Here is a 72,089-nt window from a genome sequence, read left to right as displayed (position 1 = left end):
TGCACGTATTCGCAGTTTGAAATTGCGAATTTTTTATACCCAATATATGCCAAGTACTGAAAACGGCGTTTGGTCACATTTGTCCCAAACCTCCCTCCAGTTTACAAAATATCCCAAATATCCCAATTTCGAGTCATGAGCCATATTTTGGAGCCAAATTCTGGCTCTCTGCACGTATTCGCAGTTTGAAATTGCGATTTTTTTATACCCAATACATGCCAAGTACTGAAAACGGCGTTTGGTCACATTTGTCCCAACCATCACTGCAGTTTTCAAAATATCCCAAATATCCCAATATCGAGGCCTGAGCCATAATTTGGAGCCAAATTCTGGCTCTCTGCACGTATTCACAGTTTGAAATTACAACTTATTATACCCAACATATGCCAAGTACTGAAAGCGACAGTGAGTCACATTTTGCACAAACTCCCCTGCAGTTTTCAAAATATCCCAAACATCCCAATTTCGAGGCCTGAGCCATATTTTGGAGCCAAATTCAGGCTCTCTGCTCTTATTCGCAGTTTGAAGTAACGACTTTTTATACCCAACATATGCCAAGTACTGAAAGTGGCGTTTGGTCACATTTGTCCCAAATCTTCCTGCAGTTTTCAAAATATCCCAAATATCCCAATTTCGAGGCCTGAGCCATATTTTGGAGCCAAATTCTGGCTCTCTGCACGGATTCGCAGTTTGATATTACGACTTTTTATACCCAACATATGCCAAGTCCTGAAAGCGGCATTTAGTCACATTTTGCACAAACTCCCCTGCAGTTTTCGAAATATCCCAAATATCCCAATTTCGAGACCTGAGCCGTATTATGGAGCTAAATTCTGGCTCTCTGCACGTATTCGCAGTTTGAAATTATATATTTTTATACCCAACATATGCCAAGTACTGAAAGCGGCGTTTGGTCACATTTGTTCCAAACATCCCTCCAGTTTTCAAAATATCCCAAAAGACCCAATTTCGATGCCTGAGCCATATTTTGGAGCCAAATTCTAGATCTCTGCACGGATTCGCAGTTTAATATTACGACATTTTATACCCAACATATGCCAAGTACTGAAAGAGGCAGTGAGTCACATTTTGCACAAACTCCCCTGCAGTTTTCAAAATATCCCAAATATCCCAATTTCGAGACCTGAGCCGTATTATGGAGCTAAATTCTGGCTCTCTGCACGTATTCGCAGTTTGAAATTGCGACTTTTTTATACCCAATATATGCCAAGTGCTGAAAGCGGCGTTTGGTCACATTTGTTCCAATCCTCCCTCCAGTTTTCAAAATATCCCAAACATCCCAATTTCGAGGCCTGAGATATATTTTGGAGCCAAATTCTGGCTCTCTACATGTATTCGCAGTTTGATATTACGATTTTTATACCCAACATATGCCAAGTACTGAAAGCGGCAGTGAGTCACATTTTGCACACACTCCCCTGCAGTTTTCAAAATATCCTAAACATCCCAATTTCGAGGCCTGAGCATTATTTTGGAGCCAAATTCTGGCTCTCTGCACGTATTCGCAGTTTTAAATTACGACCTTTTATACCCAACATATGCCAAGTACTGAAAGAGGCAGTGAGTCACATTTGTCCCAAACCTCCCTCCAGTTTTCAAAATATCCCAAATATCCCAATTTCGAGGCCTGAGCCATATTTTGGAGCCAAATTCTGTCTCTCTGCACGTATTCGCAGTTTGATATTACGACTTTTTATACCCAACATATGCCAAGTACTGGACGCGGCAGTGAGTCACATTTTGCACAAACTCCCCTGCAGTTTTCAAAATATCCCAAACATCCAAATTTCGAAGCCTGAGCCATATTTTGGAGCCAACTTCAGGCTCTCTGCACGTATTCGCAGTTTGAAATAACGACTTTTTATACCCAACATATGCCAAGTACTAAAAGTAGCGTTTCGTCACATTTGTCCCAAATCTTCCTGCAGTTTTCATAATATCCCAAACATCCCAATATCGAGGCCAGAGCCATATTTTGGAGCCAAATTCTGGATCTCTGCACGTATTCGCAGTTTGAAATTATATCTTTTTATACCCAACATATGCCATGTACTGAAAGCGGCGTTTGGTCACATTTGTTCCAAACATCCCTGCAGTTTTCAAAATATCCCAAAAGACCCAATTTCGAGGTATGAGCCATATTTTGGAGCCAAATTCTGGCTCTCTGCACGTATTCGCAGTTTGAAATTACGACTTTTTATACCCAAAATATGCCAAGTACTGAAAGCGGCATTTGGTCACATTTGTCCCAAACCTCCCTCCAGTTTTCAAAATATCCCAAACAAACCAATTTCGAGGCCTGAGCCATATTTTGGAGCCAAATTCTGGCACTCTGCACGTATTCGCAGTTTGAAATTACGAATTTTTATACCCAACATATGCGAAGTACTGAAAGCGGCGTTTGGTCACATTTGTCCCAAACCTCCTTGCAGTTTTCAAAATATCCCAAATATCCCAATTTCGAGGCTTGAGCCATATTTTGGAGCCAAATTCTGGCTTTCTGCACGTATTCGCAGTTTGAAATTGCGACTTTTTTATACCCAACATATGTCAAGTACTGAAAGCGGCATTTGGTCATATTTGTCCCAAACTCCCCTGCAGTTTTCAAAATATCCCAAACTTCCCAATTTCGAGGCCTGAGTCATATTTTGGAGCCAAATTCTGGTTCTTTGCGCGTATTCGCAGTTTGAAATTACCACTTTTTTTGCCAAACATATGTCAAGTACTGAAAGCGGCGTTTGGTCACATTTGTCCCAAACCTCCCTGCAGTTTTCAAAATATCCCAAACATCCCAATTTCGAGGCCTGAGCCATAATTTGGAGCCAAATTCTGGCTCTTTGCGCGTATTCGCAGTTTGAAATTACCACTTGTTTTACCAAACATATGTCAAGTACTGAAAGCGGCGTTTGGTCACATTTGTCCCAAACCTCCTTGCAGTTTTCAAAATATCCCAAATATCCCAATTTCGAGGCTTGAGCCATATTTTGGAGCCAAATTCTGGCTCTCTGCACGTATTCGCAGTTTGATATTGCGAATTTTTATACCCAACATATGTCAAGTACTGAAAGCGACATTTGGTCATATTTGTCCCAAACTCCCCTGCAGTTTTCAAAATATCCCAAACTTCCCAATTTCGAGGCCTGAGTCATATTTTGGAGCCAAATTCTGGCTCTTTGCGCATATTCGCAGTTTGAAATTACCACTTTATTTACCAAACATATGTCAAGTACTGAAAGCGGCGTTTGGTCACATTTGTCCCAAACCTCCCTGCAGTTTTCAAAATATCCCAAATATCTCAATTTCGAGGCCTGAGCCATATTTTGGAGCCAAATTCTGGATCTCTGCACGTATTCGCAGTTTGAAATTGCGACTTTTTTATACCCAACATATACTGAAAGCAGCAGAGTCATATTTTGCCCAAACTCCCCTCCAGTTTTCAAAATAACGCATATATCCCAATTTCGAGGCCTGAGCCATATTTTGGAGCCAAATTCTGGCTCTCTACACGTATTCGCAGTTTGAAATTACATCATTTTATACCCAACATATGCCAAGTACTGAAAGCGGCGTTTGGTCATATTTGTCCCAATCCCCCTTGCAGTTTTCAAAATATCCCAATATCGAGGCCTGAGCCATATTTTGAAGCCAAATTCTGGTTATCTGCACGTATTCGCAGTTTGAAATTACAACTTATTATACCCAACATATGCCAAGTACTGTAAGCGGCAATGAGTCACATTTTGCACAAACTCCCCTGCAGTTTTCAAAATATCCCAAACATCCCAATTTCGAGGCCTGAGCCATATTTTGGAGTCAAATTCAGGCTCTCTGCACGTATTCGCAGTTTGAAATAACGTCTTTTTATACCCAACATATGCCAAGTACTGAAAGTGGCGTTTGGTCACATTTGTCCCAAATCTTCCTGCAGTTTTCAAAATATCCCAAACATCCCAATATAGAAGCCTGAGCCATATTTTGGAGCCAAATTCTGGCTCTCGGCACGTATTCGCAGTTTGATATTACGACTTTTTATACCTAACATATGCCAAGTCCTGAAAGCGGCAGTGAGTCACATTTTGCACAAACTCCCCTGCAGTTTTCGAAATATTCCAAATTTCTCAATTTTGAGGCCTGAGCCATATTTTGGAGCCAAATTCTGGATCTCTGCACGTATTCGCAGTTTGAAATTGCTACTTTTTTATACCCAACATATGCCAAGTACTGAAAGCGGCAGTGAGTCACATTTTGAACAAACTCCCCTACAGTTTTCAAAATATCCCAAACATCCCAATTTCGAGGCCTGAGCTATATTTTTGAGCCAAATTCTGGCTCTCTGCACGTATTCGCAGTTTGAAATTACGACTTTTTTATACCCAACATATGCGAAGTACTGAAAGCGGCGTTTGGTCACATTTGTCCAAAACCTTCCTGCAGTTTTCAAAATATCCCAAACATCCCTATATCGAGGCCTGAGCCATATTTTGGAGCTAAATTCTGGCTCTCTGCAAGTATTCGCAGTTTGATATTACGAATTTTATACCCAACATATGCCAAGTACTGAAAGCGGCAGTGAGTCACATTTTGCACAAACTCCCCTTAAGTTTTCAAAATATCCCAAATATCCCAATTTCGAGGCCTGAGCCATATTTTGGAACCAAATTCTGGCTCTTTGCACGTATTCGCAGTTTGAAATTACGACTTTTTATACCCAACATATGCCAGGTACTGAAAGCGGCGTTTGGTCACATTTGTCCCAAACCTCCCTCCGGTTTTCAAAATATCCCAAACAAACCAATTTCGAGGCCTGAGCCATATTTTGGAGCCAAATTCTGGCTCTCTGCACGTATTCGCAGTTTGAAATTTCGAATTTTTATACCCAACATATGCGAAGTACTGACAGCGGCGTTTGGTCACATTTGTCCCAAACCTCCTTGCAGTTTTCAAAATATTCCATATATCCCAATTTCGAGGCCTGAGCCATATTTTGGAGCCAAATTCAGGCTCTCTGCACGTATTCGCAGTTTGAAATTACGACTTTTTATACCCAACATATGTCTTGCACCGAAAGCAGCGTTTGGTCATATTTGTCCCAAAGTCCCCTGCAGTTTTCAAAATATCCCAAACATCCCAATTTCGAGGCCTGAGCCATATTTTGGAGCCAAATTCTGGCTCTCTACATGTATTCGCAGTTTGAAATTGCGACTTTTTATACCCAACATATGTCTTGCACCGAAAGCAGCGTTTGGTCATATTTGTCCCAAAGTCCCCTGCAGTTTTCAAAATATCCCAAACATCCCAATTTCGAGGCCTGAGCCATATTTTGGAGCCAAATTCTGGCTCTCTACATGTATTCGCAGTTTGAAATTGCGACTTTTTTATACCCAACATATGCCAAGTCCTGAAAGCGGCGTTTGGTCACATTTTTCCCTAACCTCCCTCCAGTTTTCAAAATATCCCAAATATCCCAATTTCGAGGCCTGAGTCATATTTTGGAGCCAAATTCTGGCTCTCTGCAAGTATTCGCAGTTTGATATTACGACTTTTTATACCCAACATATGTCAAGTACCGAAAGCGGCGTTTGGGCATATTTGTAACAAAGTCCCCTGCAGTTGTCAAAATATCCCAAACATCCCAATTTCGAGGCCTGAGCCATATTTTGGTGCCAAATTCTGGCTCTCTGCACGTATTCGCAGTTTGAAATTGCGATTTTTTTATACCCAACATATGCCAAGTACTGGACACAGCAGTGAGTCACATTTTGAACAAACTCCCCTGCAGTTTTCAAAATATCCCAAACATCCCAATTTTGAGGCATGAGCCATATTTTGGAGCCAAATTCTGGATCTCTTCACGTATTCGCAGTTTGAAATTGCTACTTTTTTATACCCAACATATGCCAAGTACTGAAAGCAGCAGTGAGTCACATTTTGCCCAAACTCCCCTCCAGTTTTCAAAATAACGCAAATATCCCAATTCGAGGCCTGAGCCATATTTTGGAGCCAAATTCAGGCTCTCTGCACGTATTCGCAGTTTGAAATTACGACTTTTTATACCCAACATATGTCAAGTACCGAAAGCAGCGTTTGGTCATATTTGTCCCAAAGTCCCCTGCAGTTTTCAAAATATCCCAAACATCCCAATTTCGAGGCCTGAGCCATATTTTGGAGCCAAATTCTGGCTCTCTACACGTATTCGCAGTTTGAAATTGCGACTTTTTTATACCCAACAAATGCCAAGTACTGAAAGCGACATTTGGTCACATTTGTCTCAAACCTCCCTGCAGTTTTCAAAATAACCCAAATATCCTAATTACGAGGCCTGAGCCATATTTTGGAGCTAAATTCTGGCTCTCTGCAAGTATTCGCAGTTTGATATTACGAATTTTATACCCAACATATGCCAAGTACTGAAAGCGGCAGTGAGTCACATTTTGCACAAACTCCCCTTCAGTTTTCAAAATATCCCAAATATCCCAATTTCGAGGCCTGAGCCATATTTTGGAACCAAATTCTGGCTCTCTGCACGTATTCGCAGTTTGAAATTACGACTTTTTATACCCAACATATGCCAGGTACTGAAAGCGGCGTTTGGTCACGTTTGTCCCAAACCTCCCTCCAGTTTTCAAAATATCCCAAACAAACCAATTTCGAGGCCTGAGCCATATTTTGGAGCCAAATTCTGGCTCTCTGCACGTATTCGCAGTTTGAAATTACGACTTTTTATTCCCAACATATGTCAAGTACCGAAAGCGGCGTTTGGTCATATTTGTCCCAAAGTCCCCTGCAGTTGTCAAAATATCCCAAACATCCCAATTTGGAGGCCTGAGCCATATTTTGGAGCCAAATTCTGGCTCTCTGCACGTATTCGCAGTTTGAAATTGCGACTTTTTTATACCCAACATATGTCAAGTACCGAAAGCGGCGTTTGGTCATATTTGTCCCAAAGTCCCCTGCAGTTGTCAAAATATCCCAAACATCCCAATTTAGAGGCCTGAGCCATATTTTGGAGCCAAATTCTGGCTCTCTGCACGTATTCGCAGTTTGAAATTTCGAATTTTTATACCCAACATATGCGAAGTACTGAAAGCGGCGTTTGGTCACATTTGTCCCAAACCTCCTTGCAGTTTTCAAAATATTCCATATATCCCAATTTCGAGGCCTGAGCCATATTTTGGAGCCAAATTCTGGCTCTCTGCACGTATTCGCAGTTTGAAATTACGACTTTTTATACCCAACATATGTCAAGTACCGAAAGCAGCGTTTGGTCATATATGTCCCAAAGTCCCCTGCAGTTTTCAAAATATCCCAAACATCCCAATTTCGAGGCCTGAGCCATATTTTGGAGCCAAATTCTGGCTCTCTACATGTATTCGCAGTTTGAAATTGCGACTTATTTATACCCAACATATGCCAAGTCCTGAAAGCGGCGTTTGGTCACATTTTTCCCTAACCTCCCTCCAGTTTTCAAAATATCCCAAACATCCCAATTTCGAGGCCTGAGTCATATTTTGGAGCCAAATTCTGGCTCTCTGCAAGTATTCGCAGTTTGAAATTACGACTTTTTATACCCAACATATGTCAAGTACCGAAAGCGGCGTTTGGTCATACTTGTAACAAAGTCCCCTGCAGTTGTCAAAATATCCCAAACATCCCAATTTCGAGGCCTGAGCCATATTTTGGAGCCAAATTCTGGCTCTCTACACGTATTCGCTGTTTGAAATTGCGACTTTTTTATACCCAACATATGCCAAGTACTGAAAGCGACATTTGGTCACATTTGTCTCAAACCTCCCTACAGTTTTCAAAATAACCCAAATATCCTAATTACGAGGCCTTAGCCATATTTTGGAGCCAATTTTTGGCTCTCTGCACGTATTCGCAGTTTATATATTACGACTTTTTAAACCCAACATATGCCAAGTACTGGACGCAGCAGTGAGTCACATTTTGAACAAACTCCCCTGCAGTTTTCAAAATATCCCAAACATCCCAATTTCGAGGCCTGAGCTATATTTTTGAGCCAAATTCTGGCTCTCTGCACGTATTCGCAGTTTGAAATTACGACTTTTTTATACCCAACATATGCGAAGTACTGATTGCGGCGTTTGGTCACATTTGTCCAAAACCTTCCTGCAGTTTTCAAAATATCCCAAACATCCCTATATCGAGGCCTGAGCCATATTTTGGAGCTAAATTCTGGCTCTCTGCAAGTATTCGCAGTTTGATATTACGAATTTTATACCCAACATATGCCAAGTACTGAAAGCGGCAGTGAGTCACATTTTGCACAAACTCCCCTTCAGTTTTCAAAATATCCCAAATATCCCAATTTCGAGGCCTGAGCCATATTTTGGAACCAAATTCTGGCTCTTTGCACGTATTCGCAGTTTGAAATTACGACTTTTTATACCCAACATATGCCAGGTACTGAAAGCGGCGTTTGGTCACATTTGTCCCAAACCTCCCTCCGGTTTTCAAAATATCCCAAACAAACCAATTTCGAGGCCTGAGCCATATTTTGGAGCCAAATTCTGGCTCTCTGCACGTATTCGCAGTTTGAAATTACGACTTTTTATACCCAACATATGTCAAGTACCGAAAGTGGCGTTTGGTCATATTTGTCCCAAAGTCCCCTGCATTTGTCAAAATATCCCAAACATCCCAATTTGGAGACCTGAGCCATATTTTGGAGCCAAATTCTGGCTCTCTGCACGTATTCGCAGTTTGAAATTGCGACTTTTTTATACCCAACATATGTCAAGTACCGAAAGCGGCGTTTGGTCATATTTGTCCCAAAGTCCCCTGCAGTTGTCAAAATATCCCAAACATCCCAATTTAGAGGCCTGAGCCATATTTTGGAGCCAAATTCTGGCTCTCTGCACGTGTTCGCAGTTTGAAATTTCGAATTTTTATACCCAACATATGCGAAGTACTGAAAGCGGCGTTTGGTCACATTTGTCCCAAACCTCCTTGCAGTTTTCAAAATATTCCATATATCCCAATTTCGAGGCCTGAACCATATTTTGGAGCCAAATTCAGGCTCTCTGCACGTATTCGCAGTTTGAAATTACGACTTTTTATACCCAACATATGTCAAGTACCGAAAGCAGCGTTTGGTCATATTTGTCCCAAAGTCCCCTGCAGTTTTCAAAATATCCCAAACATCCCAATTTCGAGGCCTGAGCCATATTTTGGAGCCAAATTCTGGCTCTCATATTTTGGAGCCAAATTCGACTTTTTTATACCCAACATATGCCAAGTCCTGAAAGCGGCGTTTGGTCACATTTTTCCCTAATCTCCCTCCAGTTTTCAAAATATCCCAAACATCCCAATTTCGAGGCCTGAGTCATATTTTGGAGCCAAATTCTGGCTCTCTGCACGTATTCGCAGTTTGAAATTACGACTTTTTATACCCAACATACGCCAGGTACTGAAAGCGGCGTTTGGTCACGTTTGTCCCAAACCTCCCTCCAGTTTTCAAAATATCCCAAACAAACCAATTTCGAGGCCTGAGCCATATTTTGGAGCCAAATTCTGGCTCTCTGCACGTATTCGCAGTTTGAAATTACGACTTTTTATTCCCAACATATGTCAAGTACCGAAAGCGGCGTTTGGTCATATTTGTCCCAAAGTCCCCTGCAGTTGTCAAAATATCCCAAACATCCCAATTTAGAGGCCTGAGCCATATTTTGGAGCCAAATTCTGGCTCTCTGCACGTATTCGCAGTTTGAAATTGCGACTTTTTTATACCCAACATATGTCAAGTACCGAAAGCGGCGTTTGGTCATATTTGTCCCAAAGTCCCCTGCAGTTGTCAAAATATCCCAAACATCCCAATTTAGAGGCCTGAGCCATATTTTGGAGCCAAATTCTGGCTCTCTGCACGTATTCGCAGTTTGAAATTTCGAATTTTTATACCCAACATATGCGAAGTACTGAAAGCGGCGTTTGGTCACATTTGTCCCAAACCTCCTTGCAGTTTTCAAAATATTCCATATATCCCAATTTCGAGGCCTGAGCCATATTTTGGAGCCAAATTCAGGCTCTCTGCACGTATTCGCAGTTTGAAATTACGACTTTTTATACCCAACATATGTCAAGTACCGAAAGCAGCGTTTGGTCATATTTGTCCCAAAGTCCCCTGCAGTTTTCAAAATATCCCAAACATCCCAATTTCGAGGCCTGAGCCATATTTTGGAGCCAAATTCTGGCTCTCATATTTTGGAGCCAAATTCGACTTTTTTATACCCAACATATGCCAAGTCCTGAAAGCGGCGTTTGGTCACATTTTTCCCTAATCTCCCTCCAGTTTTCAAAATATCCCAAACATCCCAATTTCGAGGCCTGAGTCATATTTTGGAGCCAAATTCAGGCTCTCTGCACGTATTCGCAGTTTGAAATTACGACTTTTTATTCCCAACATATGTCAAGTACCGAAAGCGGCGTTTGGTCATATTTGTCCCAAAGTCCCCTGCAGTTGTCAAAATATCCCAAACATCCCAATTTGGAGGCCTGAGCCATATTTTGGAGCCAAATTCTGGCTCTCTGCACGTATTCGCAGTTTGAAATTGCGACTTTTTTATACCCAACATATGTCAAGAACTGAAAGCGGCATTTGGTCATATTTGTCCCAAACTCCCCTGCAGTTTTCAAAATATCCCAAACTTCCCAATTTCGAGGCCTGAGTCATATTTTGGAGCCAAATTCTGGTTCTTTGCGCGTATTCGCAGTTTGAAATTACCACTTTTTTTACCAAACATATGTCAAGTACTGAAAGCGGCGTTTGGTCACATTTGTCCCAAACCTCCCTGCAGTTTTCAAAATATCCCAAACATCCCAATTTCGAGGCCTGAGCCATAATTTGGAGCCAAATTCTGGCTCTATGCACGTATTCGCAGTTTGATATTACGAATTTTTATACCCAATATATGACAAGTCCTGAAAGCGGCAGTGAGTCACATTTTGCCCAAACTCCCCTCCAGTTTTCAAAATAACGCAAATATCCCAATTTCGAGGAATGAGCCATATTTTGGAGCCAAATTCCGGCTCTCTGCACGTATTCGCAGTTTGAAATTGAGACTTTTTTATACCCAACATATGTCAAGTACTGAAAGCGGCATTTGGTCATATTTGTCCCAAACTCCCCTGCAGTTTTCAAAATATCCCATACTTACCAATTTCGAGGCCTGAGTCATATTTTGGAGCCAAATTCTGGTTCTTTGCACGTATTTGCAGTTTGAAATTACCACTTTTTTTACCAAACATATGTCAAGTACTGAAAGCGGCGTTTGGTCACATTTGTCCCAAACCTCCCTGCAGTTTTCAAAATATCCCAAACATCCCAATTTCGAGGCCTGAGCCATAATTTGGAGCCAAATTCTGGCTCTATGCACGTATTCGCAGTTTGATATTACGAATTTTTATACCCAATATATGACAAGTCCTGAAAGCGGCAGTGAGTCACATTTTGCCCAAACTCCCCTCCAGTTTTCAAAATAACGCAAATATCCCAATTTCGAGGCCTGAGCCATGTTTTGGAGCCAAATTCTGGCTCTCTGCACGTATTTGCAGTTTGAAGTTGCGAATTTTTTATACCCAACATATGTCAAGTACTGAAAGCGGCGTTTGGTCATATTTCTCTTAAACTCCCCTGCAGTTTTCAAAACATCCCAAACTTCCCAATTTCGAGGCCTGAGTCATATTTTGGAGACAAATTCTGGCTCTCTGCGCATATTCGCAGTTTGAAATTATCACTTTTTATACCCAACATATGCCAAGTCCTGAAAGTGGCAGAGAGTCACATTTTGCACAAACTATACTGCAGTTTTCAAAATATCCCAAATATCCCAAATTCGAGACCTGAGCCATATTATGCAGCCAAATTCTGGCTCTCTGCACGTATTCGCAGTTTGAAATTACGACTTTTTATACCCAACATATGCCAAGTACTGAAAGCGGCATTTGGTCACATTTGTCCCAAACCTCCCTCCAGTTTTCAAAATATCCCAAACAAACCAATTTCGAGGCCTGAGCCATATTTTGGAGCCAAAATCTGGCACTCTGCACGTATTCGCAGTTTGAAATTACGAATTTTTATACCCAACATATGCGAAGTACTGAAAGCGGCGTTTGGTCACATTTGTCCCAAACCCTCTTGCAGTTTTCAAAATATCCAAAATATCCCAATTTCGAGGCCTGAGCCATATTTTGGAGCCAAATTCAGGCTCTCTGCACGTATTCGCAGTTTGAAATTACGACTTTTTATACCCAACATATATCAAGTACCGAAAGCGGCGTTTGGTCATATTTGTCCCAAACTCCCCTGCATTTTTCAAAATATCCCAAACATCCCAATTTCGAGGCCTGAGCCATATTTTGCTGCCAAATTCTGGCTCTCTGCACGTATTCGCAGTTTGAAATTGCGACTTTTTTATACCCAACATATGTCAAGTACTGAAAGCGGCATTTGGTCATATTTGTCCCAAACTCCCCTGCAGTTTTCAAAATATCCCAAACTTCCCAATTTCGAGGCCTGAGTCATATTTTGGAGCCAAATTCTGGCTCTCTGCGCGTATTCGCAGTTTGAAATTACCACTTTTTTTACCAAACATATGCCAAGTACTGAAAGCGGCGTTTGGTCACATTTGTCCCAATCCCCCTTGCAGTTTTCAAAATATCCCAAATATCCCAATATCGAGGCCTGAGCCATATTTTGGAGCCAAATTCTGGCTCTCTGCACGTATTCGCAGTTTAAAATTACAACTTATTATACCCAACATATGCCAAGTACTGAAAGCGGCAATGAGTCACATTTTGCACAAACTCCCCTGCAGTTTTCAAAATATCCCAAACATCCCAATTTCGAGGCCTGAGCCATATTTTGGAGTCAAATTCAGGCTCTCTGCACGTATTCGCAGTTTGAAATAACGACTTTTTATACCCAACATATGCCAAGTACTGAAAGTGGCGTTTGGTCACATTTGTCCCAAATCTTCCTGCAGTTTTCAAAATATCCCAAACATCCCAATTTAGAAGCCTGAGCCATATTTTGGAGCCAAATTCTGGCTCTCGGCACGTATTCGCAGTTTGAAATTACGACTTTTTATACCTAACATATGCCAAGTCCTGAAAGCGGCAGTGAGTCACATTTTGCACAAACTCCCCTCCAGTTTTCAAAATAACGCAAATATCCCAATTTCGAGGCCTGAGCCATATTTTGGAGCCAAGTTTTGGCTCTCTGCACTTGTTCGCAGTTTGATATTACGACTTTTTATACCTAACATATGCCAAGTCCTGAAAGCGGCATTTGGTCACATTTTTCCCTATCCTCCCTCCAGTTTTCAAAATATCCCAAACATCACAATTTCGAGGCCTGATTCATATTTTGGAGCCAAATTCTGGATCTCTGCAAGTATTCGCAGTTTGAAATTACGACTTTTTATACCCAACATATGAAAAGTACCGAAAGCGGCGTTTGGTCATATTTGTCCCAAAGTCCCCTGCAGTTTTCAAAATATCCCAAACATCCCAATTTCGAGGCCTGAGCCATATTTTGGAGCCAAATTCTGGCTCTCTGCACGTATTCGCAGTTTGAAATTGCGAATTTTTTATACCCAACATATGTCAAGTACTGAAAACGGCAATGAGTCACATTTTGCACAAACTCCCCTGCAGTTTTCAAAATATCCCAAACATCCCAATTTCGAGGCTTGAGTGATATTTTGGAGCCAAATTCTGGATCTTTGCACGTATTCGCAGTTTGAAATTACGACTTTTTATACCCAACATATGCAAAGTACTGAAAGCGGCGTTTGGTCACATTTGTCCCAAACCTCCCTGCAGTTTTCAAAATATCCCAAAACCCCAATTTCGAGGCCTGAGCCATATTTTGCATTCAAATTCAGGCTCTCTGAACGTATTCGCAGTTTGAAATTACGATTTTTATACCCAACATATGCCAAGTACTGAGAGCGGCGTTTGGTCATATTTATCCCAAAGTCCCCTGCAGTTTTCAAAATATCCCAAACATCCCAATTTCGAGGCCTGAGCCATATTTTGGAGCCAAATTCTGGCTATCTGCGCGTATTCGCAGTTTGAAATTACCACTTTTTATACCCAACATATTCCAAGTCCTGAAAGCGGCAGAGAGTCACATTTTGCACAAACTCCCCTGCAGTTTTCAAAATATCCCAAATATCCCAATATCGAGGCCTGAGCCATATTATGGAGCCAAATACTGGCTCCTTGCACGTATTCGCAGTTTTTATTTGCGACTTTTTTATACCAACATATGCCAAGTACTGAAAGCGGCGTTTGGTCACATTTGTCCCAAACCTCCCTGCAGTTTTCAAAATATCCCAAACATCCCAATTTCGAGGCCTGAGCCATAATTTGGAGCCAAATTCTGGCTCTATGCACGTATTCGCAGTTTGATATTACGACTTTTTATACCCAACATATGCCAAGTCATGAAAGCGGCAGTGAGTCACATTTTGCACAAACTCCCCTGCAGTTTTCGAAATATCCCAAATATCTCCATTTCGACGCCTGAGCAATATTTTGGAGCCAAATTCTGGATCTCTGCACGTATTCGCAGTTTGAAATTAAATCTTTTTATACCCAACATATGCCAAGTACTGAAAGCGGCGTTTGGTCACATTTGTTCCAAACATCCCTGCAGTTTTCAAAATATCCCAAAAGACCCTATTTCGAGGCCTGAGCCATATTTACGAGCCAAATTCTGGCTCTCTGCACGTATTCGTAGTTTGAAATTACGACTTTTTATACCCAACATATGCGAAGTACTGAAAGCGGCGTTTGGTCACATTTGTCCCAAACCTACCTGCAGTTTTCAAAATATCCCAAATATCCCAATTTCGAGGCCTGAACCATATTTTGGAGCCAAATTCAGGCTCTCTGCACGTATTCGCAGTTTGAAATTACGACTTTTTATACCCAACATATGCCAAGTACTGAGAGCGGCGTTTGGTCATATTTGTCTTAAACTCCCCTGCAGTTTTCAAAATATCCCAAACTTCCCAATTTCGAGGCCTGAGTCATATTTTGGAGCCAAATTCTGGCTTTCTGCGCGTATTCGCAGTTCGAAATTTCCACTTTTTATATCCAACATATGCCAAGTCCAGAAAGCGGCAGAGAGTCACATTTTGCACAAACTCCCATGCAGTTTTCAAAATATCCCAAATATCCCAATATCGAGGCCTGAGCCATATTATGGAGCCAAATTCTGGCTCTTTGCACGTATTCGCAGTTTGAAATTGCGACTTTTTTATACCAACATATGCCAAGTACTGAAAGCGGCGTTTGGTCACATTTGTCCCAAACCTCCCTGCAGTTTTCAAAATATCCCAAACATCCCAATTTCGAGGCCTGAGCCTTAATTTGGAGCCAAATTCTGGCTCTATGCACGTATTCGCAGTTTGATATTACGACTTTTTATACCCAACATATGCCAAGTCCTGAAAGCGGCAGTGAGTCACATTTTGCACAAACTCCCCTGCAGTTTTCGAAATATCCCAAATATCTCAATTTCGAGGCCTGAGCAATATTTTGGAGCCAAATTCTGGATCTCTGCACGAATTCGCAGTTTGAAATTGCGACTTTTTTATACCCAATATATGCCAAGTACTGAAAGCGGCAGTGAGTCACATTTTGCCCAAACTCCCCTCCAGTTTTCAAAATAACGCAAATATCCCAATTTCGAGGCCTGAGCCATATTTTGGAGCCCAATTCTGGCTCTCTGCACGTATTCGCAGTTTGAAATTATATCTTTTTATACCCAACATATGCCAAGTACTGAAAGCGACGTTTGGTCACATTTGTTCCAAACATCCCTGCAGTTTTCAAAATATCCCAAAAGACCCAATTTCAAGGCCTGAGCCATATTTTGGAGCCAAATTCTGGCTCTCTGCACGGATTCGCAGTTTGATATTTCGAATTTTTATACCCAACATATGCCAAGTACTGAAAGAGGCAGTGAGTCACATTTTGCACAAATTCCCCTGCAGTTTTCTAAATACCTCTAATATCCAGATTTCCAGACCTGAGCCGTATTATGGAGCTAAATTCTGGCTCTCTGCACGTATTCGCAGTTTGAAATTGCAACTTTTTTATACCCAAAATATGGCAAGTGCTTAAAGCTGCGTTAGGTCACATTTGTCCCAAACCTCCCTCCAGTTTTGAAAATATCCGAAACATCCCAATTTCGATGCCTGAGTCACATTTTGGAGCCAAATTCTGGCTCTCTGCACGTATTCGCAGTTTGAAATTACGACTTTTTATAACCAACATATGCCAAGTACTGAAAGCGGCAATGAGTCACATTTTGCACAAACTCCCCTGCAGTTTTCAAAATATCCCAAACATCCCAATTTCGAGGCCTGAGGCATATCTTGGAGCCAAATTCAGGCTTTCTGCACGTATTCGCAGTTTGAAATAACGACTTTTTATACCCAACATATGCCAAGTACTGAAAGTGGCGTTTGGTCACATTTGTCCCAAATCTTCCTGCAGTTTTCAAAATATCCCAAACATCCCAATATCGAGGCCTGAGCCATATTTTGGAGCCAAATTCTGGCTCTCTGCACGTATTCGCAGTTTGATATTACGACTTTTTTATACCCAACATATGCCAAGTCCTGAAAGCGGCATTGAGTCACATTTTGCACAAACTCCCCTGCAGTTTTCGAAATATCCCAAATATCCCAATTTCGAGCCTTGATCCATATTTTGGAGCCATATTCTGGCTCTCTGCACGTATTCGCAGTTTGAAATTATGACTTTTTATACCCAACATATGATAAGTACTGAAAGCGGCGTTTGGTCACATTTGTACCTAACTTCCCTCCAGTTTTCAAAATATCCTAAACATCCCAATTTCGAGGCCTGAGTCATATTTTGGAGCCAAATTCTGGCTCTCTGCACGTATTCGCAGTTTGAAATTACGACTTTTTATACCCAACATATGTGAAGTACGGATAGCGGCGTTTGGTCACATTTGTCCCAAACCTCCCTGCAGTTTCCAAAATATCCCAAATATCCCAATTTCGAAGCCTGAACCATATTTTGGAGTCAAATTCAGGCTCTCTGCACGTATTCACAGTTTGAAATTATGTCTTTTTATACCCAACATATGCCAAGTAATGAAAGCGGCGTTTGGTCATATTTGTCCCAAAGTCCCCTGCAGTTTTCAAAATATCCCAAACATCCCAATTTCGAGGCCTGAGCCATATTTTGGAGCCAAATTCTGGCTCTTTGCACGTATTCGCAGTTTGAAATTGCGACTTTTTTATACCAACATATGCCAAGTAATGAAAGCGGCGTTTGGACACATTTGTCCCAAACCTCCCTGCAGTTTTCAAAATATCCCAAATATCCCAATTTCGAGACCTGAGCCGTATTATGGAGCTAAATTCTGGCTCTCTGCACGTATTCGCAGTTTGAAATTGCGACTTTTTTATACCCAATATATGCCAAATTAAGTGCTGAAAGCGGCGTTTAGTCACATTTGTCCCAAACCTCCCTCCAGTTTTCAAAATATCCCAAACATCCCAATTTCGAGGCCTGAGCCATATTTTGGAGCCAAATTCTGGCTCTCTACATGTATTCGCAGTTTGATAGTACGATTTTTATACCCAACATATGCCAAGTACTGAAAGCGGCAGTGAGTCATATTTTGCACAAACTCCCCTGCAGTTTTCAAAATATCCTAAACATCCCAATTTCGAGGCCTGAGCATTATTTTGGAGCCAAATTCTGGCTCTCTGCATGTATTCCCAGTTTTAAATTACGACTTTTTATACCCAACATATGCCAAGTCCTGAAAGTGGCAATTAGTCACATTTTGCACAAACTCCCCTGCAGTTTTCAAAATATCCCAAACATCCCAATTTCGAGGCCTGAGCCATATTTTGGAGCCAAATTCTGGCTCTCTGCACGTATTCGCAGTTTGAAATTACAACTTATTATACCCAACATATGCCAAGTACTGAAAGCGGCAATGAGTCACATTTTGCACAAACTCCCCTGCAGTTTTCAAAATATCCCAAACATCCCAATTCTGAGGCCTGAGCCATATTTTGGAGCCAAATTCAGGCTCTCTGCACGTATTCGCAGTTTGAAATAACGACTTTTTATACCCAACATATGCCAAGTACTGAAAGTGGCGTTTGGTCACATTTGTCCCAAATCTTCCTGCAGTTTTCAAAATATCCCAAACATCCCAATATCGAGGCCTGAGGCATATTTTGGAGCCAAATTCTGGCTCTCTGCACGTATTCGCAGTTTGATATTACGACTTTTTATACCCAACATATGACAAGTACTGAAAGCGGCGTTTTGTCACATTTGTCACAAACCTCCCTGCAGTTTTCAAAATATCCCAAATATCCCAATTTCGAGGCCTGAACCATATTTTGGAGCCAAATTCAGGCTCTCTGCACGTATTCGCAGTTTGAAATTACGACTTTTTATACCCAAAATATGCCAAGTACTGAAAGCGCCAATTGGTCATATTTGTCCCAAAGTCCCCTGCAGTTTTCAAAATATCCCAAACATCCCAATTTCGAGGCCTGAGTCGTATTTTGGAGCCAAATTCTGGCTCTCTGCGCGTATTCGCAGTTTGAAATTACCAATTTTTATGCCCAACATATGCCAAGTCCTGAAAGCGGCAGAGAGTCACATTTTGCACAAACTCCCCAGCAGTTTTCAAAATATCCCAAATATCCCAATATCGAGGCCTGAGGCATATTTTGGAGCCAAATTCTGGCTCTATGCACGTATTCGCAGTTTGAAATTACGACTTTTTATACCCAACATATGTGAAGTACTGATAGCGGCGTTTGGTCACATTTGTCCCAAACCTCCCTGCAGTTTTCAAAATATCCCAAATATCCCAATTTCGAAGCCTGAACCATATTTTGGAGTCAAATTCAGGCTCTCTGCACGTATTCGCAGTTTGAAATTATGTCTTTTTATACCCAACATATGCCAAGTAATGAAAGCGGCGTTTGGTCATATTTGTCCCAAAGTCCCCTGCAGTTTTCAAAATATCCCAAACATCCCAATTTCGAGGCCTGAGCCATATTTTGGAGCCAAATTCTGGCTCTTTGCACGTATTCGCAGTTTGAAATTGCGACTTTTTTATACCAACATATGCCAAGTAATGAAAGCGGCGTTTGGTCACATTTGTCCCAAACCTCCCTGCAGTTTTCAAAATATCCCAAATATCCCAATTTCGAGACCTGAGCCGTATTATGGAGCTAAATTCTGGCTCTCTGCACGTATTCGCAGTTTGAAATTGCGACTTTTTTATACCCAATATATGCCAAATTAAGTGCTGAAAGCGGCGTTTAGTCACATTTGTCCCAAACCTCCCTCCAGTTTTCAAAATATCCCAAACATCCCAATTTCGAGGCCTGAGCCATATTTTGGAGCCAAATTCTGGCTCTCTACATGTATTCGCAGTTTGATAGTACGATTTTTATACCCAACATATGCCAAGTACTGAAAGCGGCAGTGAGTCATATTTTGCACAAACTCCCCTGCAGTTTTCAAAATATCCTAAACATCCCAATTTCGAGGCCTGAGCATTATTTTGGAGCCAAATTCTGGCTCTCTGCATGTATTCCCAGTTTTAAATTACGACTTTTTATACCCAACATATGCCAAGTCCTGAAAGTGGCAATTAGTCACATTTTGCACAAACTCCCCTGCAGTTTTCAAAATATCCCAAACATCCCAATTTCGAGGCCTGAGCTATATTTTGGAGCCCAATTCTGGCTCTCTGCACGTATTCGCAGTTTGAAATTATATCTTTTTATACCCAACATATGCCAAGTACAGAAAGCGGCGTTTGGTCACATTTGTTCCAAACATCCCTGCAGTTTTCAAAATATCCCAAATATCCCAATTTCGAGGCCTGAGCATTATTTTAAAGCCAAATTCTGGCTCTCTGCACTTATTCGCAGTTTTAAATTATGGCTTTTTATACCCAACATATGTCAAGTCCTGAAAGCGGCAATGAGTCACATTTTGCACAAACTCCCCTGCAGTTTTCAAAATATCCCAAATATCCGAATTTCGAGGCTTGAGGCATATATTGGAGCCAAATTCTGGCTCTCTGCACGTATTCGCTGTTTGAAATTGCGAATTTTTATACCAACATATGCCAAGTACTGAAAGCAGCAGTGAGTCACATTTTGCACAAAGTCCCCTGCTGTTTTCGAAATATACCAAATATCTCCATTTCGAGGCCTTAGCCATATTTTGGAGCCAAATTCTGGATCTCTGCACCTATTTGCAGTTTGAAATTATATCTTTTTATACCCAACATATGCCAAGTACTGAAAGCGGCGTTTGGTCACATTTGTTCCAAACATCCCTCCAGTTTTCAAAATATCCCAAAAGACCCAATTTCGAGGCCTGAGCCATATTTTGGAGCCAAATTCTGGCTCTCTACATGTATTAGCAGTTTGATATTACGATTTTTATACTAAACATATGCCAAGTACTGAAAGCGGCAGTTAGTCACATTTTGCACAAACTTCCGTGCAGTTTTCAAAATATCCTAAACATCCCAATTTCGAGGCCTGAGCATTATTTTGGAGCCAAATTCTGGCTCTCTGCACGTATTCGCAGTTTTAAATTACGACTTTTTATACTCAACATATGCCAAGTACTGAAAGCGGCAGTGAGTCACATTTTGCACAATCCCCCCTGCAGTTCTCAAAATATCCCAAACATCCCAATTTCGAGGCCTGAGCATTATTTTGGAGCCAAATTCTGGCTCTCTGCACGTATTCGCAGTTTGAAATTGCGAATTTTTTATACCCAATATATGCCAAGTACTGAAAACGGCGTTAGGTCACATTTGTCCCAAACCTCCCTGCAGTTTTCAAAATATCCCAAATATCCCAATTTCGAGGCCTGAGCCATATTTTGGAGCCAAATTCTGACTCTCTGCACGTATTCGCAGTTTGAAATTGCGACTTTTTTATACCCAATATATGCCAAGTACTGAAAACGGCGGTTGGTCACATTTGTCCCAAACCTCCCTGCAGTTTTCAAAATATCCCAAATATACCAATTTCGAGGCCTGAGCCATATCTTGGAGCCAAATTCTGGCTCTCTGCACGTATTCGCAGTTTGAAATTACGACTTTTTATACCCAACATATGTGAAGTACTGATAGCGGCGTTTGGTCACATTTGTCCCAAACCTCCCTGCAGTTTTCAAAATATCCCAAATATCCCAATTTCGAGGCCTGAACCATATTTTGGAGCCAAATTCAGGCTCTCTGCACGTATTCGCAGTTTGAAATTGCGACTTTTTTATACCAACATATGCCAAGTAATGAAAGTGGCGTTTGGTCACATTTGTCCCAAACCTCCCTGCAGTTTTCAAAATATCCTAAACATCCCAATTTCGAGGCCTGAACATTATTTTGGAGCCAAATTCTGGCTCTCTGCATGTATTCCCAGTTTTAAATTACGACTTTTTATACCCAACATATGCCAAGTCCTGAAAGTGGCAATATGTCACATTTTGCACAAACTCCCCTGCAGTTTTCAAAATATCCCAAACATCCCATTTCGAGGCCTGAGCCATATTTTGGAGCCAAATTCTGGCTCTCTGCACGTATTCGCAGTTTGAAATTACAACTTATTATACCCAACATATGCCAAGTACTGAAAGCGGCAATGAGTCACATTTGGCACAAACTCCCCTGCAGTTTTCAAAATATCCCAAACATCCCAATTTCGAGGCCTGAGCCATATTTTTGAGCCAAATTCTGGCTCTCTGCACGTAATCGCAGTTTGAAATTACGACTTTTTATACCCAACATATGACAAGTACTGAAAGCGGCGTTTTGTCACATTTGTCCCAAACCTCCCTGCAGTTTTCAAAATATCCCAAATATCCCAATTTCGAGGCCTGAGTCGTATTTTGGAGCCAAATTCTGGCTCTATGCACGTATTCGCAGTTTGATATTACGACTTTTTATACCCAACATATGCCAAGTCCTGAAAGCGGCAGAGAGTCACATTTTGCACAAACTCCCCAGCAGTTTTCAAAATATCCCAAATATCCCAATATCGAGGCCTGAGGCATATTTTGGAGCCAAATTCTGGCTCTATGCACGTATTCGCAGTTTGATATTACGACTTTTTATACCCAACATATGCCAAGTCCTGAAAGCAGCAGTGAGTCACATTTTGCACAAACTCCCCTGCAGTTTTCGAAATATCCCAAATATCTCAATTTCGAGGCCTGAGCAATATTTTGGAGCCAAATACTGGATCTCTGCACGTATTCGCAGTTTGAAATTGCGACTTTTTTATACCCAATATATGCCAACTACTGAAAGCTGCAGTGAGTCACATTTTGCCCAAACTCCCCTCCAGTTTTCAAAATAATGCAAATATCCCAATTTCGAGGCCTGAGCTATATTTTGGAGCCCAATTCTGGCTCTCTGCACGCATTCGCAGTTTGAAATTATATCTTTTTATACCCAACATATACCAAGTACAGAAAGCGGCGTTTGGTCACATTTGTTCCAAACATCCCTGCAGTTTTCAAAATATCCCAAATATCCCAATTTCGAGGCCTGAGCATTATTTTAAAGCCAAATTCTGGCTCTCTGCACTTATTCGCAGTTTTAAATTATGGATTTTATACCCAACATATGCCAGGTCCTGAAAGCGGCAATTAGTCACATTTTGCACAAACTCCCCTGCTGTTTTCGAAATATCCCAAATATCTCCATTTCGAGGCCTGAGCAATATTTTGGAGCCAAATACTGGATCTTTGCACGTATTCGCAGTTTGAAATTGCGACTTTTTTATACCCAATATATGCCAAGTACTGAAAACGGCGTTTGGTCACATTTGTCCCAAACCTCCCTGCAGTTTTCAAAATATCCCAAATATCCCAATTTCGAGGCATGAGCCATATTTTGGAGCCAAATTCTGGCTCTCTGCACGTATTCGCAGTTTGAAATTGCGACTTTTTTATAACCAATATATGCCAAGTACTGAAAACGGCGTTTGGTCACATTTGTCCCAAACCTCCCTCCAGTTTTCACAATATCCCAAATATCCCAATTTCGAGGCATGAGCCAAATTCTGGCTCTCTGCACGTATTCGCAGTCTGAAATTGCGACTTTTATATACCCAATATATGCCAAGTACTGAAAACGGCGTTTGGTCACATTTGTCCCAAACCTCCCTGCAGTTTTCAAAATATCCCAAATATCCCAATTTCGAGGCCTGAGCCATATTTTGGATACAAATTCTGGCTCTCTGCACGTATTCGCAGTTTGAAATTGCGAATTTTTTATACCCAATATATGCCAAGTACTGAAAACGGCGTTAGGTCACATTTGTCCCAAACCTCCCTGCAGTTTTCAAAATATCCCAAATATCCCAATTTCGAGGCCTGAGCCATATTTTGGAGCCAAATTCTGACTCTCTGCACGTATTCGCAGTTTGAAATTGCGACTTTTTTATACCCAATATATGCCAAGTACTGAAAACGGCGGTTGGTCACATTTGTCCCAAACCTCCCTGCAGTTTTCAAAATATCCCAAATATACCAATTTCGAGGCCTGAGCCATATCTTGGAGCCAAATTCTGGCTCTCTGCACGTATTCGCAGTTTGAAATTACGACTTTTTATACCCAACATATGTGAAGTACTGATAGCGGCGTTTGGTCACATTTGTCCCAAACCTCCCTGCAGTTTTCAAAATATCCCAAATATCCCAATTTCGAGGCCTGAACCATATTTTGGAGCCAAATTCAGGCTCTCTGCACGTATTCGCAGTTTGAAATTAAGACTTTTCATACCCAACATATGCCAAGTAATGAAAGCGGCGTTTGGTCACATTTGTCCCAAACCTCCCTGCAGTTTTCAAAATATCCTAAACATCCCAATTTCGAGGCCTGAACAATATTTTGGAGCCAAATTCTGGCTCTCTGCATGTATTCCCAGTTTTAAATTACGACTTTTTATACCCAACATATGCCAAGTCCTGAAAGTGGCAATATGTCACATTTTGCACAAACTCCCCTGCAGTTTTCAAAATATCCCAAACATCCCATTTCGAGGCCTGAGCCATATTTTGGAGCCAAATTCTGGCTCTCTGCACGTATTCGCAGTTTGAAATTACAACTTATTATACCCAACATATGCCAAGTACTGAAAGCGGCAATGAGTCACATTTGGCACAAACTCCCCTGCAGTTTTCAAAATATCCCAAACATCCCAATTTCGAGGCCTGAGCCATATTTTTGAGCCAAATTCTGGCTCTCTGCACGTATTCGCAGTTTGAAATTACGACTTTTTATACCCAACATATGACAAGTACTGAAAGCGGCGTTTTGTCACATTTGTCCCAAACCTCCCTGCAGTTTTCAAAATATCCCAAATATCCCAATTTCGAGGCCTGAGTCGTATTTTGGAGCCAAATTCTGGCTCTATGCACGTATTCGCAGTTTGATATTACGACTTTTTATACCCAACATATGCCAAGTCCTGAAAGCGGTAGAGAGTCACATTTTGCACAAACTCCCCAGCAGTTTTCAAAATATCCCAAATATCCCAATATCGAGGCCTGAGGCATATTTTGGAGCCAAATTCTGGCTCTATGCACGTATTCGCAGTTTGATATTACGACTTTTTATACCCAACATATGCCAAGTCCTGAAAGCAGCAGTGAGTCACATTTTGCACAAACTCCCCTGCAGTTTTCGAAATATCCCAAATATCTCAATTTCGAGGCCTGAGCAATATTTTGGAGCCAAATACTGGATCTCTGCACGTATTCGCAGTTTGAAATTGCGACTTTTTTATACCCAATATATGCCAACTACTGAAAGCTGCAGTGAGTCACATTTTGCCCAAACTCCCCTCCAGTTTTCAAAATAATGCAAATATCCCAATTTCGAGGCCTGAGCTATATTTTGGAGCCCAATTCTGGCTCTCTGCACGTATTCGCAGTTTGAAATTATATCTTTTTATACCCAACATATACCAAGTACAGAAAGCGGCGTTTGGTCACATTTGTTCCAAACATCCCTGCAGTTTTCAAAATATCCCAAATATCCCAATTTCGAGGCCTGAGCATTATTTTAAAGCCAAATTCTGGCTCTCTGCACTTATTCGCAGTTTTAAATTATGGCTTTTTATACCCAACATATGCCAGGTCCTGAAAGCGGCAGTGAGTCACATTTTGCACAAACTCCCCTGCTGTTTTCGAAATATCCCAAATATCTCCATTTCGAGGCCTGAGCAATATTTTGGAGCCAAATACTGGATCTTTGCACGTATTCGCAGTTTGAAATTGCGACTTTTTTATACCCAATATATGCCAAGTACTGAAAACGGCGTTTGGTCACATTTGTCCCAAACCTCCCTGCAGTTTTCAAAATATCCCAAATATCCCAATTTCGAGGCATGAGCCATATTTTGGAGCCAAATTCTGGCTCTCTGCACGTATTCGCAGTTTGAAATTGCGACTTTTTTATAACCAATATATGCCAAGTACTGAAAACGGCGTTTGGTCACATTTGTCCCAAACCTCCCTCCAGTTTTCACAATATCCCAAATATCCCAATTTCGAGGCATGAGCCAAATTCTGGCTCTCTGCACGTATTCGCAGACTGAAATTGCGACTTTTATATACCCAATATATGCCAAGTACTGAAAACGGCGTTTGGTCACATTTGTCCCAAACCTCCCTGCAGTTTTCAAAATATCCCAAATATCCCAATTTCGAGGCCTGAGCCATATTTTGGATACAAATTCTGGCTCTCTGCACGTATTCGCAGTTTGAAATTGCGACTTTTTTATACCCAATATATGCAAAGTACTGAATACGGCGTTTGGTCACATTTGTCCCAAACATCCCTGCAGTTTTCAAAATATCCCAAACATCCCAATTTCGAGGCCTGAGCCATATTTTGGAGCCAAAATCTGGCTCTCTGCACGTATTCACAGTTTGAAATTACAACTTATTATACCCAACATATGCCAAGTACTGAAAGCCGCAATGAGTCACATTTTGCACAAACTCCCCTGCAGTTTTCAAAATATCCCAAACATCCCAATTTCGAGGCCTGAGCCATATTTTGGAGCCAAATTCAGGCTCTCTGCACGTATTCGCAGTTTGAAATAACGACTTTTTATACCCAACATATGCCAAGTACTGAAAGTGGCGTTTGGTCACATTTGTCTCAAATCTACCTGCAGTTTTCAAAATATCCCAAACATCCCAATATCGAGGCCTGAGCCATATTTTGGAGCCAAATTCTTGCTCTCTGCACGTATTCGCAGTTTGATATTACGACTTTTTATACCCAACATATGCCAAGTCCTGAAAGCGGCAGTGAGTCACATTTTGCACAAACTCCCCTGCAGTTTTCGAAATATCCCAAATATCCCAATTTCGAGCCTTGAGCCATGTTTTGGAGCCAAATTCTGCTCTCTGCACGTATTCGCAGTTTGAAATTACGACTTTTTATACCCAACATATGCCAAGTACTGAAAGCGGCGTTTGGTCACATTTGTCCCAAACCTCCCTGCAGTTTTCAAAATATCCCAAATATCCCAATTTCGAGGCCTGAACCATATTTTGGAGCCAAATTCAGGCTCTCTGCATGTATTCGCAGTTTTAAATTACGACTTTTTTATACCCCATATATGCCAAGTAGTAAAAACGACGTTTGGTCACATTTGTCCCAAACATCCCTGCAGTTTTCAAAATATTCCAAACTTCCCAATTTCGAGGCCTGAGTCATATTTTGCAGCCAAAGTCTGGCTCTCTGCACGTATTCGCAGTTTGAAATTACCACTTTTTATACCCAACATATGCCAAGTACTGAGAGCGGCGTTTGGTCACATTTGTCACAAACCTCCCTGCAGTTTTCAAAATATCCCAAACATCCCAATTTCGTGGCCTGAGCCATAATTTGGAGCCACATTCTGGCTCTATGCAGGTATTTGCAGTTTGATATTACCAATTTTTATTCCCAACATATGCCAAGTCCTGAAAGCGGCGTTTGGTCACATTTGTCCCAAACCTTCCTCCATTTTTTAAAATATGCCAAACATTCCAATTTCGAAAACTGAGCTATATTTTGGAGCCAAATTCTGGCTCTATGCACGTATTCGCAGTTTGATATTACGACTTTTTATACCCAACATATGCCAACTCCTGATAGCGGCGTTTGGTCACATTTGTCCCAAATCTTCCTGCAGTTTTCAAAATAACACAAACATCCCAATATCGAGGCCTGAGTCATATTTTGGAGCCAAATTCTGGCTCTCTGCATGTATTCGTAGTTTGAAATTGCGACTTTTTTATACCCAACATATGCCAAGTATTGAAAGCGGCGTTTGGTCATATTTGTCCCAAACTCCCCTGCAGTTTTCAAAATATCCCAAACTTCCCAATTTCGAGGCCTGAGTCATATTTTGGAGCCAAATTCTGGCGCTCTGCACATATTCGCAGTTTGAAATTACATCTTTTTATACCCAACATATGCCAAGTACTGAAAGCGTAGTTTGGTCACATTTGTCCCTAACGTCCCCACAGTTTTCAAAATATCCCAAATATCCCAATTTCGAGGCCTGAGCCATATTTTGGAGCCAATTTCTGGCTCTCTGCATGTATTCGCAGTATTAAATTACGACTTTTTATTCCCAACATATGCCAAGTCCTGAAAACGGCAGTAAGACACATTTTGCACAAACTCCCCTGTAGTTTTCAAAATATCCCAGATATCCCAATTTCGAGGCCCTGAGCCATATTTTGGAGCCAAATTCTGGCTCTCTGCACGTATTCGCAGTTGGAAATTGCGACTTTTTTATACCCAACATATGCCAAGTGCTGGAAACGGCGTTTAGTCACATTTCTCCCAATCCCCTCTGCAGTTTTCAAAACATCCCAAACATCCTAATATCGAGGCCTGAGCCATATTTTGGAGCCAAATTCTGGCTCTCTGCACGTATTCGCAGGTTGATATTACGACTTATTATACCCAACATATGCCAAGTACTGAAAGCGGCAATGAGTCACATTTTGAACAAACTCCCCTGCATTTTTCTAAATATCCCAAACATCCAAATTTCGAGGCCTGAGCCATATTTTGGAGCCAAATTCAGGCTCTCTGCACGTATTCGCAGTTTGAAATTGCATCTTTTTATACCCAACATATGCAAAGGACTAAAAGCGGCGTTTGGTCACATTTGTCCCAAACCTCCCTGCAGTTTTCAAAATATATCAAATATCCCAATATCGAGGCCTGAGCCATATTTTGAAGCCAAATTCTGGCTCTTTGCATGTATTCGCAGTTTTAAATTACGACTTTTTTATACCCCATATATGCCAAGTAGTAAAAACGACGTTTGGTCACATTTGTCCCAAACCTCCCTGCAGTTTTCAAAATATCCCAAATATCCCAATTACGAGGCCTAAGCCATATTTTGGAGCCAAATTCTGGCTCTCTGCACGTATTCGCAGTTTGATATTACGACTTTTTATACCCAACATATGCCAAGTACTGAAAGTGGCAGTGAGTCACATTTTGAACAAACTCCTCTCCAGTTTTCAAAATAACGCAAATATCCCAATTTCGAGGCCTGAGCCATATTTTGGAGCCAAATTCTGGCTCTCTGCACGTATTCGCAGTTTGAAATTGCATCTTTTTATACCCAACATATGACAAGTACTGAAAGCGGCGTTTGGTCACATTTGTCCCAAACATCCCTGCAGTTTTCAAAATATCCCAAACATCCCAATTTCGAGGCCTGAGCCATATTTTGGAGCCAAAATCTGGCTCTCTGCACGTATTCGCAGTTTGATATTACGACTTTTTATACCCAACATATGCCAAGTACTGGACGCGGCAGTGAGTCACATTTTGCACAAACTCCCCTGCAGTTTTCAAAATATCCCAAATATCCCAATATCGAGGCCTGAGCCATATTTTGGAGCCAAATTCTGGCTCTCTGCACGTATTCGCAGTTTGAAATTACGAATTTTTATACCCAACATATGCCAAGTAATGAAAGCGGCGTTTGGTCACATTTATCCCAAACCTCCCTCCAGTTTTCAAAATATCCCAATTTCGAGGCCTGAGCCATATTTTGGATCCAAATTCTGGCTCTCTGCACGTATTCGCAGTTTGAAATTCCGAATTTTTTATACCCAACATATGTCAAGTACTGAAAGCGGCGTTTGGTGATATTTGTCCCAAACTCCCCTGCAGTTTTCAAAATATTCCAAACTTCCCAATTTCGAGGCCTGAGTCATATTTTGCAGCCAAATTCTGGCTCTCTGCACGTATTCGCAGTTTGAAATTACCACTTTTTATACCCAACATATGCCAAGTACTGAGAGCGGCGTTTGGTCACATTTGTCCCAAACCTCCCTGCAGTTTTCAAAATATCCCAAATATCCCAATTACGAGGCCTAAGCCATGTTTTGGAGCCAAATTCTGGCTCTCTGCACGTATTCGCAGTTTGATATTCCGAATTTTTATTCCCAACATGTGCCAAGAACTGAAAGCGGCAATGAGTCACATTTTGCACAAACTCCCTTGCATTTTTCTAAATATCCCAAACATCCCAATTTCGAGGCCTGAGCCATATTTTGGAGCCAAATTCAGGCTCTCTGTACGTATTCGCAGTTAGAAATTACGATTTTTTATACCCAACATATGCCAAGTCCTGAAAGCGGCGTTTATTCACATTTGTCCCAAACCTTCCTCCAGTTTTTAAAATATGCCAAACATTCCAATTTCGAAGCCTGAGCTATATTTTGGAGCCAAATTCTGGCTCTATGCACGTATTCGCAGTTTGATATTACGACTTTTTATACACAACATATGCCAACTCCAGATGCGGCGTTTGGTCACATTTGTCCCAAATCTTCCTTCAGTTTTCAAAATATCACAAACATCCCAATATCGAGGCCTGAGTCATATTTTGGAGCCAAATTCTGGCTATCTGCAGGTATTCGCAGTTTGAAATTACGACTTTTTATACCAAACATATGCAAAGTACTGAAAGCGGCGTTTGGTCATATTTGTCCCAAAGTCCCCTGCAGTTTTCAAAATATCCCAAACATACCAATTTCGAGGCTTGAGACATATTTTGGAGCCAAATTCTGGCTCTCTGCACGTATTCGTAGTTTGAAATTGCGACTTTTTATACCAAACATATGCCAAGTACTGAAAGCGGCGTTTGGTCACATTTGTCACAAACATTCCTGCAGTTTTCAAAATATCCCAAATATCCCAATTTCGAGGCCTGAGCCATATTTTGGAGCCAATTTCTGGCTCTCTGCACGTATTTGCAGTTCAAAATTACGTCTTTTTATACCCAACATATGCCAAGAACTGAAAGCGGCGTTTGGTCACATTTGTCCCAAACCTCCCCACAGTTTTCAAAATATCCCAAATATCCCAATTTCGAGGCCTGAGCCATATTTTGGAGCCAATTTCTGGCTCTCAACATGTATTCGCAGTTTTAAATTACGACTTTTTATTCCCAACATATGCCAAGTCCTGAAAACGGCATTGAGACACATTTTGCACAAACTCCCCTGTAGTTTTCAAAATATCCCGGATATCCCAATTTCGAGGCCCTGAGCCATATTTTGGAGCAATATTCTGGCTCTCTGCACGTATTCGCAGTTTGAAATTACATCTTTTTATACGCAACATATGCCAAGTACTGAAAGCGGCGTTTGGTCACATTTGTTCCAAACATCCCTGCAGTTTTCAAAATATCCCACATATCCCAATTTCGAGGCTTGAGCCATATTTTTTAGCCAAATTCTGGCTCTCTGCACGGATTCGCAGTTTGATATAACGACTTTTATACCCAACATATGCCAAGTACTGAAAGCAGCAGTGAGTCACATTTTGAACAAACTCCCCTGCAGTTTTCAAAGTATCCCAAACAAACCGTTTTCGAGTCCTGAGCAATATTTTGGAACCAAATTCTGGCTCTTTGCACGTATTCGCAGTTTAAAATTACGACTTTTTATACCCAACATATGCCAAGTACTGAAAGCGGCGTTTGGTCACATTTGTCCCAATCCCCCCTGCAATTTTCAAAATATCCCAAACATCCCAATTTCGAGGATTAAGCCATATTTTGGACCCTAATTTTGGCTCTCTGCACGTATTCGCAGTTTGAAATTGCGACTTTTTTATACCCAACATATGCCAAGTACTGAAAGCGGCGTTTGGTCACATTTGTCCCAAACCTCCCCACAGTTTTCAAAATATCCCAAATATCCCAATTTCGAGGCCTGAGCCATATTTTGGAGCCAATTTCTGGCTCTCAACATGTATTCGCAGTTTTAAATTACGACTTTTTATTCCCAACATATGCCAAGTCCTGAAAACGGCAGTGAGACACATTTTGCACAAACTCCCCTGTAGTTTTCAAAATATCCCGGATATCCCAATTTCGAGGCCCTGAGCCATATTTTGGAGCAAAATTCTGGCTCTCTGCACGTATTCGCAGTTTGAAATTACATCTTTTTATACGCAACATATGCCAAGTACTGAAAGCGGCGTTTGGTCACATTTGTTCCAAACATCCCTGCAGTTTTCAAAATATCCCAAATATCCCAATTTCGAGGCTTGAGCCATATTTTTTAGCCAAATTCTGGCTCTCTGCACGGATTCACAGTTTGATATAACGACTTTTATACCCAACATATGCCAAGTACTGAAAGCAGCAGTGAGTCACATTTTGAACAAACTCCCCTGCAGTTTTCAAAGTATCCCAAACAAACCGTTTTCGAGTCCTGAGCAATATTTTGGAACCAAATTCTGGCTCTTTGCACGTATTCGCAGTTTAAAATTACGACTTTTTATACCCAACATAGGCCAAGTACTGAAAGCGGCGTTTGGTCACATTTGTCCCAATCCCCCCTGCAGTTTTCAAAATATCCCAAACATCCCAATTTCGAGGCCTGAGCCATATTTTGGAGCCAAAATCTGGCTCTCTGCACGTATTCGCAGTTTGATATTACGACTTTTTATACCCAACATATGCCAAGTACTGGACGCGGCAGTGAGTCACATTTTGCACAAACTCCCCTGCAGTTTTCAAAATATCCCAAATATCCCAATATCGAGGCCTGAGCCATATTTTGGAGCCAAATTCTGGCTCTCTGCACGTATTCGCAGTTTGAAATTACGACTTTTTATACCCAACATATGCCAAGTAATGAAAGCGGCGTTTGGTCACATTTATCCCAAACCTCCCTCCAGTTTTCAAAATATCCCAATTTCGAGGCCTGAGCCATATTTTGGATCCAAATTCTGGCTCTCTGCACGTATTCGCAGTTTGAAATTCCGAATTTTTTATACCCAACATATGTCAAGTACTGAAAGCGGCGTTTGGTGATATTTGTCCCAAACTCCCCTGCAGTTTTCAAAATATTCCAAACTTCCCAATTTCGAGGCCTGAGTCATATTTTGCAGCCAAATTCTGGCTCTCTGCACGTATTCGCAGTTTGAAATTACCACTTTTTATACCCAACATATGCCAAGTACTGAGAGCGGCGTTTGGTCACATTTGTCCCAAACCTCCCTGCAGTTTTCAAAATATCCCAAATATCCCAATTACGAGGCCTAAGCCATGTTTTGGAGCCAAATTCTGGCTCTCTGCACGTATTCGCAGTTTGATATTCCGAATTTTTATTCCCAACATGTGCCAAGAACTGAAAGCGGCAATGAGTCACATTTTGCACAAACTCCCTTGCATTTTTCTAAATATCCCAAACATCCCAATTTCGAGGCCTGAGCCATATTTTGGAGCCAAATTCAGGCTCTCTGTACGTATTCGCAGTTAGAAATTACGATTTTTTATACCCAACATATGCCAAGTCCTGAAAGCGGCGTTTATTCACATTTGTCCCAAACCTTCCTCCAGTTTTTAAAATATGCCAAACATTCCAATTTCGAAGCCTGAGCTATATTTTGGAGCCAAATTCTGGCTCTATGCACGTATTCGCAGTTTGATATTACGACTTTTTATACACAACATATGCCAACTCCAGATGCGGCGTTTGGTCACATTTGTCCCAAATCTTCCTTCAGTTTTCAAAATATCACAAACATCCCAATATCGAGGCCTGAGCTATATTTTGGAGCCAAATTCTGGCTCTATGCACGTATTCGCAGTTTGATATTACGACTTTTTATACCCAACATATGCCAAGTCCTGATAGCGGCGTTTGGTCACATTTGTCCCAAATCTTCCTGCAGTTTTCAAAATATCACAAACATCCCAATATCGAGGCCTGAGTCATATTTTGGAGCCAAATTCTGGCTCTCTGCAGGTATTCGCAGTTTGAAATTACGACTTTTTATACCAAACATATGCAAAGTACTGAAAGCAGCGTTTGGTCATATTTGTCCCAAAGTCCCCTTCAGTTTTCAAAATATCCCAAACATACCAATTTCGAGGCCTGAGCCCTATTTTGGAGCCAAATTCTGGCTCTCTGCACGTATTCGCAGTTTGAAATTACCACTTTTTATACCCAACATATGCCAAGTACTGAGAGCGGCGTTTGGTCACATTTGTCCCAAACCTCCCTGCAGTTTTCAAAATATCCCAAATATCCCAATTTCGAGGCATGAGCCATATTTTGGAGCCAAATTCAGGCTCTCTGTACGTATTCGCAGTTAGAAATTACGATTTTTTTATACCCAACATATGCCAAGTCCTGAAAGCGGCGTTTGGTCATATTTGTCCCAAACTCCCCAGCAGTTTTCAAAATATCCCAAACTTCCCAATTTCGAGGCCTGAGTCATATTTTGGAGCCAAATTCTGGCTCTCTGCACGTATTCGCAGTTTGAAATTACATCTTTTTATACCCAACATATGCCAAGTACTGAAAGCGTCGTTTGGTCACATTTGTCCCAAACCTTCCTCCAGTTTTTAAAATATGCCAAACATTCCAATTTCGAGGCCTGAGCTATATTTTGGAGCCAAATTCTGGCTCTATGCAGGTATTCGCAGTTTGAAATTACGACTTTTTATACCAAACATATGCAAAGTACTGAAAGCGGCGTTTGGTCATATTTGTCCCAAAGTCCCCTGCAGTTTTCAAAATATCCCAAACATACCAATTTCGAGGCCTGAGCCATATTTTGGAGCCAAATTCTGGCTCTCTGCATGTATTCGTAGTTTGAAATTGCGACTTTTTTATACCCAACATATGCCAAGTACTGAAAGCGGCGTTTGGTCATATTTGTCACAAACTCCCCAGCAGTTTTCAAAATATCCCAAACTTCCCAATTTCGAGGCCTGAGTCATATTTTGGAGCCAAATTCTGGCTCTCTGCACGTATTCGCAGTTTGAAATTACATCTTTTTATACCCAACATATGCCAAGTACTGAAAGCGTCGTTTGGTCACATTTGTCCCAAACCTCCCCACAGTTTTCAAAATATCCCAAATATCCCAATTTCGAGGCCTGAGCCATATTTTGGAGCCAATTTCTGGCTCTCTGCACGTATTTGCAGTTCGAAATTACGTCTTTTTATACCCAACATATGCCAAGTACTGAAAGCGGCGTTTGGTCACATTTGTCCCAAACCTCCCCACTGTTTTCAAAATATCCCAAATATCCCAATTTCGAGGCCTGAGCCATATTTTGGAGCCAATTTCTGGCTCTCTGCATGTATTCGAAGTTTTAAATTACGACTTTTTATTCCCAACATATGCCAAGTCCTGAAAACGGCAGTGAGACACATTTTGCACAAACTCCCCTGTAGTTTTCAAAATATCCCGGATATCCCAATTTCGAGGCCCTGAGCCATATTTTGGAGCAAAATTCTGGCTCTCTGCACGTATTCGCAGTTTGAAATTACATCTTTTTATGCCCAACATATGCCAAGTACTGAAAGCGGCGTTTGGTCACATTTGTTCCAAACATCCCTGCAGTTTTCAAAATATCCCAAATATCCCAATTTCGAGGCTTGAGCCATATTTTTTAGCCAAATTCTGGCTCTCTGCACGGATTTGCAGTTTGATATAACGACTTTTTATACCCAACATATGCCAAGTACTGAAAGCAGCAGTGAGTCACATTTTGAACAAACTCCCCTGCAGTTTTCAAAGTATCCCAAACAAACCGTTTTCGAGTCCTGAGCAATATTTTGGAACCAAATTCTGGCTCTTTGCACGTATTCGCAGTTTGAAATTACATCTTTTTATGCCCAACATATGCCAAGTACTGAAAGCGGCGTTTGGTCACATTTGTTCCAAACATCCCTGCAGTTTTCAAAATATCCCAAATGTCCCAATTTCGAGGCCTAAGCCATTTTTTGGAGCCAAATTCAGGCTCTCTGCACGTATTCGCAGTTTGAAATTGCGACTTTTTTATACCCAACATATGCCAAGTACTGAAAGCGGCGTTTGGTCACATTTGTCCCAAACATCCCTGCAGTTTTCAAAATATCCCAAATATCCCAATTTCGAGGCCTGAGCCATATTTTGGACCCTAATTTTGGCTCTCTGCACGTATTCGCAGTTCGAAATTACGTCTTTTTATACCCAACATATGCCAAGTACTGAAACAAACGTTTGGTCACATATGTCCTACTCCCCTCTGCAGTTTTCAAAATATCCCAAACATCCTAATATCGTGGCCTGAGCCATATTTTGGAGCCAAATTCTGGCTCTCTGCACGTATTCGCAGGTTGAAATTACGACTTTTTATACGCAACATATGCCAAGTACTGAAAGCGGCAGTGAGTCACATTTTGCACAAACTCCCCTGCAGTTTTCGAAATATCCAAAATATCCCAATTTCGAGGCCTCCGCCATATTTTGGAGCCAAATTCTGGCTCTCTGCACGTATTCGCAGTTTGAAATTGCGACTTTTTTATACCCAACATATGCCAAGTACTGAAAGCGACGTTTGGTCACATTTGTCCCAAACCTCCCCACAGTTTTCAAAATATCCCAAATATCCCAATTTCGAGGCCTGAGCCATAATTAGGAGCCAATTTCTGGCTCTCTACATGTATTCGCAGTTTTAAATTACGACTTTTTATTCCCAACATATGCCAAGTCCTGAAAACGGCAGTGAGACACATTTTGCACAAACTCCCCTGTAGTTTTCAAAATATCCCAGATATCCCAATTTCGAGGCCCTGAGCCATATTTTGGAGCCAAATTCTGGCTCTCTGCACGTATTCGCAGTTGGAAATTGCGACTTTTTTATACCCAACATATGTCAAGTGCTGGAAACGGCGTTTAGTCACATTTCTCCCAATCCCCTCTGCAGTTTTCAAAACATCCCAAACATCCTAATATCGAGGCCTGAGCCATATTTTGGAGCCAAATTCTGGCTCTCTGCACGTATTCCCAGGTTGATATTACGACTTATTATACCCAACATATGCCAAGTACTGAAAGCGGCAATGAGTCACATTTTGAACAAACTCCCCTGCATTTTTCTAAATATCCCAAACATCCAAATTTCGAGGCCTGAGCCATATTTTGGAGCCAAATTCAGGCTCTCTGCACGTATTCGCAGTTTGAAATTGCATCTTTTTATACCCAACATATGCAAAGGACTAAAAGCGGCGTTTGGTCACATTTGTCCCAAACCTCCCTGCAGTTTTCAAAATATATCAAATATCCCAATATCGAGGCCTGAGCCATATTTTGAAGCCAAATTCTGGCTCTTTGCATGTATTCGCAGTTTTAAATTACGACTTTTTTATACCCCATATATGCCAAGTTGTAAAAACGACGTTTGGTCACATTTGTCCCAAACCTCCCTGCAGTTTTCAAAATATCCCAAATATCCCAATTACGAGGCCTAAGCCATATTTTGGAGCCAAATTCTGGCTCTCTGCACGTATTCGCAGTCTGATATTACGACTTTTTATACCCAACATATGCCAAGTACTGAAAGTGGCAGTGAGTCACATTTTGATCAAACTCCCCTCCAGTTTTCAAAATAACGCAAATATCCCAATTTCGAGGCCTGAGCCATATTTTGGAGCCAAATTCTGGCTCTCTGCACGTATTCGCAGTTTGAAATTGCATCTTTTTATACCCAACATATGACAAGTACTGAAAGCGGCGTTTGGTCACATTTGTCCCAAACATCCCTGCAGTTTTCAAAATATCCCAAACATCCCAATTTCGAGGCCTGAGCCATATTTTGGAGCCAAAATCTGGCTCTCTGCACGTATTCGCAGTTTGATATTACGACTTTTTATACCCAACATATGCCAAGTACTGGACGCGGCAGTGAGTCACATTTTGCACAAACTCCCCTGCAGTTTTCAAAATATCCTAAACATCCCAATTTCGAGGCCTGAGCCATATTTTGGAGCAAAATTCTGGCTCTCTGCACGTATTCACAGTTTGAAATTACGAATTTTTTATACCCAACATATGCGAAGTACTGAAAGCGGCGTTTGGTCACATTTGTCCCAATCCCCCCTGCAGTGTTCCAAATATCCCAAATATCCCAATATCGAGGCCTGAGCCATATTTTGGAGCCAAATTCTGGCTCTCTGCACGTATTCGCAGTTTGAAATTACGACTTTTTATACCCAACATATGCCAAGTAATGAAAGCGGCGTTTGGTCACATTTATCCCAAACCTCCCTCCAGTTTTCAAAATATCCCAATTTCGAGGCCTGAGCCATATTTTGGAGCCAAATTCTGGCTCTCTGCACGTATTCGCAGTTTGAAATTCCGAATTTTTTATACCCAACATATGTCAAGTACTGAAAGCGGCGTTTGGTCATATTTGTCCCAAACTCCCCTGCAGTTTTCAAAATATTCCAAACTTCCCAATTTCGAGGCCTGAGTCATATTTTGCAGCCAAATTCTGGCTCTCTGCACGTATTCGCAGTTTGAAATTACCACTTTTTATACCCAACATATGCCAAGTACTGAGAGCGGCGTTTGGTCACATTTGTCCCAAACCTCCCTGCAGTTTTCAAAATATCCTAAATATCCCAATTACGAGGCCTAAGCCATATTTTGGAGCCAAATTCTGGCTCTCTGCACGTATTCGCAGTTTGATATTCCGAATTTTTATTCCCAACATGTGCCAAGTACTGAAAGCGGCAATGAGTCACATTTTGCACAAACTCCCTTGCATTTTTCTAAATATCCCAAACATCCCAATTTCGAGGCCTGAGCCATATTTTGGAGCCAAATTCAGGCTCTCTGTACGTATTCGCAGTTAGAAATTACGATTTTTTATACCCAACATATGCCAAGTCCTGAAAGCGGCGTTTATTCACATTTGTCCCAAACCTTCCTCCAGTTTTTAAAATATGCCAAACATTCCAATTTCGAGGCCTGAGCTATATTTTGGAGCCAAATTCTGGCTCTATGCACGTATTCGCAGTTTGACATTACGACTTTTTATACACAACATATGCCAACTCCAGATGCGGCGTTTGGTCACATTTGTCCCAAATCTTCCTTCAGTTTTCAAAATATCACAAACATCCCAATATCGAGGCCTGAGTCATATTTTGGAGCCAAATTCTGGCTATCTGCATTTATTCGCAGTTTGAAATTACGACTTTTTATACCAAACATATGCAAAGTACTGAAAGCGGCGTTTGGTCATATTTGTCCCAAAGTCCCCTGCAGTTTTCAAAATATCCCAAACATACGAATTTCGAGGCCTGAGCCATATTTTGGAGCCAAATTCTGGCTCTCTGCACGTATTCGTAGTTTGAAATTGCGACTTTTTTATACCCAACATATGCCAAGTACTGAAAGCAGCGTTTGGTCACATTTGTCCCAAACATTCCTGCAGTTTTCAAAATATCCCAAATATCCCAATTTCGAGGCCTGAGCCATATTTTGGAGCCAATTTCTGGCTCTCTGCACGTATTTGCAGTTCAAAATTACGTCTTTTTATACCCAACAAATGCCAAGAACTGAAAGCGGCGTTTGGTCACATTTGTCCCAAACCTCCCCACAGTTTTCAAAATATCCCAAACATCCTAATATCGAGGCCTGAGCCATATTTTGGACCCTAATTTTGGCTCTCTGCACGTATTCGCAGGTTGAAATTACGACTTTTTATACGCAACATGTGCCAAGTACTGAAAGCGACGTTTGGTCACATTTGTCCCAAACCTCCCCACAGTTTTCAAAATATCCCAAATATCCCAATTTCGAAGCCTCCGCCATATTTTGGAGCCAAATTCTGGCTCTCTGCACGTATTCGCAGTTTGAAATTGCGACTTTTTTATACCCAACATATGCCAAGTACTGAAAGCGACGTTTGGTCACATTTGTCCCAAACCTCCCCACAGTTTTCAAAATATCCCAAATATCCCAATTTCGAGGCCTGAGCTATATTTTGGAGCCAATTTCTGGCTCTCTACATGTATTCGCAGTTTTAAATTACGACTTTTTATTCCCAACATATGCCAAGACCTGAAAACGGCAGTGAGACACATTTTGCACAAACTCCCCTGTTGTTTTCAAAATATCCCGGATATCCCAATTTCGAGGCCCTGAGCCATATTTTGGAGCAAAATTCTGGCTCTCTGCACGTATTCGCAGTTTGAAATTACATCTTTTTCTACACAACATATGCCAAGTACTGAAAGCGGCGTTTGGTCACATTTGTTCCAAACATCCCTGCAGTTTTCAAAATATCCCAAATATCCCAATTTCGAGGCTTGAGCCATATTTTTTAGCCAAATTCTGGCTCTCTGCACGGATTCGCAGTTTGATATAACGACTTTTATACCCAACATATGCCAAGTACTGAAAGCAGCAGTGAGTCACATTTTGAACAAACTCCCCTGCAGTTTTCAAAGTATCCCAAACAAACCGTTTTCGAGTCCTGAGCAATATTTTGGAACCAAATTCTGGGTCTTTGCACGTATTCGCAGTTTAAAATTACGACTTTTTATACCCAACATATGCCAAGTACTGAAAGCGGCGTTTGGTCACATTTGTCCCAATCCCCCCTGCAATTTTCAAAATATCCCAAACATCCCAATTTCGAGGATTAAGCCATATTTTGGACCCTAATTTTGGCTCTCTGCACGTATTCGCAGTTTGAAATTGCGACTTTTTTATACCCAACATATGCCAAGTACTGAAAGCGGCGTTTGGTCACATTTGTCCCAAACATCCCTGCAGTTTTCAAAATAGCCCAAATATCCCAATTTCGAGGCCTGAGCCATATTTTGGACCCTAATTTTTGCTCTCTGTACGTATTCGCAGTTCGAAATTACTTCTTTTTATACCCAACATATGCCAAGTACTGAAAGCAACGTTTGGTCACATTTGTCCTACTCCCCTCTGCAGTTTTCAAAATATCCCAAACATCCTAATATCGAGGCCTGAGCCATATTTTGGAGCCAAATTCTTGCTCTCTGCACGTATTCGCAGGTTGAAATTACGACTTATTATACCCAACATATGCCAAGTCCTGAAAGCAGCGTTTGGTCACATTTGTCCCAAACCTTCCTCCAGTTTTCAAAATATCCCAAACATTCCAATTTCGAGGCCTGAGCTATATTTTGGAGCCAAATTCTGGCTCTATGCACGTATTCGCAGTTTGATATTACGACTTTTTATACCCAACATATGCCAAGTCCTGATAGCGGCGTTTGGTCACATTTGTCCCAAATCTTCCTGCAGTTTTCAAAATATCCCAAACATCCTAATATCGAGGCCTGAGTCATATTTTGGAGCCAAATTCTGGCTCTCTGCAGGTATTCGCAGTTTGAAATTACGACTTTTTATACCAAACATATGCAAAGTACTGAAAGCAGCGTTTGGTCATATTTGTCCCAAAGTCCCCTGCAGTTTTCAAAATATCCCAAACATACCAATTTCGAGGCCTGAGCCATATTTTGGAGCCAAATTCTGGCTCTCTGCACGTATTCGCAGTTTGAAATTACCACTTTTTATACCCAACATATGCCAAGTACTGAGAGCGGCGTTTGGTCACATTTGTCCCAAACCTCCCTGCAGTTTTCAAAATATCCCAAATATCCCAATTTCGAGGCATGAGCCATATTTTGGAGCCAAATTCAGGCTCTCTGTACGTATTCGCAGTTAGAAATTACGATTTTTTTATACCCAACATATGCCAAGTCCTGAAAGCGGCGTTTGGTCATATTTGTCCCAAACTCCCCAGCAGTTTTCAAAATATCCCAAACTTCCCAATTTCGAGGCCTGAGTCATATTTTGGAGCCAAATTCTGGCTCTCTGCACGTATTCGCAGTTTGAAATTACATCTTTTTATACCCAACATATGCCAAGTACTGAAAGCGTCGTTTGGTCACATTTGTCCCAAACCTTCCTCCAGTTTTTAAAATATGCCAAATATTCCAATTTCGAGGCCTGAGCTATATTTTGGAGCCAAATTCTGGCTCTATGCAGGTATTCGCAGTTTGAAATTACGACTTTTTATACCAAACATATGCAAAGTACTGAAAGCGGCGTTTGGTCATATTTGTCCCAAAGTCCCCTGCAGTTTTCAAAATATCCCAAACATACCAATTTCGAGGCCTGAGCCATATTTTGGAGCCAAATTCTGGCTCTCTGCACGTATTCGTAGTTTGAAATTGCGACTATTTTATACCCAACATATGCCAACTACTGAAAGCGGCGTTTGGTCATAGTTGTCCCAAACTCCCCAGCAGTTTTCAAAATATCCCAAACTTCCCAATTTCGAGGCCTGAGTCATATTTTGGAGCCAAATTCTGGCTCTCTGCACGTATTCGCAGTTTGAAATTACATCTTTTTATACCCAACATATGCCAAGTACTGAAAGCGTCGTTTGGTCACATTTGTCCCAAACCTCCCCACAGTTTTCAAAATATCCCAAATATCCCAATTTCGAGGCCTGAGCCATATTTTGGAGCCAATTTCTGGCTCTCTGCACGTATTTGCAGTTCGAAATTACGTCTTTTTATACCCAACATATGCCAAGTACTGAAAGCGGCGTTTGGTCACATTTGTCCCAAACCTCCCCACTGTTTTCAAAATATCCCAAATATCCCAATTTCGAGGCCTGAGCCATATTTTGGAGCCAATTTCTGGCTCTCTGCATGTATTCGCAGTTTTAAATTACGACTTTTTACTCCCAACATATGCCAAGTCCTGAAAACGGCAGTGAGACACATTTTGCACAAACTCCCCTGTAGTTTTCAAAATATCCCGGATATCCCAATTTCGAGGCCCTGAGCCATATTTTGGAGCAAAATTCTGGCTCTCTGCACGTATTCGCAGTTTGAAATTACATCTTTTTATGCCCAACATATGCCAAGTACTGAAAGCGGCGTTTGGTCACATTTGTTCCAAACATCCCTGCAGTTTTCAAAATATCCCAAATATCCCAATTTCGAGGCTTGAGCCATATTTTTTAGCCAAATTCTGGCTCTCTGCACGGATTTGCAGTTTGATATAACGACTTTTTTACCCAACATATGCCAAGTACTGAAAGCAGCAGTGAGTCACATTTTGAACAAACTCCCCTGCAGTTTTCAAAGTATCCCAAACAAACCGTTTTCGAGTCCTGAGCAATATTTTAGAACCAAATTCTGGCTCTTTGCACGTATTCGCAGTTTAAAATTACGACTTTTTAAAACCAACATATGCCAAGTACTGAAAGCGGCATTTGGTCACATTTGTCCCAATCCCTCCTGCAGTTTTCAAAATATCCCAAACATCCCAATTTCGAGGCCTAAGCCATATTTTGGAGCCAAATTCAGGCTCTCTGCACGTATTCGCAGTTTGAAATTGCGACTTTTTTATACCCAACATATGCCAAGTACTGAAAGCGGCGTTTGGTCACATTTGTCCCAAACATCCCTGCAGTTTTCAAAATATCCCAAATATCCCAATTTCGAGGCTTGAGCCATATTTTGGAACCTAATTTTGGCTCTCTGCACGTATTCGCAGTTCGAAATTACGTCTTTTTATACCCAACATATGCCAAGTACTGAAAGCAACGTTTGGTCACATATGTCCTACTCCCCTCTGCAGTTTTCAAAATATCCCAAACATCCTAATATCGAGGCCTGAGCCATATTTTGGAGCCAAATTCTGGCTCTCTGCACGTATTCGCAGGTTGAAATTACGACTTTTTATACGCAACATATGCCAAGTACTGAAAGCGGCAGTGAGTCACATTTTGCACAAACTCCCCTGCAGTTTTCGAAATATCCAAAATATCCCAATTTCGAGGCCTCCACCATATTTTGGAGCCAAATTCTGGCTCTCTGCACGTATTTGCAGTTTGAAATTGCGACTTTTTTATACCCAACATATGCCAAGTACTGAAAGCGACGTTTGGTCACATTTGTCCCAAACCTCCCTGCAGTTTTCAAAATAACCCAAATATCCCAATTACGAGGCCTGAGCCATATTTTGTAGCCAAATTTTGGCTCTAAGCACGTATTCGCAGTTTGATATTACGACTTTTTAAACCCAACATATGCCAAGTACTGGACGCGGCAGTGAGTCACATTTTGCACAAACTCCCCTGCAGTTTTCAAAATATCCCAAACATCCCAATTTCGAGGCCTGAGCCATATTTTGGAGCCAAATTCTGGCTCTCTGCACGTATTCGCTGTTTGAAATTACATCTTTTTATACCCAACAGATGCCAAGTACTGAAAGCGGCGTTTGGTCACATTTGTCCCAAACATCCCTGCAGTTTTCAAAATATCCCAAATATCCCAATTTCGAGGCCTGAGCCATATTTTGGAGCCAAATTCTGGCTCTCTGCACGTATTCGCAGTTTGAAATTACGACTTTTTTATACACAACATATGCGAAGTACTGAAAGCGGCGTTTGGTCACATTTGTCCGAAACCTTCCAGCAGTTTTCAAAATATCCCAAACATCCCTATATCGAGGCCTGAGCCATATTTTGGAGCCAAATTCTGGCTTTCTGCACGTATTCGCAGTTTGAAATTACAACTTATTATACCCAACATATGCCAAGTCCTGAAAGCGGCAGTGAGTTACATTTTGCACAAACTCCCCTGCAGTTTTCGAAATATCCCAAATATCCCAATTTCGAGGCCTGAGCCATATTTTGGAGCCAAATTCTGGCTCTCTGCACGTATTCGCAGTTTAAAATAAGGAATTTTTATACCCAACATATGCCAAGTCCTGAAAGCGGCGTTTGGTCACATTTGTCTCAAATCTTCCTGCAGTTTTTAAAATATCCCAAACATCCCAATTTCGAGACCTGAGCCATATTTTGGAGCCAAATTCTGGCTCTATGCACGTATTCGCAGTTTGATATTACGACTTTTTATACCCAACATATGCCAAGTCCTGAAAGCGGCAGTGAGTCACATTTTGCACAAACTCCCCTGCAGTTTTCGAAATATCCCAAATATCCCAATTTCGAGGCCTGAGCTATATTTTGGAGCCAAATTCTGGCTCTCTGCACGCATTCACAGTTTGAAATATCGACTTTTTTATACCCAACATATGCCAAGTACTGAAAGCGGCGTTTGGTCACATTTGTCCCAAACATTCCTGCAGTTTTCAAAATATCCCAAATATCCCAATTTCGAGGCCTGAGCCATATTTTGGAGCCAATTTCAGGCTCTCTGCACGTATTTGCAGTTCAAATTACGTCTTTTTATACCCAACATATGCCAAGAACTGAAAGCGGCGTTTGGTCACATTTGTCCCAAACCTCCCCACAGTTTTCAAAATATCCCAAATATCCCAATTTCGAGGCCTGAGCCATATTTTGGAGCCAATTTCTGGCTCTCTACATGTATTCGCAGTTTTAAATTACGACTTTTTATACCCAACATATGCCAAGTCCTGATAGCGGCGTTTGGTCACATTTGTCCCAAATCTTCCTGCAGTTTTCAAAATATCACAAACATCCCAATATCGAGGCCTGAGTCATATTTTGGAGCCAAATTCTGGCTCTCTGCAGGTATTCGCAGTTTGGAATTACGACTTTTTATACCAAACATATGCAAAGTACTGAAAGCAGCGTTTGGTCATATTTGTCCCAAACCTCCCTGCAGTTTTCAAAATATCCCAAACATACCAATTTCGAGGCCTGAGCCATATTTTGGAGCCAAATTCTGGCTCTCTGCACGTATTCGCAGTTTGAAATTACCACTTTTTATACCCAACATATGCCAAGTACTGAGAGCGGCGTTTGGTCACATTTGTCCCAAACCTCCCTGCAGTTTTCAAAATATCCCAAATATCCCAATTTCGAGGCATGAGCCATATTTTGGAGCCAAATTCAGGCTCTGTACGTGTTCGCAGTTAGAAATTACGATTTTTTTATACCCAACATATGCCAAGTCCTGAAAGCGGCGTTTGGTCATATTTGTCCCAAAGTCCCCTGCAGTTTTCAAAATATCCCAAACATACCAATTTCGAGGCCTGAGTCATATTTTGGAGCCAAATTCTGGCTCTCTGCACGTATTCGCAGTTTGAAATTACATCTTTTTATACCCAACATATGCCAAGTACTGAAAGCGTCGTTTGGTCACATTTGTCCCAAACCTCCCCACAGTTTTCAAAATATCCCAAATATCCCAATTTCGAGGCCTGAGCCATATTTTGGAGCCAATTTCTGGCTCTCTGCACGTATTTGCAGTTCGAAATTACGTCTTTTTATACCCAACATATGCCAAGTACTGAAAGCGGCGTTTGGTCACATTTGTCCCAAACCTCCCCACTGTTTTCAAAATATCCCAAATATCCCAATTTCGAGGCCTGAGCCATATTTTGGAGCCAATTTCTGGCTCTCTGCATGCATTCGCAGTTTTAAATTACGACTTTTTATTCCCAACATATGCCAAGTCCTGAAAACGGCAGTGAGACACATTTTGCACAAACTCCCCTGTAGTTTTCAAAATATCCCGGATATCCCAATTTCGAGGCCCTGAGCCATATTTTGGAGCAAAATTCTGGCTCTCTGCACGTATTCGCAGTTTGAAATTACATCTTTTTATGCCCAACATATGCCAAGTACTGAAAGCGGCGTTTGGTCACATTTGTTCCAAACAATTCTGCAGTTTTCAAAATATCCCAAATATCCCAATTTCGAGGCTTGAGCCATATTTTGGAGCCAAATTCTGGCTCTATGCACGTATTCGCAGTTTGATATTACGACTTTTTATACCCAACATATGCCAAGTCCTGAAAGCGGCAGTGAGTCACATTTTGCACAGACTCCCCTGCAGTTTTCGAAATATCCCAAATATCCCCATTTCGAGGCCTGAGCCATATTTTGGAGCCAAATTCTGGCTCTCTGCACGTATTCGCAGTTTGAAATTACGACTTTTTTATACACAACATATACGAAGTACTGAAAGCGGCGTTTGGTCACATTTGTCCGAAACCTTCCAGCAGTTTTCAAAATATCCCAAACATCCCTATATCGAGGCCTGAGCCATATTTTGGAGCCAAATTCTGGCTTTCTGCACGTATTCGCAGTTTGAAATTACAACTTATTATACCCAACATATGCCAAGTACTGAAAGCGGTAATGAGTTACATTTTGCACAAACTCCCCTGCAGTTTTCGAAATATCCCAAATATCCCAATTTCGAGGCCTGAGCCATATTTTGGAGTCAAATTATGGCTCTCTGCACGTATTCGCAGTTTAAAATAATGAATTTTTATACCCAACATATGCCAAGTCCTGAAAGCGGCGTTTGGTCACATTTGTCTCAAATCTTCCTGCAGTTTTTAAAATATCCCAAACATCCCAATTTCGAGACCTGAGCCATATTTTGGAGCCAAATTCTGGCTCTATGCACGTATTCGCAGTTTGATATTACGAATTTTTATACCCAACATATGCCAAGTCCTGAAAGCGGCAGTGAGTCACATTTTGCACAAACTCCCCTGCAGTTTTCGAAATATCCCAAATATCCCAATTTCGAGGCCTGAGCCATATTTTGGAGCCAAATTCTGGCTCTCTGCACGCATTCACAGTTTGAAATTGCGACTTTTTTATACCCAACATATGCCAAGTACTGAAAGTGGCGTTTGATCACATTTGTCCCAAACCTCCCTGCAGTTTTCAAAATATCCCAAACATTCCAATTTCGAGGCCTGAGCCATATTTTGGAGCCAAATTCTGGCTCTATGCACGTATTCGCAGTTTGATATTACGAATTTTTATACCCAACATATGCCAAGTACTGAAAGCGGCAGTGAGTCACATTTTGCACAAACTCCCCAGCAGTTTTCAAAATATCCCAAACATCTCAATTTTGACGCCTGAGCCATATTTTGGAGCCAAATTCTGGCTCTCTGCACGTATTCACAGTTTGAAATTACGATTTTTTTATACCCAACATATGCGAAGTACTGAAAGCGGCGTTTGGTCACATTTGTCCCAATCCCCCCTGCAGTTTTCCAAATATCCCAAATATCCAAATATCGAGGCCTGAGCCATATTTTGGAGCCAAATTCTGGCTCTCTGCACGTATTCGCAGTTTGAAATTACGACTTTTTATACCCAACATATGCCAAGTAATGAAAGCAGCGTTTGGTCACATTTATCCCAAACCTCCCTCCAGTTTTCAAAATATCCCAATTTCGAGGCCTGAGCCATATTTTGGAGCCAAATTCTGGCTCTCTGCACGTATTCGCAGTTTGAAATTACCACTTTTTATACCCAACATATGCCAAGTACTGAGAGCGGCGTTTGGTCACATTTGTCCCAAACCTCCCTGCAGTTTTCAAAATATCCCAAACATCCCAATTTCGTGGACTGAGCCATAATTTGGAGCCAAATTCTGGCTCTATGCAAGTATTCGCAGTTTGATATTACGAATTTTTATTCCCAACATATGCCAAGTCCTGAAAGCGGCAGTGAGTCACATTTTGCTCAAACTCCCCTGCAGTTTTCGAAATATCCCAAATATCCCAATTTCGAGGCATGAGCCATATTTTGGAGCCAAATTCAGGCTCTCTGTACGTATTCGCAGTTAGAAATTACGATTTTTTTATACCCAACATATGCCAAGTCCTGAAAGCGGCGTTTGGTCACATATGTCCCAAACCTTCCTCCAGTTTTTAAAATATGCCAAACATTCCAATTTCGAGGCCTGAGCTATATTTTGGAGCCAAATTCTGGCTCTATGCAGGTATTAGCAGTTTGAAATTACGACTTTTTATACCAAACATATGCAAAGTACTGAAAGCGGCGTTTGGTCATATTTGTCCCAAAGTCCCCTGCAGTTTTCAAAATATCCCAAACATACCAATTTCGAGGCCTGAGCCATATTTTGGAGCCAAATTCTGGCTCTCTGCACGTATTCGTAGTTTGAAATTGCGAATTTTATACCCAACATATGCCAAGTACTGAAAGCGGCGTTAGGTCATATTTGTCCCAAACTCCCCAGCAGTTTTCAAAATATCCCAAACTTCCCAATTTCGAGGCCTGAGTCATATTTTGGAGCCAAATTCTGGCTCTCTGCACGTATTCGCAGTTTGAAATTACATCTTTTTATACCCAACATATGCCAAGTACTGAAAGCGTCGTTTGGTCACATTTGTCCCAAACCTCCCCACAGTTTTCAAAATATCCAAAATATCCCAATTTCGAGGCCTGAGCCATATTTTGGAGCCAAATTCTGGCTCTCTGCACGTATTCGCAGTTTGAAATTACATCTTTTTATACCCAACATATGCCAAGTACTGAAAGCGGCGTTTGGTCACATTTGTCCCAAACCTCCCCACTGTTTTCAAAATATCCCAAATATCCCAATTTCGAGGCCTGAGCCATATTTTGGAGCCAATTTCTGGCTCTCTGCATGAATTCGCAGTTTTAAATTACGACTTTTTATTCCCAACATATGCCAAGTCCTGAAAACGGCAGTGAGACACATTTTGCACAAACTCCCCTGTAGTTTTCAAAATATCCCGGATATCCCAATTTCGAGGCCCTGAGCCATATTTTGGAGCCAAATTCTGGCTCTCTGCACGTATTCGCAGTTTGAAATTACATCTTTTTATGCCCAACATATGCCAAGTACTGAAAGCGGCGTTTGGTCACATTTGTTCCAAACATCCCTGCAGTTTTCAAAATATCCCAAATATCCCAATTTCGAGGCTTGAGCCATATTTTTTAGCCAAATTCTGGCTCTCTGCACGGATTCGCAGTTTTATATAACGACTTTTTATACCCAACATATGCCAAGTACTGAAAGCAGCAGTGAGTCACATTTTGAACAAACTCCCCTGCAGTTTTCAAAGTATCCCAAACAAACCGTTTTCGAGTCCTGAGCAATATTTTGGAACCAAATTCTGGCTCTTTGCACGTATTCGCAGTTTAAAATTACGACTTTTTATAACCAACATATGCCAAGTACTGAAAGCGGCGTTTGGTCACATTTGTCCCAATCCCCCCTGCAGTTTTCAAAATATCCCAAACATCCCAATTTCGAGGCCTAAGCCATATTTTGGAGCCAAATTCAGGCTCTCTGCACGTATTCGCAGTTTGAAATTGCGACTTTTTTATACCCAAACATATGCCAAGTAATGAAAGCGGCGTTTGGTCACATTTGTCCCAAACATCCCTGCACTTTTCAAAATATCCCAAATATCCCAATTTCGAGGCCTGAGCCATATTTTGGACCCTAATTTTGGCTCTCTGCATGTATTCGCAGTTCGAAATTACGTCTTTTTATACCCAACATATGCCAAGTACTGAAAGCAACGTTTGGTCACATATGTTCTACGCCCCTCTGCAGTTTTCAAAATATCCCAAACATCCTAATATCGAGGCCTGAGCCATATTTTGGAGCCAAATTCTGGCTCTCTGCACGTATTCGCAGGTTGAAATTACGACTTTTTATACGCAACATATGCCAAGTACTGAAAGCGGCAGTGAGTCACATTTTGCACAAACTCCCCTGCAGTTTTCGAAATATCCAAAATATCCCAATTTCGAGGCCTGAGCCATATTTTGGAGCCAAATTCTGGCTCTCTGCACGTATTCGCAGTTTGAAATTACGACTTATTTATACCCAACATATGCGAAGTACTGAAAGCGGCGTTTGGTCACATTTGTCCCAAACCTTCCTGCAGTTTTCAAAATATCCCAAACATCCCTATATCGAGGCCTGAGCCATATTTTGGAGCCAAATTCTGGCTCTCTGCAAGTATTCGCAGTTTGATATTACGAATTTTATACCCAACATATGCCAAGTACTGAAAGAGGCAGTGAGTCACATTTTGCACAAACTCCCCTCCTGTTTTCAAAATATCCCTAACTTCCCAATTTCAAGGCCTGAGCCATATTTTGGACCCAAATTCTGGCTCTATGCACGTATTCGCAGTTTGATATTACGACTTTTTATACTCAACATATGCCAAGTCCTGAAAGTAGCAGTGAGTCACATTTTGCACAAACTCCCCTGCAGTTTTCAAAATATCCCAAATATCCCAATTTCGAGGCCTGAGCCATATTTTGGAGCCATATTCTTGCTCTCTGCACGTATTCACAGTTTGAAATTGCGACTTTTTTATACCCAACATATTCCAAGTACTGAAAGCGGCGTTTGGTCACATTTGACCCAAACCTCCCTGCAGTTTTCAAAATATCCCAAATATCCCAATTTCGAGGCCTGAGCTATATTTTGGAGCCAAATTCTGGCTCTCTACACCTATTCGCAGTTTGATATTACGACTTTTTATACCCAACATATGCCAAGTACTGGACGCGGCAGTGAGTCACAATTTGCACAAACTCCCCTGTAGTTTTCAAAATATAACAGATATCCCAATTTCGAGGCCCTGAGCCATATTTTGGAGCTAAATTCTGGCTCTCTGCACGTATTCGCAGTTTGAAATTGCGACTTTTTTATACCCAACATATGCCAAGTGCTGGAAGCGGCGTTTGGTCACATTTGTCCCAAACCTTCCTGCAGTTTTCAAAATATCCCAAACATCCCTATATCGAGGCCTGAGCCATATTTTGGAGCCAAATTCTGGCTCTCTGCAAGTATTCACAGTTTGATATTACGAATATTATACCCAACATATGCCAAGTACTGAAAGCGGCAGTGAGTCACATTTTGCACAAACTCCCCTCCAGTTTTCAAAATATCCCAAATATCCCAATTTCGAGGCCTGAGCCATATTTTGGAGCCAAATTCTGGCTCTCTGCACGTATTCACAGTTTGAAATTGCGACTTTTTTATACCCAACATATGCAAAGGACTGAAAGCGGCGTTTGGTCACATTTGTCCCAAACCTCCCTCCAGTTTTTAAAATATCCCAAACATCCCAATTTCGAGACCTGAGCCATATTTTGGAGCCAAATTCTGGCTCTATGCACGTATTCGCAGTTTGATATTACGACTTTTTATACCCAACATAAGCCAAGTCCTGAAAGCGGCAGTGAGTCACATTTTGCACAGACTCCCCTGCAGTTTTCGAAATATCCCAAATATCCCAATTTCGAGGCCTGAGCCATATTTTGGAGCCAAATTCTGGCTCTCTGCACGTATTCGCAGTTTGATATTACGACTTTTTAAACCCAACATATGCCAAGTACTAGATGCAGCAGTGAGTCACATTTTGAACAAACTCCCCTGCAGTTTTCAATATATCCCAAGCATCCCAATTTCAAGGCCTGAGCCATATTTTGGAGCCAAATTCTGGCTCTCTGCACGTATTCGCAGTTTGAAATTACGACTTTTTTATACACAACATATGCGAAGTACTGAAAGCGGCGTTTGGTCACATTTGTCCGAAACCTTCCAGCAGTTTTCAAAATATCCCAAACATCCCTATATCGAGGCCTGAGCCATATTTTGGAGCCAAATTCTGGCTTTCTGCACGTATTCGCAGTTTGAAATTACAACTTATTATACCCAACATATGCCAAGTACTGAAAGCGGCAATGAGTTACATTTTGCACAAACTCCCCTGCAGTTTTCGAAATATCCCAAATATCCCAATTTCGAGGCATGAGCCATATTTTGGAGCCAAATTCTGGCTCTCTGCACGTATTCGCAGTTTAAAATAATGAATTTTTATACCCAACATATGCCAAGTCCTAAAAGCGGCGTTTGGTCACATTTGTCTCAAATCTTCCTGCAGTTTTTAAAATATCCCAAACATCCCAATTTCGAGACCTGAGCCATATTTTGGAGCCAAATTCTGGCTCAATGCACGTATTCGCAGTTTGATATTACGACTTTTTATACCCAACATATGCCAAGTCCTGAAAGCGGCAGTGAGTCACATTTTGCACAAACTCCCCTGCAGTTTTCGAAATATCCCAAATATCCCAATTTCGAGGCCTGAGCCATATTTTGGAGCCAAATTCTGGCTCTCTGCACGCATTCACAGTTTGAAATTGCGACTTTTTTATACCCAACATATGCCAAGTAATGAAAGTGGCGTTTGATCACATTTGTCCCAAACCTCCCTGCAGTTTTCAAAATATCCCAAACATTCCAATTTCGAGGCCTGAGCCATATTTTGGAGCCAAATTCTGGCTCTATGCACGTATTCGCAGTTTGATATTACGAATTTTTATACCCAACATATGCCAAGTACTGAAAGCGGCAGTGAGTCACATTTTGCACAAACTCCCCTGCAGTTTTCAAAATATCCCAAACATCTCAATTTTGACGCCTGAGCCATATTTTGGAGCTAAATTCTGGCTCTCTGCACGTATTCGCAGTTTGAAATTGCGACTTTTTTATACCCAACATATGCCAAGTGCTCGAAGCGGCGTTTGGTCACATTTGTCCCAAACCTTCCTGCAGTTTTCAAAATATCCCAAACATCCCTATATCGAGGCCTGAGCCATATTTTGGAGCCAAATTCTGGCTCTCTGCAAGTATTCACAGTTTGATATTACGAATATTATACCCAACATATGCCAAGTACTGAAAGCGGCAGTGAGTCACATTTTGCACAAACTCCCCTCCAGTTTTCAAAATATCCCAAATATCCCAATTTCGAGGCCTGAGCCATATTTTGGAGCCAAATTCAGGCTCTTTGCACGTTTTCGCAGTTTGAAATTGCGACTTTTTTATACCCAACATATGCCAAGTACTGAAAGCGGCAATGAGTTACATTTTGCACAAACTCCCCTGCAGTTTTCGAAATATCCCAAATATCCCAATTTCGAGGCCTGAGCCATATTTTGGAGCCAAATTCTGGCTCTCTGCACGTATTCGCAGTTTAAAATAATGAATTTTTATACCCAACATATGCCAAGTCCTGAAAGCGGCGTTTGGTCACATTTGTGTCAAATCTTCCTGCAGTTTTCAAAATATCCCAAACATCCCAATATCGAGGCCTGTGCCATATTTTGGAGCCAAATTCTGGCTCTATGCACGTATTCGCAGTTTGAAATTGCGACTTTTTTATACCCAATATATGCCAAGTGCTGAAAGCGGCGTTTTGTCACACTTGTCCCAAACCTCCCTCCAGTTTTTAAAATATCCCAAACATCCCAATTTCGAGACCTGAGCCATATTTTGGAGCCAAATTCTGGCTCTCTGCACGTATTCGCAGTTTGATATTATGACTTTTTATACCCAACATATGCCAAGTACTGCACACGGCAGTGAATCACATTTTGCACAAACTCCCCTGCAGTTTTCAAAATATCGCAAACATCCCAATTTCGAGGCCTTTGCCGTATTTTGGAGCCAAATTCTGGCTCTCTGCACGTATTCGCTGTTTGATATTACATCTTTTTATACCCAACATATGCCAAGTACTGAAAGCGACGTTTAGTCACATTTGTACCAAACATCCCTGCAGTTTTCAAAATATCCCAAATATCCCAATTTCAAAGCCTGAGCCATGTTTTGGAGCCAAATTCTGGCTCTCTGCACGTATTCACAGTTTGAAATTGCGACTTTTTTATACCCAACATATGCCAAGTAGTGAAAGCAGCGTTTGGTCACATTTGTCCCAAACCTCCCTGCAGTTTTCAAAATATCCCAAACATCCCTATATCGAGGCCTGAGCCATATTTTGGAGCCAAATTCTGGCTCTCTGCAAGTATTCGCAGTTTGATATTACGAATTTTATACCCAACATATGCCAAGTACTGAAAGAGGCAGTGAGTCACATTTTGCACGAACTCCCCTCCAGTTTTCAAAATATCCCTAACATCCCAATTTCAAGGCCTGAGCCATATTTTGGACCCAAATTCTGGCTCTATGCACGTATTCGCAGTTTGATATTACGACTTTTTATACCCAACATATGCCATGTCCTGAAAGTGGCAGTGAGTCACATTTTGCACAAACTCCCCTGCAATTTTCAAAATATCCCAAATATCCCAATTTCGAGGCCTGAGCCATATTTTGGAGCCATATTCTTGCTCTCTGCACGTATTCACAGTTTGAAATTGCGACTTTTTTATACCCAACATATGCCAAGTACTGAAAGCGGCGTTTGGTCACATTTGTCCCAAACCTCCCTGCAGTTTTCAAAATATCCCAAATATCCCAATTTCGAGGCCTGAGCTATATTTTGGAGCCAAATTCTGGCTCTCTGCACGTATTCACAGTTTGAAATTGCGACTTTTTTATACCCAACATATGCCAAGTACTGAAAGCGGCGTTTGGTCACATTTGTCCCAAACATCCCTGCAGTTTTCAAAATATCCCAAATATCCCAATTTCGAGGCCTGAGCCATATTTTGGAGCTAAATTCTGGCTCTCTGCACGTATTCGCAGTTTGAAATTGCGACTTTTTTATACCCAACATATGCCAAGTGCTGGAAGCGGCGTTTGGTCACATTTGTCCCAAACCTTCCTGCAGTTTTCAAAATATCCCAAACATCCCTATATCGAGGCCTGAGCCATATTTTGGAGCCAAATTCTGGCTCTCTGCAAGTATTCACAGTTTGATATTACGAATATTATACCCAACATATGCCAAGTACTGAAAGCGGCAGTGAGTCACATTTTGCACAAACTCCCCTCCAGTTTTCAAAATATCCCAAATATCCCAATTTCGAGGCCTGAGCCATATTTTGGAGCCAAATTCTGGCTCTCTGCACGTATTCACAGTTTGAAATTGCGACTTTTTTATACCCAACATATGCCAAGTACTGAAAGCGGCGTTTGGTCACATTTGTCCCAAACCTCCCTGCAGTTTTCAAAATATCCCAAATATCCCAATTTCGAGGCCTGAGCCATATTTTGGAGCCAAATTCTGGCTCTCTGCACGTATTCGCAGTTTGATATTACGACTTTTTATACCCAACATATGCCAAGAACTGGACGCGGCAGTGAGTCACATTTTGCACAAACTCCCCTGCAGTTTTCAAAATATCCCAAACATCCCAATTTCGAGGCCTGAGCCATATTTTGGAGCCAAATTCTGGCTCTCTGCACGTATTCGCTGTTTGAAATTACATCTTTTTATACCCAACAGATGCCAAGTACTGAAAGCGGCGTTTGGTCACATTTGTCCCAAACATCCCTGCAGTTTTCAAAATATCCCAAATATCCCAATTTCGAGGCCTGAGCCATATTTTGGAGTCAAATTCTGGCTCTCTGCACGTATTCGCAGTTTGAAATTACGATTTTTTTATACCCAACATATGCAAAGGACTGAAAGCGGCGTTTGGTCACATTTGTCCCAAACCTCCCTCCAGTTTTTAAAATATCCCAAACATCAAAATTTCGAGACCTTAGCCATATTTTGGAGCCAAATTCTGGCTCTATGCACGTATTCGCAGTTTGATATTACGACTTTTTATACCCAACATATGCCAAGTCCTGAAAGCGGCAGTGAGTCACATTTTGCACAGACTCCCCTGCAGTTTTCGAAATATCCCAAATATCTCAATTTCGAGGCCTGAGCCATATTTTGGAGCCAAATTCTGGCTCTCTGCACGTATTCGCAGTTTGATATTATGACTTTTTAAACCCAACATATGCCAAGTACTAGATGCAGCAGTGAGTCACATTTTGAACAAACTCCCCTGCAGTTTTCAATATATCCCAAGCATCCCAATTTCAAGGCCTGAGCCATATTTTGGAGCCAAATTCTGGCTCTCTGCACGTATTCGCAGTTTGAAATTACGACTTTTTTATACACAACATATGCGAAGTACTGAAAGCGGCGTTTGGTCACATTTGTCCGAAACCTTCCAGCAGTTTTCAAAATATCCCAAACATCCCTATATCGAGGCCTGAGCCATATTTTGGAGCCAAATTCTGGCTTTCTGCAGTTATTCGCAGTTTGAAATTACAACTTATTATACCCAACATATGCCAAGTACTGAAAGCGGCAATGAGTTACATTTTGCACAAACTCCCCTGCAGTTTTCAAAATATCCCAAATATCCCAATTTCGAGGCCTGAGCCATATTTTGGAGCCAAATTCTGGCTCTCTGCCCGTATTCGCAGTTTAAAATAATGAATTTTTATACCCAACATATGCCAAGTCCTAAAAGCGGCGTTTGGTCACATTTGTCTCAAATCTTCCTGCAGTTTTTAAAATATCCCAAACATCCCAATTTCGAGACCTGAGCCATATTTTGGAGCCAAATTCTGGCTCTATGCACGTATTCGCAGTTTGAAATTGCGACTTTTTTATACCCAACATATGCCAAGTGCTGGAAGCGGCAGTGAGTCACATTTTGCACAAACTCCCCTGCAGTTTTCAAAATATCCCAAACATCTCAATTTTGACGCCTGAGCCATATTTTGGAGCTAAATTCTGGCTCTCTGCACGTATTCGCAGTTTGAAATTGCGACTTTTTTATACCCAACATATGCCAAGTACTGAAAGCGACAGTGAGTCACATTTTGCACAAACTCCCCTCCAGTTTTCAAAATATCCCAAATATCCCAATTTCGAGGCCTGAGCCATATTTTGGAGCCAAATTCAGGCTCTTTGCACGTTTTCGCAGTTTGAAATTGCGACTTTTTTATACCCATTATATGCCAAGTACTGAAAGCGGCAATGAGTTACATTTTGCACAAACTCCCCTGCAGTTTTCGAAATATCCCAAATATCCCAATTTCGAGGCCTGAGCCATATTTTGGAGCCAAATTCTGGCTCTCTGCACGTATTCGCAGTTTAAAATAATGAATTTTTATACCCAACATATGCCAAGTCCTGAAAGCGGCGTTTGGTCACATTTGTCTCAAATCTTCCTGCAGTTTTCAAAATATCCCAAACATCCCAATTTCGAGGCCTGAGCCATATTTTGGAGCCAAATTCTGGCTCTATGCACGTATTCGCAGTTTGATATTACGACTTTTTATACCCAACATATGCCAAGTACTGGACGCGGCAGTGAGTCACATTTTGCACAAACTCCCCTGCAGTTTTAGAAATATCCCAAATATCCCAATTTCGAGGCCTGAGCCATATTTTGGAGCCAAATTCTGGCTCTCTGCACGTATTCACAGTTTGAAATTGCGACTTTTTTATACCCAACATATGCCAAGTACTGAAAGTGGCGTTTGGTCACATTTGTCCCAAATCTCCCTGCAGTTTTCAAAATATCCCAAATATCCCAATTTCGAGGCCTGAGCCATATTTTGGAGCCAAATTCTGGCTCTCTGCACGTATTTGCTGTTTGAAATTATATCTTTTTATACCCAACATATGCCAAGTACTGAAAGCGGCGTTTGGTCACATTTGTCCCAAACATCCCTGCAGTTTTCAAAATATCCCAAATATCTCAATTTCGCGGCCTGAGCCATATTTTGGAGCCAAATTCTGGCTCTCTGCACGTATTCGCAGTTTAAAATAATGACTTTTTATACCCAACATATGCCAAGTACTGAAAGCGGCGTTTTGTCACATTTGTCCCAAACCTCCCTCCAGTTTTTAAAATATCCCAAACATCCCAATTTCGAGACCTGAGCCATATTTTGGATCCAAATTCTGGCTCTATGCACGTATTCGCAGTTTGATATTACGACTTTTTATACCCAACATATGCCAAGTACTGAAAGAGGCAGTGAGTCACATTTTGCACAAACTCCCCTGCAGTTTTCAAAATATCCCAAACATTCCAATTTCGAGGCCTTTGCCGTATTTTGGAGCCAAATTCTGGCTCTCTGCACGTATTCGCTGTTTGAAATTACATCTTTTTATACCCAACATATGCCAAGTAGTGAAAGCGGCGTTTGGTCACATTTGTCCCAAACCTCCCTGCAGTTTTCAAAATATCCCAAATATCCCAATTTCGAGGCCTGAGCCATATTTTGGATCCAAATTCTGGCTCTCTGCACGTATTCGCAGTTTGATATTACGACTTTTTATACCCAACATATGCCAGGTACTGGACGCGGCAGTGAGTCACATTTTGCACAAACTCCCCTGCAGTTTCCGATATATCCCAAATATCCCAATTTCGAGGCCCTGAGCCATTTTTTGGAGCCAAATTCTGGCTCTCTGCACGTATTCGCAGTTTGAAATTTCGACTTTTTATACCCGACATATGCCAAGTCCTGAAAGCAGCGTTTGGTCACATTTGTCCCAATCCCCTCTGCAGTTTTCAAAATATCCCAAACATTCCAATTTCTAGGTCTGCGCCATATTTTGGAGCCAAATTCTGGCTCTATGCACGTATTCGCAGTTTGATATTACGACTTTTCACACCCAACATATGCTAAGTACTGAAAGCGGCAGTGAGTCACATTTTGCACAAACTCCAATGCATTTTTCAAAATATCCCCAACATCCCAATTTCGACGCCTGAGCCATATTTTAGAGCCAAATTCTGGCTCTCTGAACGTATTCGCAGTTTGAAATTACGACTTTTTCATACCCAACATATGCGAAGTACTGAAAGTGGCGTTTGGCCACATTTGTCCCAATCCCCCCTGCAGTTTTCAAAATATCCCAAATATCTCAATATAGAGGACAGAGACATATTTTGGAGCCAAATTCTGGGTCAATGCACGTATTCGCAGTTTGAATTTACAACTTATTATACCCAACATATGCCAAGTACTGAAAGAGGCAATGAGTTACATTTTGCACAAACTCCCCTGCAGTTTTCAAAATATCCCAAATATCCCAATTTCGAGGCCTGAGCCATATTTTGGAGTCAAATTCTGGCTCTCTGCACGTATTCGCAGTTTGAAATTACGACTTTTTTATACCCAACATATGCAAAGGACTGAAAGCGGCGTTTGGTCACATTTGTCTCAAACCTCCCTGCAGTTTTCAAAATATCCCAAATATCCCAATATCGAGTCCTGAGCCATATTTTGAAGCCAAATTCTGGCTCTTTGCATGTATTCGCAGTTTTAAATTACGAATTTTTATACCCAACATATGCCAAGTCCTGAAAACGGCAGTCACAATTTGGTCAAACTCCCCTGTAGTTTTCAAAATATCCCAGATATCCCAATTTCGAGGCCCTGAGCCATATTTTGGAGCCAAATTCTGGCTCTCTGCACGTATTCGCAGTTTGAAATTGCGACTTTCCTATACCCAACATATGCCAAGTGCTGGAAGCGGCGTTTGGTCACATATGTCCCAATCCCCTCTGCAGTTTTCAATATATCCCAAATATCCCAATTTCGAGGCCTGAGCCATATTTTGGAGTCAAATTCTGGCTCTCTGCACGTATTCGCAGTTTGAAATTACAACTTATTATACCCAACATATGCCAAGTACTGAAAGCGGCAATGAGTTACATTTTGCACAAACTCCCCTGCAGTTTTCGAAATATTCCAATTTCGAGGCCTGAGCCATATTTTGGAGCCAAATTCTGGCTCTCTGCACGTATTCGCAGTTTGAAATTGCGACTTTTTTTATACCCAACATATGCCAAGTACTGAAAGCGGCGTTTGGTCACATTTGTCCCAAACCTCACTGCAGTTTTCAAAATATCCCATATATCCCAATTTCGAGGCCTGAGCCATATTTTGGAGCCAAATTCTGGCTCTCAGCACGTATTCGCAGTTTGATATTACGACTTATTATACCGAACATATGCCAAGTACTCTACGTGGCAGTGAGTCACATTTTGCACAAACTCCCCTGCAGTTTTCAAAATATCCCAAACATCCCAATTTCTAGGCCTGAGCCATATTTTGGAGCCAAATTCTGGCTCTCTGCACGTATTCACAGTTTGAAATTACGACTTTTTTATACCCAACTTATGCGAAGTACTGAAAGCGGCGTTTGGTCACATTTGTCTCAATCCCTCCTGCAGTTTTCAAAATATCCCAAATATCCCAATATCGAGGCCTGAGCCATATTTTGGAGCCAAATTCTGGCTCTCTGCACGTATTCGCAGTTTGAAATTACAACTTATTATACCCAACATATGCCAAGTACTGAAAGCGGCAATGAGTCACATTTTGCACAAACTCCCCTGCAGTTTTCAAAATATCTCAAACATCCCAATTTCGAGGCCTGAGCAATATTTTGGAGCCAAATTCTGGCTTTCTGCACGTATTCGCAGTTTGAAATTGCGACTTTTTTATACCCAACATACGCCACGTACTGAAAGCAGCGTTTGTTCACATTTGTCCCAAACCTCCCTCCAGTTTTCAAAATATCCCAAATATCCCAATTTCGAGGCCTGAGCCATATTTTGGAGCCAAATTCTGGCTCTCTGCACGTATTCGCAGTTTGATATTATGACTTTTTATACCTAACATATGCCAAGTCCTGAAAGCGGCAGTGAGCCACATTTTGCACAAACTCCCCTGCAATTTTCGAAATATCCCAAATATCCCAATTTCGAGCCTTGAGCCATATTTTAGAGCCAAATTCTGGCTCTCTGCACGTATTCGCAGTGTGAAATTACGACTTTTTATACCCAACATATGCCAAGTACTGAAAGCGGCGTTTGGTCACATTTGTCCCAAACCTCCCTCCAGTTTTCAAAATATCCCAAACAAACCAATTTCGAGGCCTGAGTCATATTTTGGAGCCAAATTCTGGCTCTCTGCACGTATTCGCAGTTTGAAATTACGACTTTTTATACCCAACATATGCGAAGTACTGAAAGCGGCGTTTGGTCACATTTGTCCCAAACCTCCCTGCAGTTTTGAAAATATCCCAAATATCTCAATTTCGAGGCCTGAGCAATATTTTGGAGCCAAATTCTGGATCTCTGCACGTATTCGCCGTTTGAAATTGCGACTTTTTTACACCCAATATATGCCAAGTACTTAAAGCGGCAGTGAGTCACATTTTGCCCAAACTCCCCTCCAGTTTTCAAAATAAAGCAAATATCCCAATTTCGAGGCCTGAGCCATATTTTGGAGCCCAATTCTGGCTCTCTGCACGTATTCGCAGTTTGAAATTATATCTTTTTATACCCAACATATGCCAAGTACTGAAAGCGGCGTTTGGTCACATTTGTTCCAAACATCCCTGCAGTTTTCAAAATATCCCAAATATCCCAATTTCGAGGCCTGACCCATATTTTGGAGCCAAATTCTGTCTCTCTGCACGGATACGCAGTTTGATATTACGACTTTTTATACCCAACATATGCAAAGTACTGAAACAGGCAGTGAGTCACATTTTGAACAAACTCCCCTGCAGTTTTCAAAATATCCTAAACTTCCCAATTTCGAGGCCTGAGCCGTATTATGGAGCTAAATTCTGGCTCTCTGCACGTATTCGCAGTTTGAAATTGCGACTTTTTTAAACCCAATATATGCCAAGTGCTGAAAGCGGCGTTTGGTCACATTTGTCCCAAACCTCCCTCAAGTTTTCAAAATATCCCAAACATCCCAATTTCGAGGCCTGAGCATTATTTTGGAGCCAAATTCTGGCTCTCTGCACGTATTCACAGTTTTAAATTACGGCTTTTTATATCCAACATATGCCAAGTCCTGAAAGCGGCAATTAGTCACATTTTGCACAAACTCCCCCGCAGTTTTCAAAATATCCCAAACATCCCAATTTCGAGGCCTGTGCCATATTTTGGAGCCAAATTCTGGCTCTCTGCACGTATTCGCAGTTTGATATTACGACTTTTTATACCCAACATATGCCAAGTACTGGACGCGGCAGTGAGTCACATTTTGCACAAATTCCCCTGCAGTTTTCAAAATATCCCAAACATCCAAATTTCGAGGCCTGAGCCATATTTTGGAGCCAACTTCAGGCTCTCTGCACGTATTCGCAGTTTGAAATAACGACTTTTTATACCCAACATATGCCAAGTACTAAAAGTGGCGTTTGGTCACATATGTCCCAAATCTTCCTGCAGTTTTCATAATATCCCAAACATCCCAATATCGAGGCCTGAGCCATATTTTGGAGCCAAATTCTGGCGCTCTGCTCGTATTCGCAGTTTGAAATTGCGACTTTTTTATACCCAATATATGCCAAGTACTGAAAACGGCGTTTGGTCACATTTGTCCCAAACCTCCCTCAAGTTTTCAAAATATCCCAAACATCCCAATTTCAAGGCCTGAGCCATATATTGGAGCTAAATTCTGGCTCTCTGCACGTATTCGCTGTTTGAAATTGCGACTTTTTTATACCCAACATATGCCAAGTACTGAAAGCGGCGTTTGTTCATATTTGTCTTAAACTCCCCTGCAGTTTTCAAAATATCCTAATCTTCGCAATTTCGAGGCCTGAGTCATATTTTGGAGCCAAATTCGGGCTCTCTGCGCGTATTCGCAGTTTTAAATTATGACTTTTTATACCCAATATATGCCAAGTCCTGAAAGCGGCGTTTGATCACATTTGTTCCAAACATCCTTGCAGTTTTCAAAATACCCCAAATATCCCAATTTCGAGGCCTGAGCCATATTTTGGAGCCAAATTCTGGCTCTCTGCACGGATTCGCAGTTTGATATAACGACTTTTTATACCCAACATATTCCAAGTCCTGAAAGCGGCAATTAGTCACATTTTGCACAAACTCCCTTGCAGTTTTCAAAATATCCCAAATATCCCAATTTCGAGGCCTGAACCATATTATGGAGCCAAATTCTTGCTCTTTGCACGTATTCGCAGTTTGATATTGCGACTTTTTATACCAACATATGCCAAGTACTGAAAGCGGCGTTTGGTCACATTTGTCCCAAACCTCCCTGCAGTTTTCGAAATATCCCAAATATCTCAATTTCGAGGCCTGAGCCATATTTTGGAGCCAAATTCTGGATCTCTGCACGTATTCGCAGTATGAAATTATATCTTTTTATAACCAACATATGCCAAGTACTGAAAGCGGCGTTTTGTCACATTTGTTCCAAACATCCCTCCAGTTTTCAAAATATCCCAAAAGACCCAATTTCGAGGCCTGAGCCATATTTTGGAGCCAAATTCTGGATCTCTGCATGTATTCGCAGTTTTAAATTACGACTTTTTATACCCAACATATGCCAAGTACTGAAAGAGGCAGTGAGTCACATTTTGCACAATCCCCCCTGCAGTTTTCAAAATATCCCAAACATCCCAATTTCGAGGCCTCAGCAATATTTTGGAGCCAAATTCTGGCTCTCTGCACGTATTCGCAATTTGAAATTGCGACTTTTTTATACCCAACATATGCCAAGTACTGAAAGTGGCGTTTGGTCACATTTGTCCCAAATCTTCCTGCAGTTTTCAAAATATACCAAACATCCCAATATCGTGGCCTGAGCCATATTTTGGAGCCAAATTCTAGCTCTCTGCACGTATTCGCAGTTTGATATTACGACTTTTTATACCCAACATATGCCAAGTCCTGAAAGCGACAGTGAGTCACATTTTGCACAAACTCCCCTGCAGTTTTCAAAATATCCTAAACTTCCCAATTTCGAGGCCTGAGTCATATTTTGGAGCCAAATTCTGGCTCTCTGCGCGTATTCGCAGTTTTAAATTACGACTTTTTATACCCAACATATGCCAAGTCCTGAAAGCGACAGTGAGTCACATTTTGCTCAAACTCCCCTGCAGTTTTTAAAATATTCCAAACATCCCAATTTCGAGGCCTGAGCCATATTTTGGAGCCAAATTCTGGCTCTCTGCACGTATTCGCAGTTTGAAATTACGACTTTTTATACCCAACATATGACAAGTACTGAAAGCAGCGTTTGGTCAGATTTATCCCAAACCTCCCTGCAGTTTTCAAAATATCCCAAATATCCCAATTTCGAGGCCTGAACCATATTTTGGAGCCAAATTCAGGCTCTATGCACGTATTCGCAGTTTGAAATTACGACTTTTTATACCCAACATATGCCAAGTACTGTAAGCGCCGTTTGGTCATATTTGTCCCAAAGTCCCCAGCAGTTTTCAAAATATCCCAAATATCCCAATATCGAGGCCTGCGCCATATTATGGAGCCAAATTCTGGCTCTCTGCACGTATTCGCAGTTTTAAATTGCGGGTTTTTTATACAAAAATATGCCAAGTACTGAAAGCGGTGTTTGGTCACATTTGTCCCAAACCTCCCTGCAGTTTTCAAAATATCCCAAACATCCCAATTTCGATGCCTGAGCCATAATTTGGAGCCAAATTCTGGCTTTATGCACGTATTCGCAGTTTGATATTACGACTTTTTATACCCAACATATGCCAAGTCCTGAAAGCGGCAGTGAGTCACATTTTGCACAAACTCCCCAGCAGTTTTCGAAATATCCCAAATATCTAAATTTCGAGGCCTGAGCAATATTTTGGAGCCAAATTCTGGATCTCTGCACGTATTCGCAGTTTGAAATTGCGACTTTTTTATATCCGATATATGCCAAATACTGAAAGCGGCAGTGAGTCACATTTTGCCCAAACTCCCCTCCAGTTTTCAAAATAACGCAAATAGCCCAATTTCAAGGCCTGAGCCATATTTTGGAGCCAAATTCTGGCTCTCTACATGTATTCGCAGTTTGATATTACGATTTTTATACCCAACATATGACAAGTACTGAAAGCGGCAGTGTGTCACATTTTGCACAAACTCCCCTGCAGTTTTCAAAATATCCTAAACATCCCAATTTCGAGGCCTGAGCATTATTTAGGAGCAAAATTCTGCCTCTCGGCACGTATTCGCAGTTTTAAATTACGACTTTTTATACCCAACATATGCCAAGTCCTGAAAGTGGCAATTAGTCACATTTTGCACAAACTCCCCTGCAGTTTTCCAAATATCCAAAACATCCCAATTTCGAGGCCTGAGCAATATTTTGGAGTTAAATTCTGGCTCTCTGCACGTATTCGCAGTTTGAAATTGCTAATTTTTTATACCCAACATAAGCCACGTACTGAATGCAGCGTTTGGTCACATTTGTCCCAAACCTCCCTCCAGTTTTCAAAATAACCCAAATATCCCAATTTCGAGGACTGAGCCATATTTTGGAGCCAAATTCTGGCTCTCTGCACGTATTCGCAGTTTGATATTTCGACTTTTTATACCCAACATATGCCAAGTACCAAAAGTGGCGTTTCGTCACATTTGTCCCAAATCTTCCTGCAGTTTTCATAATATCCCAAACATCCCAATATCGAGGCCTGAGCCATATTTTGGAGCCAAATTCTGGCTCTCTGCACGTATTCGCAGTTTGAAATTGCGACTTTTTTATACCCAATATATGCCAAGTACTGAAAATGGCGTTTCGTCACATTTGTCCCAAACCTCCCTCAAGTTTTCAAAATATCCCAAACATCCCAATTTCGAGGCCCGAGCAATATTTTGGAGCCAAATTCTGGCTCTCTGCACGTATTCGCAGTTTTAAATTACGGTTTTTTATACCCAAAATATGCCAAGTCCTGAAAGCGGCAATTAGTCACATTTTGCACAAACTCCCCTGCAGTTTTCAAAATATCCCAAACATCCCAATTTCGAGGCCTGAGCCATATATTGGAGCCAAATTCTGGCTCTCTGCACGTATTCGCTGTTTGAAATTGCGAATTTTTTATACCCAACATATTCCAAGTACTGAAAGCTGTGTTTGGTCATATTTGTCTTAAACTCCCCTGCAGTTTTCAAAATATCCTAAACTTCCCAATTTCGAGGCCTGAGTCATATTTTGGAGCCAAATTCTGGCTCTCTGCGCGTATTCGCAGTTTTAAATTACGACTTTTTATACCCAACATATGCCAAGTCCTGAGAGCGGCGTTTGATCACATTTGTTCCAAACATCCGTGCAGTTTTCAAAATATCCCAAATATCCCAATTTCGAGGTCTGAGCCATATTTTGGAGCCAAATTCTGGCTCTCTGCACGGATTCGCAGTTTGATATTACGACTTTTTATACCCAACATATGCCAAGTCCTGAAAGCGGCAATTAGTCACATTTTGCACAAACTCCGCTGCAGTTTTCAAAATATTCTAAACGTCCCAATTTCGAGGCCTGAGTCATATTTTGGAGCCAAATTCTGGCTCTCTGCGCGTATTCGCAGTTTTAAATTATGAATTTTTATACCCAACATATGCCAAGTCCTGAAAGCGGCAATTAGTCACATTTTGCACAAACTCCCTTGCAGTTTTCAAAATATCCCAAATATCCCAATTTTGAGGCCTGAGCCATATTATGGAGCCAAATTCTTGCTCTTTGCACGTATTCGCAGTTTGATATTGCGACTTTTTATACCAACATATGCTATGTACTGAAAGCGGCGTTTGGTCACATTTGTCCCAAACCTCCCTGCAGTTTTCAAAATATCCCAAACATCCCGATTTCGAGGCCTGAGCCATAATTTGGAGCCAAATTCTGGCTCTCTGCACGGATTCGCAGTTTGATATTACGACTTTTTATACCCAACATATGCCAAGTCCTGAAAGCGGCGTTTGATCACATTTGTTCCAAACATCCTTGCAGTTTTCAAAATATCCCAAATATCCCAATTTCGAGGCCTGAGCCATATTTTGGAGCCAAATTCTGGCTCTCTGCACGGATTCGCAGTTTGATATTACGACTTTTTATACCCAACATATGTCAAGTCCTGAAAGCGGCAATTAGTCACATTTTGCTCAAACTCCCCTGCAGTTTTCGAAATATCCCAAATATCCCAATTTCGAGACCTGAGCCGTATTATGGAGCTAAATTCTGGCTCTCTCCACGTATTCGCAGTTTGAAATTATATCTTTTTATACCCAACATATGCCAAGTACTGAAAGCGGCGTTTGGTCACATTTGTTCCAAACATCCCTCCAGTTTTCAAAATATCCCAAAAGACCCAATTTCGATGCCTGAGCCATATTTTGGAGCCAAATTCTGGATCTCTGCACGGATTCGCAGTTTAATATTACGACATTTTATACCCAACATATGCCAAGTACTGAAAGAGGCAGTGAGTCACATTTTGCACAAACTCCCCTGCAGTTTTCAAAATATCCCAAATATCCCAATTTCGAGACCTGAGCCGTATTATGGAGCTAAATTCTGGCTCTCTGCACGTATTCGCAGTTTGAAATTGCGACTTTTTTATACCCAATATATGCCAAGTGCTGAAAGCGGCGTTTGGTCACATTTGTTCCAAACCTCCCTCCAGTTTTCAAAATATCCCAAACATCCCAATTTCGAGGCCTGAGATATATTTTGGAGCCAAATTCTGGCTCTCTACATGTATTCGCAGTTTGATATTACGATTTTTATACCCAACATATGCCAAGTACTGAAAGCGGCAGTGAGTCACATTTTGCACACACTCCCCTGCAGTTTTCAAAATATCCTAAACATCCCAATTTCGAGGCCTGAGCATTATTTTGGAGCCAAATTCTGGCTCTCTGCACGTATTCGCAGTTTTAAATTACGACCTTTTATACCCAACATATACCAAGTACTGAAAGAGGCAGTGAGTCACATTTTGCACACTCCCCCCTGCAGTTTTCAAAATATCCCAAACATCCAAATTTCGAAGCCTGAGCCATATTTTGGAGCCAACTTCAGGCTCTCTGCACGTATTCGCAGTTTGAAATAACGACTTTTTATACCCAACATATGCCAAGTACTAAAAGTGGCGTTTCGTCACATTTGTCCCAAATCTTCCTGCAGTTTTCATAATATCCCAAACATCCCAATATCGAGGCTTGAGCCATATTTTGGAGCCAAATTCTGGCTCTCTGCACGTATTCGCAGTTTGAAATTGCGACTTTTTTATACCCAATATATGCCAAGTACTGAAAACGGCGTTTCGTCACATTTGTCCCAAACCTCCCTCAGCTTTTCAAAATATCCCAAACATCCCAATTTCGAGGCCCGAGCATTATTTTGGAGCCAAATTCTAGCTCTCTGCACGTATTCGAAGTTTGATATTCCGATTTTTATACCCAACATATGCCAAGTACTGAAAGCGACGTTTGGTCACATTTGTTCCAAACATTCCTGCAGTTTTCAAAATATCCCAAAAGACCCAATGTCGAGGCCTGAACCATATTTTGGAGCCAAATTCTGGCTCTCTGCACGGATTTGCAGTTTAATATTACGATTTTTATACCCAACATATGCCAAGTACTGAAAGCGGCAGTGAGTCACATTTTGCACAAACTCCCCTGCAGTTTTCAAAATATCCCAAACATCCCAATTTCGAGACCTGAACAATATTATGGAGCCAAATTCTGGCTCTGCACATATTCGCAGTTTGAAATTACGACTTTTTTATACCCAACATATGCGAAGTACTGAAAGCGGCGTTTGGTCACATTTGTCCCAAACCTCCCTCCAGTTTTCAAAATATCCCAAATATCTCAATTTCGAGGCCTGAGCCATATTTTGGAGCCAAATTCTGGCTCTCTGCACCTGCTTTTTTTCAGTTTGAAATTACAACTTATTATACCCAACATATGCCAAGTACTGAAAGTGGCAATGAGTCACATTTTGCACAAATTCCCCTGCAGTTTTCAAAATATCCCAAACATCCCAATTTCGAGGCCTGAGCCATATTTTGGAGCCAAATTCAGGCTCTCTGCACGTATTCGAAGTTTGAAATAACGAATTTTTATACCCAACATATGCCACGTACTGAAAGCGGTGTTTGGTCACATTTGTCCCAAACCTCCCTCCAGTTTTCAAAATATCCCAAATATCCCAATTTCAAGGCCTGAGCCATATTTTGGAGCCAAATTCTGGCTCACTGCACGTATTCCCAGTTTGATATTACGACTTTTTATACCCAACATATGCCAAGTACTGGACGAAGCAGTTAGTCACATTTTGCACAAACTCCCCTGCAGTTTTCAAAATATCACAAACATCCCAATTTCGAGGCCTGAGCCATATTTTGGAGCCAAATTCTGGCTCTCTGCACGTATTCGCAGATTGATACTACGACTTTTTATACCCAACATGTGCCAAGTACTGAAAGCGGCGTTTGGTCCCATTTGTCCCAATCCCCCTGCAGATTTCAAATTATCCCAAACATCCCAATTTTGATGCCTGAGCCATATTTTGGAGCAAAATTCTGGCTCTCTGCACATATTTGCAGTTTAAAATTACGACTTTTTTTTACCCAACATATACGAAGTACTGAAAGCGGCGTTTGGTCACATTTTGCACAAACCCCCTTGCAGTTTTCAAAATTTCCCAAACATCCCAATATCGAGGCCTGAGCAATATTTTGGAGCCAAATTCTGGCTCTCTACGCGAATTCGCAGTTTGATATTACGACTTTTTATACCCAACACATGCCAAGTACTGAAAGCGGCGTTTGGTCACATTTGTCCCAAACCTCCATCCAGTTTTCAAAATATCCCAAACAACCCAATTTCGAGGCCTGAGCCATATTTTGGAGCCAAATTCTGGCTCTCTGCACGTATTCGCAGTTTGATATTACGACTTTTTATACCCAACATATGCCAAGTACTGAAAGCGGCAGTGAGTCACATTTTGCACAAACTCCCCTGCAGTTTTCAAAATATCCCAAACATCCCAATTTCGAGGCCTGAGCAATATTTTGGAGCCAAATTCTGGCTCTCTGCACGTATTCGCACTTTGATATTACGACTTTTTATACCCAACATATGCTAAGTCCTGAAAGCGGCAGTGAGTCACATTTTGCACAAACTCCCCTGCAGTTTTCGAAATATCCCAAATCTCCCAATTTCGAGGCCTCAGCCATATTTTGGAGCCAAATTCTGGCTCTCTGCACGTATTCGCATTTTGATATTACGACTTTTTATACCCAACATATGCCAAGTCCTGAACGCGACAGTGAGTCACATTTTACACAAACTCCCCTGCTGTTTTCGAAATATCCCAAATATCCCAATTTCGAGGCCTGAGTCATATTTTGGAGCCAATTTCTGGCTCTCTACACGTATTCGCAGTTTAAAATTGCGACTTTTTTATACCCAACATATGCCAAGTACTGAAAGCGGCCTATGGTCATATTTGTCCTAAACTCCCCTGCAGTTTTCAAAATATCCCAAACATCCCAATTTAGAGGCCTGAGCCATATTTTGGAGCCAAATTCTGGCTCTCTGCATGTATTCGCAATTTGATATTACGACTTTTTATACCCAACATATGCAAAGTACTGAAAGCGGCAGGAAGTCACTTTTTGCACAAACTCCCTTGCAGTTTTCAAAATATCCCAATTTCGAGGCCTGAGCCATATTTTGGAGCCAAATTCAGGCTCTCTGCACGTATTCGCAGTATGAAATATCGACTTTTCATACCCCACATATGCCAAGTACTGAAAGCGGCGTTTGGTCACATTTGTCCCAAACCTCCCTGCAGTTTTCAAAATATCTCAAACATCCCAATTTCAAGGCCTTAGCCATATTTTGGAGCCAAATTCTGGCTCTCTGCACGTATTCGCAGTTTGATATTACGACTTTTTATACCCAGCATATGCAAAGTACTGAAACCGGCAGTGAGTAACATTTTGCACAAACTCCCCTGCAGTTTTCAAAATATCCCAAATATCCCAATTTCGAGGAATGAACCATATTTTGGAGCCAAATTCTGGCTCTCTGCACGTATTCGCAGTTTGAAATTACGACTTTTTATACCCAACATATGCCAAGTACTGAAAGAGGCGTTTGGTCACATTTGTCCCAATCCCCTCTGCAGTTTTCAAAATATCCCAAACAACCCAATATCGAGGCCTGATCCATATTTTGGAGCCAAATTCGGGCTCTATGCACGTATTCGCAGTTTGATATTACGACTTTTTATACCCAACATATGCTAAGTCCTGAAAGCGGCAGTGAGTCACATTTTGCACAAACTCCCCTGCAGTTTTCGAAATATCCCAAATCTCCTAATTTCGAGGCCTGAGCCATATTTTGGAGCCAAACTGTGGCTCTCTGCACGTATTCGCAGTTTGAAATTGCGACTTTTTTATACCCAACATATGCCAAGTACCTAAAGCGGCGTTTGGTCATATTTGTCCAAAACTTCCCTGCAATTTTCAAAATATCCCAAACATCCTAATTTCGAGGCCTGAGCTATATTTTGGAGCCAAATTCTGGCTCTATGCACGTATTCGCTGTTTGAAATTACGACTTTTTATAGCCAACATATGCCAAGTCCTGAAAGCGGCAGTGAGTCACATTTTGCACAAACTCCCCTGCAGTTTTCAAAATATCCCAAACATACCAATTTCGAGGCCAGAGCCATATTTTGGAGCCAAATTCTGGCTCTATGCACATATTCGCAGTTTGAAATTACGACTTTTTATACGCAAAATATGCCAAGTCCTGAAAGCGGCAGCGAGTGACATTTTGCACAAACTCCCCTGCAGTTTTTAAAATATCCCAATTATCACAATTTTGAGGCCAGAGCCATATTTTGGAGCCAAATTCTGGCTTTCTGCACGTATTCGCAGTTTGAAATTACGACTTTTTATACCCAACGTATGCCAAGTACTGAAAGCGGCGTTTAGACACATTTGTCCCAATCCCCCCTGCAGTTTTTAAAATATCCCAAACATCTCAATTTTGAGGCCTGAGCCATATTTTACAGCCAAATTCTGGCTCTCTGCACTTATTCGCATTTTTATATTACGACTTTTTATACCAACATATGCCAAGTCCTGAAAGCGGCAGTGAGTCACATTTTGCACAAACTCCCCTGCAGTTTTCGAAATATCCCAAATATCCCAACTTCGAGGCCTGAGCCATATTTTGGAGCCAAATTCTGGTTCTTTGCACACATTTGCAGTTTGAAATAACGAATTT

Source organism: Procambarus clarkii, chromosome 87 (assembly GCF_040958095.1).
Source record: "Procambarus clarkii isolate CNS0578487 chromosome 87, FALCON_Pclarkii_2.0, whole genome shotgun sequence".
Lineage (NCBI taxonomy): Eukaryota > Metazoa > Arthropoda > Malacostraca > Decapoda > Cambaridae > Procambarus > Procambarus clarkii.
This window is presented reverse-complemented; position numbering follows the sequence as displayed.